Source organism: Ornithodoros turicata, unplaced genomic scaffold (genome assembly GCF_037126465.1).
Source record: "Ornithodoros turicata isolate Travis unplaced genomic scaffold, ASM3712646v1 ctg00001170.1, whole genome shotgun sequence".
In the NCBI taxonomy this organism is placed as follows: Eukaryota; Metazoa; Arthropoda; class Arachnida; order Ixodida; family Argasidae; genus Ornithodoros; species Ornithodoros turicata.
The window spans coordinates 17,067-89,155 of NW_026999487.1; the positions used below are offsets into that span (position 1 = coordinate 17,067).

At 45.5% G+C, this 72,089-nt stretch overlaps 2 protein-coding genes across 3 annotated transcripts; both read left to right on the top strand.

The window, feature by feature from the left end:
• The first annotated feature begins 14,270 nt into the window (after positions 1-14,270).
• On the top strand, positions 14,271-29,117 carry LOC135376599 (uncharacterized). The gene is made up of 5 exons (XM_064609125.1): positions 14,271-14,392; positions 19,530-19,674; positions 20,081-20,211; positions 28,027-28,183; positions 28,877-29,117. The coding sequence occupies exons 1-5, from the start codon at positions 14,350-14,352 to the stop codon at positions 29,115-29,117; spliced, it is 717 nt and encodes a 238-aa protein (XP_064465195.1). The 5' UTR covers positions 14,271-14,349.
• Positions 29,118-30,240: 1,123 nt separating this feature from the next.
• On the top strand, positions 30,241-39,899 carry LOC135376597 (uncharacterized). 2 transcript variants are annotated; one of them, XM_064609122.1, is made up of 5 exons: positions 30,241-30,353; positions 32,849-33,008; positions 37,435-37,559; positions 38,534-38,675; positions 39,619-39,899. In XM_064609122.1, the coding sequence occupies exons 1-5, from the start codon at positions 30,299-30,301 to the stop codon at positions 39,863-39,865; spliced, it is 729 nt and encodes a 242-aa protein (XP_064465192.1). In that variant the 5' UTR covers positions 30,241-30,298; the 3' UTR covers positions 39,866-39,899. The 2 variants fall into 2 exon arrangements, with proteins under 2 accessions (XP_064465192.1, XP_064465193.1); XM_064609123.1 differs by having other exon boundaries at positions 38,534-38,748; positions 39,619-39,692.
• Positions 39,900-72,089: the final 32,190 nt, after the last annotated feature.

Genomic DNA, 72,089 nt, shown 5'->3' on the forward strand with positions numbered 1-72,089 from the left:
ATATCTTCAACCAGATTACAACAGTGTGTTTGAAACGTTGGCAATACAAAAGTTGTACGTATATATTGTTTCGGGTAATAGCTGCGTTTCACAAAAACAAAATGTAAGAACATGCATTGGATACATTGGACACACATACATTGCATGATGATGAGGTGGGCGATTCACCACCGCTGAGGCGGTACACTGCCCTATTGCGCGTTGGGAGCGGATGTAACGGAAATGTAACAAAAGTATGCTAACTCTCTGGAAAGTCTGCTCCCGATATGCTGTCCTTTCGTTGAATACGACAATAGCTGGAGTTGACAACGGGAAGGTTATCTACGTCGTGTTCATTCTTATAACCAGTGTATTACACGAAACTTACTATAACCTGTGTATTACACTGAATTTTGTGAGTACTATTTATATGTTCACCCAGACATGGTGACGACGCGCCTCAGTATTTTGTCAGAGTGCAACAGTCTCTAGGGCGTCAGCTAACCTATTATCTTGTGGTTTCGCTATTCTGCTCAATATACGTTCAGCCTGTGTCGACTCTCATGCCAATTAACTCAGAAACTGTTTCAAAATAATCGTATTAGTTTTTAAATATACTTCCACAACGATAGTTCTTACTCTTTCACATTACAGCTCCGGGGTTAACATATATCAGTTCGATTAACCGGTTCATAGGCTGTAAACCGGCTGGGAACCAGTTCGAAGTTCTAATATGGTACAAAATTATAGGTAGCCACTAAAAAGGATGCAAGAGCTCTTTGTCACGTTTTTTACGCATTTATTTCTGTTTTACGACCAGAACCCCCTTTCATCCTTTCCATGAGCAACTTGCAGCCAATCTAGGCAGGCAGGAATCCCTCTCACCCCCCCCCCCCCACACACACACACACACCAACCCGACGCGGTACCCCAAGTTTTTATATAGGTTCGGTTCCGGTTCAGCTCGAAGGTGTCACAGTAATTACGGTTCAATTCCGGTTGCGTAACCTAACCTAAAAATTATGGTTAACTCCGATTTTCGGTTTCGGTTTCGTTCGACGCTCTGGTTTGAACTATGCTGAGATGCCACAGGAAGCCGGACCCTGAGGTCGGCCTTCTTGAAGCAAATACATATGTTTCCATGGGTTTCCTTCTTGGATCTTTCCGAGAAGATTTTCTTAAAAAAGTATGGCTTTCGCCAGGTTTAAAATAGGCGCGTGATTGTACCAAATTACTGTCATTGGTAATTTATGTTATTGGTATGTTATCTTCCCAAAAGGTTAACATCTTTGGGCCAAAGGGAGGTTCGATACAATATTTCACTGAATGCTGCCATCAGAACCATTTAGCTCAAGTGTCGCCGTCATCGCGTACCGCGAGGGGAGTGGCGGTGACGAACATCTTTATTCTTAACGCATCCGCCACACCAGCAAATTTGGATAACTGGCGCCGATGGTATGTACCAGCCCCGTACTCGAATTTCGCGTTTCTGGTAATTGTCGCCGTAACAGCAGTAAGTATCAGGGGTCTCCCTTCTGCTCTGGTCTCCCTTCAAATCCGCGTATTGATCTTTCGATCTATCGCGGTGGAGGGAGGCGAAAGGGAGCCGGTCCTTCATATTTCGAGAAGGGCCCCTTGATAACGCGGTCCGCCCCCGGGTGGGCCGTGTCTTGGAATGCGCGGCCCGTAAAACGGTCGTCGGGGCAACATCGCTTGCGGTGTTGTTTCCGGGAAGATTTTTTCTAAAGAAAGAGTATCAGGGGGACTTTAATTGCACTATTGATGGTCATGGGAGTGGAAGCAGGCCTGTAAACCAGGGCCTGTTGCAATTAGTTGGCGGCCTAGGACTCCTAGATGCATTTTCGCACATAAATCCTGGAGTTTACCAGTACACGTGGTGCAATGCTCAGGGTGCACATAGCCGACTTGACCGTTTGTACGTTTCTCCTTGTTTGGGTAGCCATGTTTTGAAATGCGATGTGCTTCCCTCTGGAGATCTTTCTGACCATGAGGGTGTGCGTCTCTCGCTCACTGGGTTGCAAGGTTGTCGCTCCGGATCCGGCTGTTGGAGGCTTTGTGCCGAGCTACTGCGAGACACAGAAATTCGTAACGACGTCAAAGCGTTCCTTGTTGATCGCTGCGCTGACACTTTAGTCTCACCGGAATGGTAGGAAGAGACCAAACTAGGAGCCGCGAGACTTTTTCGTCAATGGAGAGCTAGGCGTGCAAGGGAGAGCCGGGAGGAATTTGTGCACCTCCGGCAAGTGCTGTCTATTTTGCGCCATCCTGGGTCGCGAGGCCCAGGCAATGATCAAGCCATACAGGACGTGCTAGGGAGGCTAGCCTCTCTGAGGTTACGTTTCTGGGACCAGTTTGCGGCAGCACAGACTCTCGAGCGCTGGTCGCGAGAAGCATATTGCTCTCGCCTTTTACTTGGCCGTTACCTCCGTCGGCCTCCCAGTGTCATCGAGCAACTTGTTGCAACCGACGGTTCGGTTCAGGAGCACCCTGATGGAGTTCGATCACTGCTGCGTGATCATTTTATGGCGCTTTTTGACTCCGTGCAGCCTGCCGACGTCGAGGGTCAAGCGTTTTTGCCGGACGCACGACGTATCGAGCTCAGTGCAGCTCCGTTCTCTGTGGACGAATATACTGCTGCCGTCAAAGCTCTTCACACAGGAAAGTCTCCCGGTTCCGATGGCCTCCCAGCTGAATTCTATAAATGCTTCTGGTCCACTCTTCGGAGGCCTTTGACAGTTCTGTTGAATCAGTGCTTGGCACGACGTCTCCTCTGTCCGTCCATGCGTGAGAGCATTGTCACCTTGTTGTGCAAGGATGCTTCCAAAAAACAAGACCCAAATGCCTATCGCCCTGTTTCACTGCTTAATACTGACTACAAAATTTTATCAAAAGCGATTTTGCAATGCATCTCTCCAGTTCTTGGTACAGTCATTCCTCCATTCCAGGCCTGTGCTGTCCCTTAGCGGTCCATCACGCTTCATACGCAGGCTTTAAGAGACGCCTTGTACTGGGCACATAGTCGGCGGCGACCTTGTGTTTTAGTGTCGTTTGACCAAAGGAAGGCCTTTGATCGTGTGCTTCACGAATACATGTACCGTGTGTTGGAGTCGAATGGGTTTGATCGCGAGATCATATCGTGGTTCCGAGCACTGTATGCTGGTGCGTCAGCTTCCATTGGTGTCAATGGGGGTACCTCAGCTAACTTCCCCATAAAGGTGGGTGTCCGCCAGGGCTGCCCCCTGTCACCGGCACTGTATCCCCTAGTGTTTGGCCCGCTTTTAGAGTCCCTCGCCTCCTCGGTTGCATCCCGGATGCTTGCCCTTCCGGGCACATCTGCATTACCGCTTTTTGCGTATGCGGACGACCTGTCTCTCATCCTGACCGACGAGGAAGCTATCGGGAATGTTCTCCAGGTAATTGAAAGCTACGGTAGGGTTTCTAATGCACAGATCAATAGAGATAAAAGCGCACTACTTTTCATCAACCTCATCCCGTCGTGCTCCGCACCCTTTGGTATTCCTGTGAAGAATGCCGTGCGCGTTCTTGGGTATGATTTTCTGCCTTCAGGAATATCTCCCAGCACCTGGGCACGTGTCCATATGCGTAGTATTCCTGTACTCCGGGACTTGAAAGAGCTCGTACTCCCCATTACCTGCAGAGCGCGCCTTGCTGCGTCTTGGTTTCTGAGTAAATATTGGTATTTAGCCAATGTCTCCATCCCTCCGCGGACTACTCTTCAGGCCGCTACACGTGCGGCGTTTCAGTTTATCTGGGGCGGTTCAGTAGAATGGGTATCAAGAGGTCGTATGTATCGGCCTCGCGTAGATGGCGGCCTTTTGGTGCCCGATTTCAAAGCGAAGTGCCTTGCATTAGGTCTGCGCGCGATCTTTCAAGGTCTCCTAGAGCAGCGGCATCCTGCTCAGGGTCTACTAACTTTTCTGTTAGGACCCGACATTCGTTTTTTTTCTGAGCTGACACACACTCGCCCGCGCTCAGAGTGCGTGGCTCCCCACCTGAAGGCATACGTTGTGGCAATGCGCAGCCTGCGAGCTTCTTTCCCTGATGATGACATAACATCATGGCCCGTGCGGCGCCTTTACATGGCACTTCTTGCGCTTAATCGGCCACCCCCGAACTCGACGCGTATTCAGCGCCACATAGCGTGGCGTACGACCACTGCTGGCTGGTTGGACGCCCGTCGGGCCAGTCTTCAGTGGCGCTTAGCGCATGACGTCTTGCCGCTGCGTGAGCGTTTTTCCCGTTTTGGTGTAACGTCACCCGGCTGTCCCTTCTGCGAGTACAGGGAGTCAGCAGAACATGCTTTCAGTTTATGTTTGTTGCCGGGTGCCCTGTGGCATCGTGTAGCAGGCCTCTATAGCCTGACGGATGTTGAGTGGAGCACAGTTCGTGGTCTGTACCCCCTCCCTGTCTCGCAGCGGGATAGGCGGCATTTTGTGCTCTTGGTGGTCGAAATCAACTACCAAGTGTGGATTTCACGCTGTCGACGAGTGCACGCGCAGGAGAGCCGCAGTGTGCAGGAGGTGATTCGGCTAGTTAACGCCGGTATTCGCAAAGTTCTTTGCAGGGAGCGTGCGGTACTTGGAGCAGTTGAGTTTCACCGTCGCTGGATGACCTCTGACATCCTCTTCAGGGTGGACAATGGCAAGTTCCATGTTAACCTACGAGGTGTCCACATCCTCGTGTTGTTCTCCCACTTGCAGCTTTCCAGTGTCATGGACTGTTGCATGGCGAAACGGACACGTATAGCAATCTCTGACCAGCCTTAGTCGCTGGGCGAGAGTTGGTATTCAGAATGTTGTTCGAGTCTATTTGAGATGTTGCAGGAAGCCTGCCCCTGTGGCCGGCCTTCCATTTGATGCCAGTACACTCTCTAAGTATCAGTAAGATGCGCCTCTGGTCTCCCTTCAAATCCGCGTATTGATCTTTCGATCTTTCGCGGTGGAGGGAGGCGAAAGGGAGCCGGTCCTCCATATTTCGAGAAGGGCCCCTTGATAACGCGGTCCGCCCACGGGTGGGCCGTGTCTTAGAATGCGCGGCCCGTAAAACGGTCGTCGGGGCAGCATCGCTTTGCGGTGTTGTTTCCGGGAAGATTTTTTCTAAAGATCAGCATAAGCTCTCATCTCCCTTCAAATCCGCGTATTGACCTTTCGATTATTCGCAGTGGAGGGAGGCGAAAGGGAGCCGGTCCTTCATATTTCGAGCAGGGCCCCTTGATAACGCGGTCCGCCCCCGGGTGGGCCGTGTCTCAAAATGCGCGGCCCGTAAAACGGTCGTCGGGCAGCATCGCTTGCGGTGTTGTTTCCGGGAAGATTATTTCTAAAGATCAGCATAAGCATTCCACGGACCTCGATGGGCAGTCACTGAACGCTTTCACAAATACCTACAGGGATTACCTCATTTTGATTTAGTCACGGACGACTGGGCTGTAGCAAACCTGATGTCCAAGAAGAACCCAAATCGACGGTTTGCGCGAATCATCATTGATTTGGCATCGTATCACTTCACGATTAAGCACACATCCGGCAATTCAAACGTCCCAGCGGACACGTTGTCGCGAATCCTCGCACCCGTCAACAATGTGTTCGTCCTGCGAGCAAAGGACTCGAGATTAACCAATGCTCAACGCAACGACCCGTCCTTAAAAGACATCATCGAGCGACTCGAAGATAAGGAAAGAGCCACACCGGCGAACTACAGACTCGTCAACCAGATGCTAATGCACGTTACATCAAAAGACGACAAAGAGATTTTACGTGTTGAAATCCCAGCATGCTTGCGACAAGCCGTGCACGAGTGCTATCACGACCAAGACGGACACGCGGACTGTACAATCACCTTGACGAAAATTCGGCGACGGTACCACTGGAAACATATGGCGAAAGACATCAGGGAATACGTAGCAGCATGCGAGAGCTGTGCCAGGTTCAATGCGCCGACCGGAATTCAACCACGGACTCTGCATCCTCGGTACCCACCCAAAGTTCCGTTTGAGCAGCTTGCTTTGGATCACGTCGGACCAATCAACACGGCAGACCCAAACCGTTACTTCATTACAGCCATCGACACGACAACCAGGTACATAACTCGAGGTATGACCAGGTACTGGAGCCGTACCTGATAAGTCGACGGAACATCTGCTCAAGTTCCTCGAAGAAATCATTTACACTTTCGGCAATCCTAGAACCGTAATCACCGACAACGACAAAGTAATGGTATCGAAATCCGCAACAAAATATCTCACAGAGGGGCATATCAAGCGTGTTTTATCCATACCATACGCTTCGGACACGAACGGACTTGTGCAACGCGCTAATGGAAAGATCATCTCAGCTCTGCGCAAAAACATCGGCGTAGACGGTGTTCTTTTACTGCTCCTCGGAATTTCGTCTATTTTTCTCAATTTCAAGGCTTTTTCAGTGGTTTTGTGGCTCAAGATAACATCATAACATAAAATGGCGACGAAACAGAGGGGATGGTGGCACAGGAGAGGGAGAGGGCGTCCTAACCCTATTGCTCTGGGATTTGGGTAGTCCAAGAGGACTACCCACCACAGAAAACATTCGAGCATCCCTCAGTAGTCTTCATTGGGAAGCTCCCTGTACCACGGTAACCGCCAGGATTATTGGCTGGAAGTGCGGATTTGCGGCGATGAGGGTTTTGGTATCTGTGTAATGTGTTTGTGTTCTGGCTTTAGGCCTTTGTTTACTCTTTCCATAAACATTTACTGAAGGCTGCAACGAACTGTATGGCGCACAACTGAACCGATCTAAGAGCGGTACCCTCTACATTAATGCGCAACCCTCCCGCGTTGCCCTCTATTGCGTACCCTCAAAAACTCTAGTCCCTCGGTGTTGTCTTCGATGGTAGTGGGGTATCTCGTGTAAAGTGGCCTACAGTGCTTAAACGCTTTCCTCCGCTATTCTCCGTGAACTCAAGTCGGTGGACCTGCCACTCACTATCCGTGCCCGCTTACTGACCTCATGGTACTACAGCCGTCTGTGGAGCCGCCATAACTCATAAAGCCATTCGAACCGCCATAACTCGCAACGCATTCCGTTTCCTGTGGGCTGGTTCAGTTGAATGGGTCAGGAGGTCACAGCTGTATTTCACGGGTGATCGGGGTGGTTTTGGTGTGCGGTTATCACGGAGCGATGAGTGGCACTGGAGATCCGTGCTTTCTTTGAGGCACATCACAGTTCTGATCATCCAGCGTGCGCTGTGGTGCACTATTTCCTCGGTCATGCCGTGCGGTTGTTCAAATATATCACTGACAGCCGTCCGAGAGCAGAAGTTCCTTCCCCCTTTTTACAGCTTGCATAGCTGCCGTCACAGGTGTATGCGAGATGTCCCCGAACGCTGACGTCTCCCTTTGGGAAGCCAGGGATTTCTACGCCGCACTCATGCAGGTGCTGGTTTCCTCCCTGCCTGGTGCCGTCGGTGATCCTTACGGACGCTCGTCGGGAGAGCCTCCAGTAGAAGCTGGCTCATGGTGTTCTGCCGCTCAGTGAATGTTTACACCGCTTCCATACCTGTCGCACGGATCACTGTACGTCTTGTGGCACTCGGAGTTGTCGGAGCAGTGCTTCCTTCAGTGTCAGATTCCGCTGCTCCTTTGGCGGATGTTTTTGATCTCCCAAGAGTCGAACGGGCCATTGTAAGGTACATGGAACCGTTGCCGGTGGCGGCAAGGGATCGGAAACATTTGGCATGTCTGATTGCGGAAATAAATTTCCAAATTCGGATACCCCGGTGCCGGTTTGCCTTCGGTGGCCCCGACGGTGTTTAGGTCTGTTTCATGCAGTTCGCACTGGACTACGTGCGCTGGTCACCAGGGAACACGCAGTGCTCGGCCCAGTCGAGTGCTCCCGTCGCTGGCTTTGCTCCACTCGGATCTTCTGCTATGACCAGTGTGAGTGGCACATTCTGTTCTATACCCAGTTTCCTAGACCTGTGCTGTCCTGTGTTGTGACTCCCCGTCAATCATTGATTGTTTGCGTGGTATGGCCCGTACAAACAGCAATCTCCCTTAGAAGCGTTCTTATCCTGCCTTTCAGCATAGTTCGCGTCTAGTGTTCCTGTTTGTGTAAAGGAGCCTGCCTCCATAGGTAGCTCTACTGCTTGATGACAATGCAATTCTTTCCATTTATTTCCAGTCACTGTCTTCAGCCGCCTTAGGCTTTCAGGAGCAGGCTGAGGTCGTACCGCGCCACCTCTGCTCCCGCGTCTGCTATTTCGCACTGCATTCTAGCCCGCAATGCCGACTGCGCGAAGGGTCAACAGCATGCTCTTCCAATACTTTTGGAACGGTCTTCCAGAACGTGTGCAAACTGCGCTCATGGTGTGGGCGACGCAGATGGGTGGCTGGCGATTCCCGGAAGATGCGGCTCTTCTGTGTCGCGCTGGCTCTTGCCTCTCTTTTTGCTATCCTGCGGGATGACACCCACATGTCATACGACCTCGCCATCTTCTTCCTCCGCACGTCTATCCGGGACTTTGGAGGCTTATATGACCACACTCCGCCTCACATCGAGAGGCTCATGACCTTCTACAAGGTTGTGAAGAAATCTGCGGTTCGCCTCCGCTCACAGCTACCGGGCACGGATTTCACCACCTGGTATGCGCGGCAGCTCTACGAGACCAATTGGGAGGTCAGCTTCCTGGTACAGAGCACCCAAGCACAGGCGAATCGGCGTTGTGTGTCCTCTGATCGAGCCCGCAAGGGTGGACGTTCTGTAGCTGCTTTCGCACGATGTGCTGCCTGTGAGAAAGAGGCTTCGCCGCTTAGGATTGTCCCGGACGGATACGTGTGCCATATGCGGCGCCGTAGAAACCCATCGCTATGTGTTTTACGATTGCGTCAACGCAGCAGCCCTGTGGCGAAGAATGGCTGCACTATGTGGGCTCCTCGGCGTTTGCTTTCACACGGTTCGTTTTCTTGATCCGCTTCCGGTGCCGAAGCGGAAGCAGGCCGCATTCATCGTCTTGGTAACTGAGCTGTGCTACCATCTGTGGTGTGCGCGAACACAGTGCGTGTACGGTGCCCAGCCCGCGAGCCTTGTGAGCTTGATGATGACTGCCCGCATTACCAAGTCTTGACAACAGGTAGAACTTCGGACGCTCAGCAGAGACTCCTTTCGCCGCCCCTGGAGGAGCCACTGCGACCTGTTTGTTCTTGCCAACGGTAACATTGAGGGTAAGCTGTGATCCCGCCACCACACAATGCCGTGGTCACGCTTTCGTTGAGTGGGACCCAAACGGTGGTAATTAGTTTTCTGTGCACTTCTTTTGTCTATATTACTGCCTTTGTATATGGATTATCTTTCCATGTAGTTGTGTAGTTGTGTTCCATGTAGTTATGTAACTCTGTGTAGTTGTGCACGTTTTAGGCGAGTGCGTCCACTCAGTTCATAGGTTCTTTGGTTTGCATTCTCACAGCGTTTGTTGAATGGCTTGAGTGAGTGTTTTGTTTATTGACGCATATAAACACACATTTACTCTTCCCAAGTACGGAACAGTTGTAAAGTCGCATAGGAAGAAGTACGGAGAATGTCCCTCCGTAGAAACGGGCACTCGCAAGGTGCTGCTGGAGGTGAGCAAGGAGGTCCCATATTTCATCCCCGCTCGTGGGTTCCACGATATGCGCCTGTACTCAGGCATGCGGAAGCTTTGCCGTCCTTGCAGCCAAGAAGAACACTTTGCTTCCAAATACGCGACACCGAGGTGTAACCGATGCGGTGGCTATGGCTACCGAGCTCTTGCGAGGAACGCTGCCGGAAAATGCGGAGCTGATCACTGGACTACCCGCAGTCGTGTGACTACATGTGCCAGTGTCGCCAACGACCACGCCGAGCCAGTGGAAGATGTTCCTATAGTGATATAACTTCGCAGGGCCTTGAGCAAGACGAAGCGTCAGGGATCGAAGGTGCATCAAAAGAAGTAGCCTCTGCGACCTCTGAAGGAAGGAAGGAAGAGATTGGCCATTGCCCAAGGAAGAGGAAGCCATTGGCAGCGACGCCTCTTCTGAAGCACTAGGGGACTCCTAACGGTGCCTCTGGGAGACCAGGTCGGTCAAGACAGTGATGACTTTCACGCTTGCCTGGCAATTGATGATGACGGAATAGTTGACGAGGTGCCAGGTATGTCGGCGGCGTCTGATGAAGACGATGTTGTCCTGCCCAAACGCGCCTACTCGTCGAGTGGGTCATAGGAGTCAGCTGCGCTTTCGCAGAAAAATTGATGGAAAACCGACGACTCCAAGAAGTCCCATCACAAACGGAAGCTCAGACAGGTCACCAAGCGCCCTGAGGAACCCCGCCTCCCCTTGACTCTTGGTCACGAAAATAGTGACGTTTAATGTAAGAGGCTTGCACTAACACAGGAAGCAGTACTGGTTCTACTTCAAGAAACACATTTTAGCAGGTGCCCAGAGGTTGGAGATTTTTGAGAATAGGGTTGGCGTCACGTCAATTTTGTTTTCACCACGGTTTCGCCGATCTGTTTGCGGGCACTCTTTGTACTATGAGGGAAGAATTGTCTCAGTGGACGTGTGTGTGCGGGGACGGGATCAACGTATATCGTATCAGTGTATGCACCGAAGCACAACCATGAGACCAATGATTTTTTTTTTTTTTTCAGATGCGCTGACCCCTACATTTGAAGAAAAATGTTTCTTCTACTGACCGACCTTTTTTGTTTGTTTATTTATTTTTTGTGCGGTGCCAGCTGCGAGTTAAAGTTTGTGACTGTAGCGCCAGTGCTTTACCGCAGCAAAATAGGGCGCTTTCACATATTACATACAAACATTCCACCACTTCGGTTTTCGTTTTCAGCAGACGGCCACGAGAGTACAATACAGCTAAATATCAGGTAAATATTAAATGTGTTTATTACTTGTCTTGCGTTTTCACCTGCTTGACAGGTTTTTCCTGAAAGGTTTTTCACCTGAAACGGTTATCTCACACCTTTCTCTTACAACCGTGTACGGTGAGCGCAAGCTCGCTTTAATGTAGCAAAATTACTGTCCATGAACCGGTTAAACCGGGACCGAAAAAAGTAACGGCTCCAATCCCTGTAAATGTTCCAACCGCTGACCGATTCTTTCTGTCTGTGTGTGTGCGGGGTGGAGGGTGTTCCCCCTTAGACGAACCCGAACCGAACCGATATGCCTGAACCGGTACAAGCTGATAATTTCGGTACAGCGGAGCTAAACCCGAGCCAAACCACTATGCCTCAACCCGAACCGGACCGAAAAAAATACCGGTTCTGATCCCTGATTCCTGCACGACCAGATGACATTCTGAAACAGCAATTAGAAGTTCGTTCCGTTATTTCAAGTACTTGAGAGTGCCTTTGTGATTACGGAATGCCGCTCAGACATTCCAATGCTTCGTAGACTAAGTCGCACGGGATGTTCCATATTGCTTCTAATACATCGATCAACTGCTGATGGCCAATTTGGATGAGGAGCAACACACACAAACAAACGCTTCCCCCACTACGGTATCGTTGTCAAGCATGCGTTAGATCACGCGTTCAACACCTGATCACCAGACGGTGCTGCTGGCCAAGCATGAAATCTGACTCTCGTCCCAGGCAGCAGACAATATTGGGCACATAACCACTGGGTGTTGGCAGTACCCGTTTTCCCACGAGTTTCACCGTATTGGTTCAAACCTGGCAACATGGGACCCACATTACCAAGTTTGAACCAGCAATTGGGAAAATGCCGCCAGTATGGGCTCCATGTTGCCGAGTTTGAACCAATATGGGAAAATGCCCCCATATTGCCCATGTGCACCCCATATGGAATAAAAATTCAGAAAATGGGATGTACCCCTAATGGTACTTGTACCAAATGCGCAGGCAGCACGGCAAGATCGGAAGTTCAAGCGTGTGAAATGCGCAAGTCAATTCGTTGTTACATCCATGAAGTTCCCGCACATGATACACATTGTTCCAGTCAACATACCTGGCAATCCCACTCTAACATGCACTGTAACTTAACTGGCACACTTGCAATCCCAATGAATGTCTCTGACGGATGCTTGCCATTGGTAGTTCTCGGACTGCCTGGATCATCGAGCAAGACGGCCACGGCACCTATTCTTTGTTTTTAGGACGAGGCAGTCTTTTTTTTAAAGCGATGCAAGGTGGATCAATCAAAATATCTTCAGAGAAAGAAAAGAAAAGATGAGAAAAATTTTATTACAGTTAGTGGTGGATATTACATCGGATAATGCGTTCTTATTACTACTCATCTTTGGCATTATCACGGAAAACTCACGCAATATGGGCTTGGCCAATGTAGGCAGCCAATATGGGTCCAATAGGGGGCCTGGTTGCACTTTTCATGTTGCACCAATATTGGCGGCCCATATGGGACCTGTATTGGCCAACGTGGCAGACCACATTGGTGCAATATTAGGCCAATATTGGAGTGCTGCCTGAGGTCTGTCCTTGGTGCTCTGACGTCATTGAACAGCTCCAGTCGTTTCTTCTTCTGTACGCATGCCTGAAAGAGGGCAGTTCTTTCGGCGGGTAAACGTTGAATCTCCTTGTGCTCATATCGATTGTGACTGTTTTCCAAGTGCAAGAAGATTGCTCCCAACACATTGTTCGAACTTCGAGTGGCATGATTCGCGAACTCCCCCTCGGAAGCCCCCCCCCCCCCCCCCGTTTTGTGCCTCGAATCAGCCACATAGAGAATCATCCAATCAAAAATAAATAATACGAGATTGTTGCATAAAGGCTCCTGCGCAGCAAAAAGACAAGAATGCACTGACTGGTAATCCAGAAAATGTGTGTTCGAATCCTACAGCTTGCCATCCTTCTCAGTGACTTCCTTCTTTCATCCTGAATTTCTTAGGCACTTGAGGCTTTGTATGTATTTGCCCTTCTATGTGTTCCAGCCTCAGAATATCAATTGCCATCATACACAGTCCAAGTGAAGATGGCTTGGGATGACAGAATTTGCCAAAAATTGAGTATTACAAGCTTTTAAAGCTTAATGCTTTTAATGCTTTTTAAAGTTAAAAATTAAAAGTTTTAACATTACATTTTCATGCTTCATCCTTTGCATATAAACTCCCAAAAGACAAATGGTGTATAGCCCTTCTATTGAACATATGGACGTCTACAGACAATCACGATGGAAATTGGTTTTCTGAGGCCGGAACACCGAAGCTGCCAGCTGGCCCCGCAGCTGTGTAACCTTTCAGTGACTTCCTACTTTCTTCGTCTATAGCCAACCTGCACCAAATAGCTAAACGGAAGAAAAAGAAACGAAAAATTGCAGTCTAAATGGAGTCAATACGAGCTCCACTCCTCGTCTATATCCTGCATGGGCCTTTTTCATAGAAAGTGTATTGAACGACATTTTTTTTTTCCTTAAGGGATAGGCCAGCCCATTTTTCCTCGTCGCCATGCCAGAAAGAACACAGTCGGGATCAGGAAGAAATAGAACAAAAATAATTTTTACAAGAAAAGAGACGTCTAGTCACCCTATTCAAATGTGTCTCAAATTAAGACTTCTCTGTGACGGCTTCTATTATGTAGGTTCGCCCATGTTTGCAACGAGAAGGTCACCGGCATACGAAACGTCACAAGCGAGTTCATTGTCCTTCTTGCCCATCGGCACAGGTGGAGATGGGCCATGAGCTCACATCAGATGAGAAGGGGACCCAGAAGTGTTTCTCTGGCCTTCTTCGAAAAACTTGGAAGGAAAATCCTACCTGATCTCTCAGTCCTGTCGTAAGCGCGCACGACTCTCACAAGCTTTCACAAGCGCGCACTGTCTTTGCCGTGTTACACTTTTACAGCTGCGAGCTCGGAGGCCGTATAGAGCATGCTCGGATGGAGACGTCGTGTTGAGGGAAGTGTCCTCCACAAACAACGAAGCCATGTACTTGAAGCGAGGTATGGAACGACAGGTGCACCTCACAAAACCACGTATCTCATAGGATATGGGAGGTTAGGATACTGTTTGAAGGGATAGGACACTGTACGGTGAAGCGCTATCACCACCACCACCACCACCACCACCACACTGTACGGTGTTTTCCGAAGGCGTTGTTTCAGATCGTGCAACTTTTCCTCTGCAAAATTCCGTCAGATATTATGATTGTGGTGCATTGTGAATAAAATGCCTATGAATAACACTAAATAGTTGGCACACTATAGTCTTAGTTGCGCATGTGCCATAGAAATCCAATCATCATTATCATTATTATTATGATTGTCGGCACGAGCGCGTGTGGAACATTGCATACGCTGACTGAGCAGTACAGTACACCTGTTACGTGGGCGCTCGACAAAGGCAGTTCTTTTAAAATGAAGCAAGTCATCCTCGCTCTCATATCGCTCTGCTTCTTCGGTGAGTTCTATGAAAGCTTTTCAATGTCCATAATTTTTTAATATACTGGTGTTGCATCTTCACCTACATCTGCAGTCGCGAAATGTTCCTCTTACATAGAAGGGTTCCTCCTGTGTGAGTTTGCCCCCTCATGAGATGAAAATAACGCGTTTACTTCCTGATGATTAAGTCTGCATTCATGTACCAACTGGCGCTACTGTGCAGAAACCCTGTGTTGTGTGAATTCTTAGCGCGTACCAAGTGCATCCGGGCAAAGTGAATCCTAGTAGATCGTTAGTATACAACCGTTTCATGTACGTCTCTGTAGCACCATATGATTCACTTGAGACAGCCTTGCTAAGCCTAATGGATGTTGAAGCTACCACCCTGTTAAAGGTATAAAAGCGGTAGTGGGTAGACTAGGCTAGGTTCGTGAATTTCAGCGGGCGGGGGCGCTAGGCGGTTTTGGCATCAATTCGTGCGCCCGATCGTCGTTACCTCCTGAGTAAGATTTGCAGATCGTCTTGAAGAAAGCCCCAATAAGCCCACAGTGGACGTTCATTGAGTCCTCATCTCCATTGTTATTTCGTCTTCTTTCACTTCAAAGTATACGTCTCCTTGCCCACCAAGTGTTGGCTGAAGGTAGAATCTACGTTGCCTAATGTTTAGCAAAGTTGAATGTATAATTATAACACTGGATCAACGTTGTTTCAACTGTTTCTAGTGAATCAATAAGTAGCAAATATTTACGTTGATTGTGCAATCTACATTCAACACATTCTCGACGTTTGACAGAATTTAGAACTAAGTTACTGAATAATTTCAGGCTGTGCTTGCAGACCTCCTGAATGTCTCAAACCAAAAGCTTAGGAAACCTTTATCCGTTTATGTTTACAAATCAAGCGTGCTACCATTCCCGCTTGAGTTGTAACATACTGAAACGTGGGTATAACTTCCCCCTGGAGCTTTCTGCCATAGTCGAGAGTGTCATATTCATCCATTCTAATTCCTAAGAGACGTAGACGCGGCCGCTTATCGGCGCCACGAGCTTCACTGTCCCACCAGACTCCCATCTGGCAACCTGGATCTCTTCGTCGTTTGGTAATCCTAGAGTTTCTGTTCTAAGGCCCTCGGTACAGGGACAGTTGCACAATCCAGTAAGACACGCATCTAGTCTTCCATCACAGACACACATGCTTTACGATGCCGTGCTGTGACCGCTCGCCTTCGCTTTTGTTTGTTGCAATGGCTGTCGTCAACTCGAAACTTTCACAACACGAACACGTACGCTCTTCTATGAACAATCTGAGCCTCTCCTATTTGCTCTAGCTGAGGCTTTTATCCGGACATTTGTCATTGCGTTTTGCGAACGCTTCGAGGATCGGGCCTGTCATGTACCTGTTCGCCTTTGTGACTTTTACAGCGCCAACTGTTGATAGCAGGCACACCAGAGATCTCTCGATCGTCCGTGGAATGCGAGTATCACGTGACCCCTTCCCGGTTAATCGAAGTATTCGAAATTGGTCGTATGACGGGAATTCGCACTGACCTTGTCAGCGCCAGCGCAACTGACATCAACAAGCGACACAGCCAGCCGCAGTGTCATAAGCGTCAAAAGAGACTTCCTGTCACGAACACTAGCAAATCGGTGTCCGCGCTCCGGTATTGGTCCGCAGTCATCATGTGTAATCTGTGTAATCCTCAGTTAAATAAACCTTCATCACCCAAAATGTGGCGCTGGTCTCCCCCCAAACGGAAGAAAACTTCCTGCTGTGCTTCTGGGGATTTCCTTTCCCGGCCATTTGGATCTCCGTGGAGGACTGACATTTTTCCGACAAACATCCACCACATCTCCGAGTGGCCATGGTTTGGAGTTCCCACAAATATCCGTCGTTTCCCTCACAGGAAGATACACGGAGATCCTGGAGAAGTTGTACGGGCTTACTTGCGTTCGTGCTATTTTCGTGCCCTGTATTTTCTCATTATTATTGATACTGTTTATTGAGCTGTTGCGTAAGTAGACAGACTCCTACTGAGTTTTTTTATGCCTTTTTGGTTCAGCTTCTGCCACTGCATCTTTCTTTCTCACCTGGTCCTCTTTGTTTCTGCCTAGTATTTCTGTTAGGGACATTGCGCGTGAAGCTTTAAAAGCAAAAAGAGGTCTCAGAACCATGAACTTAGGAAGCCAGTGGCATAGCTTTCCAAAATAAAACATACTCTGTATATTGATTGTCTCGCGAACTTCCACCAATTCTAGGGTACCGTTTGCCTGTGAGTCAAGCTAAAAGGTGAGGTGTTTAATTTTAATGCGATTGCGTATACCAGCAACACTGGACTGAAGAACTGCTTGGTGTATTAACTCACTCTAACGATAACGTCTGTGTTTCTTACTGCGTTCGATTTGAGACATTTAGCTGGTTCAGCGAAAGCCAAACTCACGACGCGACAAACCTTACCATGCTCGCTGCAACATCCCGTCAGGGACCATATCTGGACAATTCTTCGAACGCCCGTTACGGTACATCCGCAGGATGTACAATTAAGGGCGTCCATTCACGTAGCTCCCAGAGATGTCTATCTGATATACATTTCAGTACATATACTTTGGGATCTATTTCGAACGTTCGAAGGAGATAGTGTTCTGTCTGGGCTATGGAAAACGCTAACAACCTCAACTGCCATTTCTCCCTCCCTTTTTGTTGTCGGAAATGGCTCTGGCCCCGATGCCCGCCATTGCTGTGCTACGATTATTATGAAGGCAGATTCATTTGTGTAACAAACACAGACACACACAGAAAACGGATCCTGGAATGGTCCACAAAGACAAAAGCCGAACAGAATTTCCAACAAGAAGCGAACTAGCACACGAACTAGTTTTCGTCGTTCACACTTCTCTCCCAAGGGTAATGGCTATACGCGGGGGATCTGGCAGAGAACGACTCTTTAGCGGTTTTGCTTAGCACAGACTATGTGACTGTCGCTTGCCGTGGAAATGAGAGCAAGCAACACAATTTATTGAATCTGCGACGTGGTTGTGGGCATGCACCCTGACCATTTAACTGCCGCCCACTTTTAGCAAGAGAGGGCGAAGGAATAGCTTACTTGCGAAGCTCTGACATAGCGCGGGACCCGCCCGAAAAGTTTGCTCACGTGTGTACCTCCACCACGACGCGGAAAGGAGAGCAGTGCATACCCTCAACGATGGCCTGTAACGCATTCTAACGCGTGGCCCTAAGCGCTTCACGACAACCGTCACCGGGTGACAGGAAGTTAACACTAAACACGCGAGCGGCACCGGCTTTCAAGTAAAAAATCATATGCTGTTCTTAAAGGCTCTCCTACGCAGCCGACAGATACAGTACAGTTGGCGATACAACGTTCATACATGATCGGTCCCCGCAGACGAGCACGATGGCCACAGCGCCTGGTCTTGATAACCAGGTCCCCCAAACTCACCTCGGAAAAGCGTGCAACGAAGAAGGCCGGTACCAGATACCCCACCGTTGCCGTTCCGGATCACTTCAGCGCGCTAAGTTTAGCTGCAAAATGTTTTTGTTGTTTCTGCGAATGAATCTAGTCCTTATATGTCCAAATAAAACGCGTATAACAACTTTCTGTGTCGTGTTTCACTTTTTGGTCCCGTTTTTAAACGTGTTCAGCGATCGGAAGGATCTAGTGCACGGCTGCGTGCATCACAAGGCGTACCTGTCGTACCAGGCGCCTCAGGCGCAGTCGTCCATTTCTCCTTCGGTGACTTGGCCTGGCTTGGATTGTGCTCCAACTGGAGCTTTAGCGCGCTACAATCAAACGCAAGCCAACGTCTGGTAACAATGGGGTATCTAAGGGCGGCCTCCGGCATTGCACGCATCGGGATAGGAACAAATACATGGGAAAATGGCGACCTTTGGGGACCTGTTGATAACCTTTCGCTCCTTCCCTCACTGGAAGGGGACTACTGTAGGGACACAGTAGTCTACGCCACCTTATTTTCTTTATACGACTTAGACAAGAAATTAGACAAGGCGGGCTACAAACAACGACGACACAAGCACCTAGGCCTACAGCCACTAGAATCAACCTGGTCAAGCAACTCAGGAAGAAGAAACCATGACGCCAGTACATTTTCCCGTCGATCGATATCTTATCTTGTTCTTGTTCTTTATCTTCAGCGACGAACACAGAATCCCTGCCCGTATATCTTCCCCCGTCTTTCCCTTTCTCCTTCTCCCTCCAGGAGCTCTCAAGCTATACACGAGTGCTGACGGTTCGGCAAGCGGTGTAAGAAACAGTTGGAGTTTCGCGTTCATAAAACAACTCGCGGCTTCATTTGTTCATGCATGGCATCTTGTGTCTGCTCTATTTATCCCGTCCTCCACAATCTGTTAGAACCCAACAGGCTCTCAAATAGGACGTCCGCCTGGCAGAAAAAAAAGGTATCTGGTTAGTCCCCATAATAATTTTGAAAAAATGACGTACATTAAAAAAAAAAAAACCTGTATGATGCATCCTCATCGATAGAAATCGAGATACAGTGAACTTTCTAGTGTTATAGAGTATTATTCCATTACCACTGGTAACTCTACACTATTAGAATGAACTACACCACCCTAGGCAGCACATAATGTCGAACCCATATTGGCTGGGCAATCTACAGAAAAATAAAAAAATGACACCAATATTACTACCGTTACCCGGGCTCATCGTTGACGTTATCACAGATGGCGAAATGTGGTAAATAGGGGTTTGCCGATATAGGCAGCCAATATTGGTTCAATAGGGAGCCTGTTTGCACTTTTCATGCTCACCTGGGACCAGTATTGGCCAACCTGGCAGCCCATATTGATCCCATAATCGGCCAATGTTGGTGTATTGCCTGGGACAGCATCGTCCTAGCTAACCATCTCGGATGACAACGTTCTGAATCGTGATTTGTTGAAAACGGGAGGCGGACCCTATTCTGAGCTTATAGTACGCCCATCAATGGTATCAAAATACGCTCCGCCTCTTGTTTACCATCAGGGGCAAAAAGGTCGTTCGCGATGATGGTTAGCTAGGAGCGTGCTATGTGGTGAAGTTCATGTTTAAGAAGTGCATGCATAATTCAAATGACGTGTGATTTGCATCACGTGTGTCCGCATATCATATCCTTCGTTTGCAGGCCCTTTTGCAGAAACGTGCGACTCCACAACAATATCCGAGGCCAACATTGACTGCTACAAAAGATTTGAAAAGGAACACGGCGGCCTTCCCCGAAAACCAAATGATCCAATTGAGCCAACTGGGAATATAAGATTACTCTGTTGGTGAGTGGTTTTTCGCGTGCACGAAGTGGTTGCACGGCGGTGCCATCAGAAAAAAATCACCTCTTCACCCCCCCCCCCCCAATCCACATCTGTAGAAACGGCCTTTGTAATGGAAATCTGATATTTCTACGACCTTGCGTCACAAGTACTGAACTGCGTAACTAAAGAAGAGGCAACGCTAGGGCAGCGTCAGAATAAATGAATGAATGCCGGGCTTTGCGTCACAATAAGGCAGAAGTCGCGCTAATGCAAATGTAGCACCCCTAGATAGGAACCATCCTGTTTTGTGCTCCATCTGTCCAGCGTTCATCAATTTAAATACACCCGACTGAATGCTATGTCAGGCTGCAATTTCCATCAGAAGCTCCCTGCCATATAACAAGTTTTTCTATGCCATCTTTTCCAGTATGTTAAAATACAACAAGTATTGCGTTCCGAAACTCCTAGAAGACAAAGGATGCCACCCCGCTGCTGCTCTACAATCTGCGACGGAGATAGAGACAAGAATGAAAAATTGTCCAACAACCAACCCGATATGTGAGCATAACAGCCGAAAGAGTATTGACATCATAATGCATCATAATGGCGTCCTCTGACCGCATAATGCAGCCTGAAAACGTTACCATTTTACCGGCCTCGGTGACTCAATTGCTAACGTGATCGGAAGTTAGCTGATACCAAGGTTTCAGCTGCCAATCCAGCACAGGACGACGGCAGCATTTCCTGACAGTCGACAAGTTGTTCCGAGAGGCTGCATTAAGCGAAGGACGTTAAACACAGTGCGCCGTGCGCTGATTGCTTAAAGCGCGACGAACGCAGGTTACAGAACTCTCAGGTGGGCAAAGTTATTCCGCAAACAGACCACTGTGGCGTCGCTCATGATCATAGTGGTCTCGTGACTTAAAGGCACTCCAACCAAAACCTCAATGTTTCGTGTCTCATGCATATAATTTTATGCTTCGGCATATTTCTCGTTGATCGTTATATAAGAAGACGGTTGTATGCTGCGCCTATATCGGAGACATTTGGTCGCATCTGACGTCATATTTCTGGACCATTTTAACCATTTTTAACATTTGCCAATCTCTTTATCTTCGCCTCCGCCCACGTAATTTCAAAGCGGAGGTCATCGGCGTAAAACTTGCGATAGAGCTACATAAGCGCGTGCTTCTAGCCTATTTCGCGGTACGCATTGAGTGAATTCGCAAAGCACCACTAGCACCCAGCACAACTTCTGAAAGCGGAACGTGCGACAAAGGACTCAGCGAGTTGAAGTTGTGCTTTGTAAAAAAAAAAAAAAGAACAAAGGAAATCAAATTTATTTATTTATTTCAAAAAACCCCAAGGGTCCGGAGGACATTACATGGGGGGTGGGAACATTATATTGGAACACATCATGGAACATTGAGAATGGAAACAGTAATAACAGAAATAAACAGAAAACAGAAATAAGGAAACAAAATAACAACAACATCTTGGAATAACAGGATAAGAACAATACAAGTAAGTATACAAAGCGATAAACTCAGCAATACAACAGAACGAACACTAGTATTGAAGATGAAGAAAGTGAGAGAGGGAGCTACGGAAAACTGTATGGTCGTCAATGGTAGCGATTGATGATGGGAGGTTGTTCCACTCAATGGTAGTTGTGCAAAAAAACGATTTGGAGAACGCGTTAGTAATACAGAGGAACCGAGTAACCTTGTTAGTGTGATCAAAGCGAGGAAAAATGACACTCGAGCGTGTGATGGGTGATTGTCGAGCAGGCAAGGTGAAAAAAAAATCTATGGTAGAGGGTTAACTTGGCGAAGCGACGACGATGTTCGAGCGGCTCGAGGTTGAGACTTAGTTTTAACGCGGAAACAGAGGTAGTGAAAGAGTAATCGTTGACAATGAAGCGGGCAGCTCGATTTTGAATGGCTTCGATTGCATGACAGAGATAGTTTTGAGGAGGGTCCCATATTGCGGATGCGTATTCAAGCTTGCTTCGTACCAGAGTGGTGAAAGTTAGAAGCTTGAGATGGACAGGTGCCGATCTTAGGGTGCGTCTGACAAAGCCCAAGGAGCGAGAAGCATTGGCCACGATGTGATTAATGTGTTCATTCCAAGTTAAGTTGGAAGAGAGATGAACGCCAAGATATTTGTAGGAATCTGCTCTGGTTAATACTAAATCGCTAATTGTGTAGCAGAAGGGAGGGAGATAAGAAACACGTCGGCGAGAAAATGTCACGATGCAGCACTTAGATATATTCAGGGGCATTTGCCACTCATCACACCAGCACTGAATTATTGCGGTATGTGGGCACCGCCCTCTGGAAGCCAACGATATCGGTTTGTAAACATTCTACTAATATGCACTTTGCATATTAGTAGAATCCCCGATACTCCCGAGCCTCAATTTTCATATTCAACATAGACTCACTACGAATTAAATTCGAAAAACCGTACAGAGCAGACAAGTCGGCCCGTGACACGAAATATTTGAAACGTGCGATTAGGATCTACAGGGCCCCTGTATGTACATTATAACCTCTTGTACCATATTGTCATTGTCAAATAAATCTGAAATCTGATAAGATTCCTTCTACGATACTCAGTCCTGGTGGTCGCACATGCAACGTAACGAGACGTGACAGCTCGGGTCTGAACTTCAACTTGTCGTTATCCCATAACGCGTGTTATATGCATCACTTCCGCCCGTAATTCGACACGAGCTCTTGCGCAAGACTCCTGAACGAGTCGTTCAGGCTAACGAAGTGAGCTTTAGCGATGGTTTGCTGTGGTCACAATCTCCATTGTGGTTAGTGTGCACATTACGAGAAGCTCATGTGGTGGAGAAGCTCCCGTGCTCTCACACATGCCCATTCTCATGCTCGCTCGTTCATCATCTTCAGCTTCTTCTCGTCCCACTGGTGTAGCTTGCTAGTCGTGTAAAAATAATGAACAAGAAAGTATAGCACTGTAAGTATAAACGTCGACCAGTAGGCAAAACTTGTAAACTTGCCCCACGATGGTGTCGGATGAGATTGGTCTTAAGAATGACACGAGAAGTAGCGTTTGCTCAGTTGTTGCGCACATGGGAGTCCGAGGCCAGAAAGGGAAGATGTAGTGGCATCAGTAGTATTAGAGGACGAGTAGGCTGGCCTTTCTCTTCAGCATAAACACTTATTTGGTTACTTCTATGTAAGTTTCTGTTTCAAGCATCGAAGTACAACGCGCAGCGTTACTGTTAGGCTTCACAAACAGCGCACTTAAAATAAATTTCCAGTGTGGTGAAACGTTTTTGTAGTCAGCATGAACAATATTGAACCAGGAGAATGTTAACTATTCAAGAGAATCTACCTCAAGAAATGTGCCGAGTGCTCTGCTCTTCACATTCAAAACAACATAAACACTATGCCGCAATGTACTCTAAAAGAGAAGAACTCAAAACTACTATAGGAATCTAGTAATATAGGCATCGCCTTAGATGTTCATCGCAACGCCGGTAGCTACCAAGACGGTGTGAATTACTGTCGCAAGTCCTCACAAACGTTGTGGACAGCGCTTTTTGGCGGGCGAAACTACACAAATGTGCCTCGTCCAGTTGAAAGGCATCCTGACGCCATCGAGTTCATGCCAGATCGAAAACTCCATCAGAGTAAGTCCTAATGGAACCATTAGACCAATATGCGTATTGTAATTTTCGACATCTTCAATAGGACCAATGGTTTAGCGGTTTGATGGGACCATTAGGACAGATGACTTGATGGGAGCACCATAAAAGTAAAAAAAAATACACAACGAAAATGTGTTTATTTTTTTTTCCTTTTTGTTACCAGGACTTTTGGAAATATACAAGAGGTGTTCAAGTCAAACCATTTTTCGAAAAAGTAAAATGAACTTATAGGCGAGAAATTAGTTTTATTTTTCAACGTAATCTCCAGCTGGCACTAATGCACTTATTCCAGCGTTTCACGAGGGCTTGGATGTCAGCAGCGTAAAAGTCCTTATCGGCGCGTTCTTGACCGCATTCTTGACCTCATCGTCGCAGCTGGAGTGGCGGCCCCCAAGGAACACCTTCAGTGACCCGAAGAGATAGAAATCGCTGATTGCAAGGTCTGGACTGGAAGGGGGATGTGGCAGCAATTCCCAGCCAAGTTCCTGGTACAGGGCGTGCACTGTCCTGTAGGAGGAGGACTCCTCTGGTGATGAGGCCCGGCCGCTTTTGCTTCAGCGCCTATGAACTATTGATGGCATTACCACTGGCCAGCAAATCAACGTGAACAACGCCAGCCTTGTCCCAGAAAACCGTGGTCATGACTCTACCCGCAGACTGGGTGCTTTGGAATTTCTTGGGAGCTGGCGAGCCCGGATGCTTCAACTGTTTTGATGCGCGTTCAGACTCAGGAGTGAAATGGATCACCCACGTTTCATCGCACGTCATGATCCGATCAAGGAACGGCTGTCCTTCAGTGTCGAAACGGTACCTTAGCTATGGGAGATTTCCAGTCTTATCTGCCGGTCAAACACGGAGATCTGCCTCGGGACCCAACGGGCACTAACTTTCCGAAACTGGAGGTGTTCATGAATGATAGTGTTCAACGTTCCCACAGAAAGGTCCGTCTTTCGAGCCAGTTGGAGACATGAAAGTTCGAGACGAGCCAGTTCGAGACATGTTTCCCCTTGGTACTTGAGGATCAGGCGCTCCACAAGTTGGATGTTTTCAGGAACTCTGACACTGGCCTCTGAGCCGCCCCGGCCGGGATCGTCCTGCATTGATGTACGGCCGTCTCGGAACCGTTTGCGCCACTCAAACCCTTTGCTGCTTCTAAGTGTATCGTGGCCATACTGAGCCTGAAGTCTTCTTTGAATTCCAGATCACATTACGCCTTCATTCACGAGAAACTTCATGACAATACGCTGCTCGATGTGCGCGCTCACCTCCTTGTCGGCCATCTTGTCCAGCACGTGTCTTCTGTTTTGCACAAACCGCAGAGGATACATATCTTTCGAGAACTCAACAGCTAAACTTTCCACTTGCTGCAAACAGCCACCATTTTTCTTCGTGAGGCCAATGCAAATCCGTCGAACCGACTGACAGCGTGGGCGTTCAAGCGAAATCACGCGTCCTACAACTAATGCCCATGCACAACACACACTCTGTTCGGACGTTTGATTCGGGCTAAAATGTCGCTGGTTCCTCTTATGATAACGGAATTATAGCAGGTCAAGTAGAACACACAATGTTTGATAGGAACGGATATCTCTTCGATAACGCTAGGTGCTTTCAAGTTACTGCAGACAGTGTGAGTCTCTGATGTGTATGTCTGTCAATATCACGAAAGTGTTCCGCTCCTTTGTACTCTAGGATGGAGTTAGAAATTTTTGGTCCATACACTGTTGCGATCCCAATGAAGACTGCTGGGGGATGTTTGGCATTGGCAAATCCGTGGGACTGCCCGGGTCCTTCAGCAAGTGGGACATAGCATCTGTTCTTCGTTTTTATGGCGATGCAGTGTTGTTTCTGTAATGCTATACAACGTGGATCAATAAGATCTGAAGAAATGAAGAAAGCAAAAACAAGAGAGAAGTAATAGCAGTGGTGGGCATTGTACCGAAGAATGCTTTATTATTACACGGGCTCCCCTTTGACGTTATTGCAAATATTGGCGCAAAATGGACTTGTAAATATGGGGAGACCATATTGGTCTAATATTGCCACGTATCGTCTTTGGGGCGACCACACACAACATCAACAACTGGCAACGAGGCGTCGAACGACGGGCTGGGGCCCGCGACACGTCGCGCTACATGGCAAGCGATCTTTCCATCTGCTCCTTCGCTCACATGAATCTCAAGGACGGGCCGACGACCTTGGAGAGGCTTCTGTATTTCCTTCTCTCCACCGACGCGGGCTTTCTACAATGTTCGCCGCTGTGTATAAAAGTTTGTGAGCTCCCAGTCCGAGCATTATTCCTTTACCTTAGTTCTGTCCAAGAGCTCCCGCTCTTGTGTTAGCCAGCTAAGCAGCTGAATAAAGTGTTCGCAGATTATTCGCCGTCTCGCTCGTCTGTTTTTCATCCGTGACAATATCAAGCCTGGTTGGACTCCCATACTGGCCCCATATTGGCAGACCATATTGGACCTGTATTGGTAATCCTGGTGTCCCATATGTGTCCAATAATGGACCAATGAGTGAACCTAGTGCAGGGATCACAGGAAGTGTTCTCTGCATAATGCAAAAAATAAAGAAAAAGAAACCCTGGCCTGGGCATAACTAGAGAGACGACTACGTGAGACTTGCATAAGTTTAATCTTTACAAGAAAGCACATATAATTAAACATGACTGCGAAGAGAAATAGGACTAGGGTAAGGTAGGGCAAGATGAGTCAGAAATTAGCAACTGAATATGGATTTTTTTATGTTTCGTGTGTTTTCTTTAAAAACACCCATGGGCACATTCTGACAAATATAGAGCTTCTGATCTGTAAATCAGAACTCACGTAATAGGTTCTAAAATAAACGCAGAATAAGAAATTTAAAAATGCAGCGCGTGGGGCAAGATAAGACACGCCGTGGTAATGAACTATACGAATTAGATCTAATTCAAGCACCTACACGGCCCCCTTGAACCCACCCCGTACATGACGAGCGATAAAACCAGACAGAACCTGGTGCCATTTCCCTCCACCGTCCTTTGCAAACAAGGCACCGTCAGTTTGATGTGTCGCTCGTGGCTCACTTTTGAGTGCACTTCTGCTTCTGCAAACATTCTAGTGCACAGGAAAATTCTAGACAGTATGCAAAAGAGGAATCTCTGAGTAACCAGCATAAGGCCACCTAATAGTTTCTAAGTTACATTAAATTCAAATTGCGCTACGTCTAAATTACGTTAAGTTGTCATGTCTTGCCCCGTGGATACCACCGGATGCTTTAATACTTCAATTAAAGGCCGGATAACCGAGAGTATCCATATTTTGCATATATCTAGTTGAATGAATAAAGTAATAGGATTTGGACTTATATTGACAGAATAAACCTGCGATACGCTGCTGCGCAGATGACAAGAAGAGGGACTACAGAAAATCGCGCCTTTTTCTGGGTCTTTACATTCCCAGGCAGAAGTAAACAATTTTTTTTTCTCTTCAACGCAAATACCAATTCTCGCGTGCAATAAAGCGGTCATGCAGAGCCACCTATGAGGAAAGTTTCAAGCGCATGGGGCAATGCGTCTCTGAGAGGCGGCGTCGAGCAAAAAATGTTGACGTTGCTCGGTGTATCATCTTGCCCAACGTTACCTTAACTGGGAAGAGAAACACCGTAATGCAGTTAGATCAGAAAAGGTGTCTTAGGCTGGGTGAATAGGGGCACCGAGACGAGAGTGTTGTTTCCCCATTCCGATCATTGATTTCTGTCATGACTGCATCAATTCAGCATGCCACACAAGGCAAGGAGGCAATACTAATTCTTGACGTGTCCGTGAGACATCCGTCATAAGTGGGGCATGTGTTGTAAAAAATATAAGAACCAGCTGCGCGTTCCACTCCAGGTCGCTCGCCCTAGAGATGTCCAATGCGTTTTGTGCGCGCTATGGGGTTGACATGGACGCCATGTGCACGTAGCGTTTTCATGCGGGAAGAAAAGTTCCCACGAGTTTCGCCCTTTGGGCCTTGGAGCAGACAGATGTAAACGAAAGGAAAGTTAGGTAGCAAGCGAGCTGGTGGTGGCGATCCATGACTTGAAAACCCGAGACGAGGTAGGGGCGTCACCGTGTTTGTGTGTGTCTGTTTTCGTCCCTACGTCGTCTCGGGTTTTCAAGTCATGGATAGACAGATGTAGTTTTACATATATTCTAAGCGTGCCATTCGTGTGCAGCACTCGCTTCTTGTCTCTGCTGTTTGTATATTCTTCGCTTTTAGCACTTTTGGTTTGCGATGTACCACCAAGAGACGATATATATACTCGTCGCGTACCAATATACTTGACGTCTGACGTACCAAGACTGAGAAGGAATGTGCATGTGCTTGAGAGATCAGGGACCAGAAAGGGACTATATGGGCGGGGAGGTACTGGACGAGCGACTCCACGCAGTGGTATTTTCAGACACGAAATATCCTCGCGTTGGCCCCTGATTCACGGAAGTTTCTCTTTGACCATCTCCCACCTGACGCAGAGTACTTCGTTCTATATACTACTAAGTCAATTTTGTAGAATCCTCAAAGAAATTTAGATACCGAAGCAATTGGAAGACTAAGAGGGCCACTGGTATTTGGGGCAGAGAGCAGTCCAGGAAGAAGAGTCTCTTCTTAAATTTCTGACGAATGTTTGTTGGGGCACTCTGCTTATACCACATACTTCGTTTTCAGGCGTCCCTCCACCACAGTGCAAGCGAGGCTTACCCGACGCCAAACTCATTTGCGAGTACAGATATAAAAAGGAACATGGAACCACAGCTCCAAAGCGTCGTGCAGACCTGCAAGCGAGAGATCAGGGCCGCAACAAGGTGTACAAAAAACGTTGCTGGTAAGCTCTTCCCGTTGAAGTTGCGCAGCCGCATTATGACATTGAATATGTGGATGAAAGCTGCTCTCATCCCGTTCCACTCACTGCTAGAGTAAGTCTTCCTAGAGTACTTCCTGTGCGTTGCGCTATAGCTGATGTTTGAATGGACGAGTAACAAAGAAGCACGAGCGACAATGAGGGGGCTTGTCTGTGACTGAGTTTCCGGCCTCAGCGTTTCCGGAGGCACTGTAACAAGACGTACGACACCGGAGAAACGGAGAACACATAAACACGCAGCAGTAAAAGTTTTCTCAAACAGAGCGAAGCCCTTCTCAGCAGACGGCAGAGCTGAAATAGTTAGGTCTGTGGCACACGCTGAGATTACTTTTGTGCTTCATCAGCGGTTTGAGCGGATCACGAGGAGATCAGGCTTTAATATAGCAATTGCAATGTTCTCCTTCAAGTTACTGTCAATGTTCGAGTCATTGTTAATTAGTCCCCTAATTTGGGAAAAAATACGGTTTCCTAGTAGCACCCCTGCCGAGTAATCCAATGAAAAAACTAAATGATTCCTAAGCTAGCTTCCCCTGTTAAGAAAATGCATTGGAGCTAAAAAGAAACACCCTGTATATTCATAAACTTCAAAAGCGGGGGAATAATCGAGGAATTTCTGCGCGTTTACCACGTATGGTTGTTTCAATAGTCTTCTTGAAGGTTGTTCGACGAGCGCCCTTTGTTTGCACAAAATACGGGTTTCTCAGAAAAGGGATTTACGGTTGTTTCAGTCACAGAGATGCAGAAGGTGTGGGTTCGAGTCCTACAGCTGGCTAAGCTTTTCAGTGACTTTCATCCTTCACGTTTCATGCCGGACAAGCTCGCTGAGAACATGGCTTCTTTCAGTGTTAAGCTGGTGTTTACGGAGATGGTCATTCGGACACCGTCCCTTCTAGCCTAAATAACACAAACCACGCACAAACGGGATACCATAATCAACGAAAATGGTTACATAAGACAAGCGGTTTGCGCTAATTTACAGTAGAGACATGTAAAACTGAAGAAAACAGTTTGCTCAACTTTAAAACACTCGAGAACACAATCTTGAAGTCCAAATATAGAATGACTGAAAATTCAATCTACCGGCAAGGAAGTAAAGAAAGTTCCTCAGGAAGAGTTCAGAGACTGTTTTTCTGGGAATCGTACATTGGCATGATATTCAAAGGGTTATGGTTGACGTGTTAAAGGTTCATCCGGATTGAGGGCACGGGGGAAGAAAATGTCCATTCAGTCTTTTACGAGCGAGGTCAATGGGCCAGCGTGGGGCGAGGGGGGATTACCTCCACTGTGATGTCCACATACTTAGATCGTAAGATCCTCGCTAGAGCCTACTGAAACAAAAACCCATACACTGGTTTGACAGACTACATGACATGACAGACTACAACCAACGTAATTAATACAACACGTGGATATTCATGCGTTATAGACAGATATTCATGAACATCTCTTTTGTGCAAAAACAGGGCCGCTCGAGGGTGACCCCTCAAAAGAAAAAAGAAAAACACGTGACAACTCCGTAAGCAGTCCCCCTCTTATTCGTGTTCCCCCGCTTCGGAGGTTTTTCAATGTGTACGAGTTCGTCGTCAATTAACATTTTTGCTGTGTGAGAGAACTTTTCTGTGTGTCTATGTCTACTCCATATCTCAGAGAGTCCTGTCGCTGTCGTGCACCAGATAGTCACCGCCCTGCTACTTCTTTCAGGCACAATAATTTGTAAGAAAGCCACTCTTATGTGGTACTAACGTAATATCGCTAACCGGAAATCCCATGAGTAGGGGGTGGAAACCTGGCGCCACACACACTGACATTACCGTGAATTATCAGGTTTTACGTTTAACGTAGTCAATGCGGAGAGAGACGATCTTTTTCACCTCTCCCGCGCAGCGCGCCTTCTTGCTTATTCGAAGAGGCCCAATCAATGGCCACGTGACAATTTCTTAGCCCTCAGTACGTTACGAATATCTGCAATTTACCACGTCTTTGCATGTAACTCTTTCCAGTCTAATGCAATTCAACAAGGATTGTGTTCCGAAAATACTCCAAGAAGAGTTCGTATGTAGTGATCCAGATTTTCTTGAGATGTTCTTCGAGCAAATACGAACTGAGTGTGGAACATCCAAGTTGGACTGTACAGGTGGGTGTTATTGAAAGTGACGTTCTGCATAGAGATGCGAAGCCCCGGGAAAAACGGAAATTTTGAGGAATAAACCGTTTTTTTTATTTTCCTCGTCTCCGGAAAAATAGCCCAGAATTTCCCGGCGACAAAATTGAAAAACGTGAATGTTCGTCCCTCTGATGGGTTCCTAGCCGCCAACAATGCCTTAGGCACCTCTAATCCGCCAACAACCACCAACTTAGTGCTCCGTCTGGCCGCTTCGAGCGATCGCCATCGCGATCGCATAATGTCGGAATTCTAGTCGGAGTCGACACGATGTTCTAATTACCTATCGCTGTCCCATGGGATGATCTGCTCAGCATTTATGCCTAGAGGATGAGCAGTAGCTCATTGTATGCTGTGCTTTGGACGGCAATGCTTCGACTCAGCAGTAACCGCGTTTGTTTCCATATTCTCAAATTTTTCTGAAAAAAAAAACCAGAAAAATGCTTTCTTTTTTCCTTGAGCGCTTCAAAATGTCCGAAAATTTTGCATCTCTTGTTCTGCAGCAAGCAGTCAGGAGTCAGCGAAGATATCACAGAAAATTTTCTGTGCGTAATATCAAAAAAGTGCGAGACTGAACACAACTAGAGGGACTCAAACCAGCAGAAGTTTAATTTTCACGAGACAACTCACGTGCCTATCAGGGTGACTGGTAAGAAAAAGAGGAGGAAAAGGAATTAAAAGGACCAACCTAAGACAGGAAGGAACCAGGACAAGCGAATGTAGGACAGTTAGGTCACAGAAGGCATCTTAGGCTGCTGGACCAGGCACACCCAGGCGAGACTTCTCTCTGCACACTTTTGCCCCATTCCGACCAGTGATTGCTCATGACGAAGTCGGCCGCTGGAGGCAAAGAAATATTAATTCTCGAGTTGTCTAGGCGACATCCGTTCTTGCTGGGGCACGTAATATAAAATTATAAACGTAGACAGTATTAAAAAAAGAACTGGTTCCCGTTGCACGCCGGATCTCTTGCTCTATAGACATCCCATGCGTTTCGGGCAGTCGCAAACGCCACGGTCATGACCATGACGTCGTCAAGGGCCCACGACTGTGCGGCGTTTTGGTGCGGGAAGAAAAGGCCCACGCGCTTCGGCCTTTGGAGTTTGGAGCAGAGGGATGTACAGGGTGTTACCCTATAAAAGTCTACCCGCGCCGGCACTCCATGCTTTGCAAATACACAATGCAGACGCAACATTGTACGGCCTGCATGTAAAGCTCTTAGGGACAATCAACCATGCTAAATTTCCACGTGATTGAGCCCCGCTATGAGAAGTTATTACGCGAAACGTGTGATTCCCGTAGTCAAAACAACCAAGATGACGGTTTGTCATAGGGCAGTTAAGATGCTGCTCCCCAGACGGCGACGAGTCGCTTTGGCAGAGGCGTGTCCTCCGTACTGCAAGCCAAGCAAACTTTACCGCGGAATCCATTACAAATATTTCATCTGGAAGGATTAACTAACAGGTAGAAAATTACGCTATGTTCGCGGCACGTTAGTTTTTAAAACTTTCTGTAAATCTGTATTGTTGGCGAGGGCAGCTTTTACGTTATTTCGCTGTCTTTCAGTAAGCAGACAACTGTTTTGGTTGTCGTCTGCTAATTACGCCGGCCATTTGTTCAAGGCAAAGTTGAAGGCAAAAAGGTTAACTTGCACATAATGCTTTCCAAACACGGAAGCGAAATCGAAACACGCAGGTTATGGGGAACCGCAGTTCCAAATGGCTCGCTGCGTGATGTTGTGCGACTCGTCGCCGTCTGGGGAGCAGCGTTAGCAACATCCGAAGTGCTCTTCACAACACCGCCATCTTGGTTGTTTTGACTACGGGAATCGCACATTTCGCGTAATAACTTCTCATAGCGGGGCTCAATCGCGAGGAAATTTAGCACGGTTGATTGTCCCTAAGAGCTTTACATGCAGGCAGTACAATGTTGAGTCTGCATTGTGTATTTGCCAAGCGTCAAGTGCCGGCGCGGGTAGACTTTTATAGGGTAACACCCTGTAGTTTCCGAGGTCTTGTTAGCGTGTCGCTCCCGTGTAAAAAAAAAAAGTTGTTAGGTTCGCTAGCTGTCTCTGCTGCTTGTATTGTTGTCCTCGGTGTTAGCACTTTTACATGGCGATGCCCCACTGGCATAAGATACACGCTCTTCGCCAATTCCAATCGACGCCTGACGTTCCAAGATTGAGAACGAATGCCAATATACTTGAGAGAACAGGGAAGTGAACGGGGGGACGATGTCTCCTCCTATTGGTCCCAGATCTACGGAAGCTTCCCTTTTACCAGCCCCCAGTTGACGTAAGGTTGACTAAAAGGTTTTTGAGGGATCCACAAAGAATTTTAGAAAATCCTGCGAGGAAGAGGGCCACTTATGTTTGGGACAGAGAACGGTCTAGGAAGAACAGACTCTTTTTACATTCCTGACGCGTGTTTGTTGGGACACTCTGCTTATACCACATATTTCGTTTTCAGGCGTCCCTGCACCACAGTGCGATGACGAACAACTATCCAACGCGAGGAAAATTTGCGATTACAAATATGCGGATGAGCACGGAACCATAGCTCCAAAACGTCGTGCAGCCCTAAAACCTAGGGATCTGAGCCCTGCTGAGGTGCACAGACTACAATGCTGGTAAGCGCTGTTCCACGTGCAAGCGGACGTTAAGGTTGCGCAGCCGCGTTGTGATAGTGAATATGGGGATCAAAGCTGTTCTCACCCCGTTCCACTCACTGCGAGAGCGCGTTGCACTACACCTCGTATTTGAATGAACGACTGGTAACCGAGAAACTTGAGAAGACCATGGGAGGCATGAATGGGACTGAGCTTTTCCCAATTGTGCATGAGAGACGCAGGCGACACACAAACACGCAGGCACTTTTCTCAAACATGTCAAGGTTTAATACGTGACAAACAAGTAGAAGGACTGCTTACGCAATTACTACGTATGGTTATCGCCATAGTATCCCTGAGGATTGTCCGCCAAGAGGCCCTCTCTTTGTAGAAAATACGGGTTTCACAGAAAAGAGGTTTAGAATTGTTGCATTCACTGAGATGCAGGACAAGTTCACTAGGCTTCTGTCGGTGTTAAGCTGCTGATTACGAATACGGTCATTAAGATACCGTCCCTTCTAGCCCATATAACACAAGCCACGCTCAAACGGATTACAATAGACAACGCCTTGGTTACAGGAGACAAGCGTGTCGCGCTGATTTGCAGTTTGAAAAAGTGAAGAAAACCTATGGAGTTTGCTCATTGGAGAACACATTGGAGATTGGAGAACATTGGAGAACATTGGAGAACACAATATTCATGTCCAAATGTAGAAGGATAGAAACTGAAGCGAACCGGAATGGAAGCATGAAGGATGATGCCTCACATAGTCATGTGCTGATATGTCGAAGAGGGACTGTCCTACTTGTCAGCGTCCTCATAATTGACACGATATTTAAGGGACTACGGACGACGCGAAAGGTTCATGCGTGTTGTAGGTCCATAGCCATGGGGGAATAAAAACGACCATTCAATCATTTCCCCACAAACGCACAGGGTCAATCGATCCCTCACAGTATCATCGTGTTCTCGTCCTTCGATATGCATCCCAGAACATCCTGAGGATGACACTCGCGGATTGTTCGTGAAGAGTCATCAGGTACGTCCTGCGGCTGTTCCCCGGGGAGCTAGCAGGATGAGAAATATTGTTTCTTCAGTTTACCTGCTAAAAAACCCGAAACATTGAGTAACACATTTATTTCGTTTTCTAGGGCAATCCTAGGGGCGAGTGCCCTGGGTAGAATTTATCTGCCTAAAAACGTTCTATGATACATTGAGAATTTATCACGGAAAAAGTTAGAAACGTGAGAGAAACGATCCTGTCACACTGCTGACTGTTCTGCTGACTTTCAAATGTCTTACCCGACTGTATCGAGCCAGTGTCACTAAGAAACAGACTTTGCATCGAAGGGTAGTTAATGCTTCAAGCAATTCCTCGCTTGTGTATTGTTCGATCGTTTGCGTAATTGAAATAAACTTCGACAGCGCACACTTCGCTTTGTGTCGGAGGCGAGCAGGACTCTCGAATTTACGAAAGGCTGCGTAACAAGCAAAAAAAAATTTAGTAACAGTACCTGTAGTATATATGTGTTTTATCTTCAGAACGGAATTCTAATATACCTTTGGAAGTGGGGTTCTCGAACTTAGTGCTCCTCATAAGATTTTTCTCCGTATTTGACAATTTATATTTCTCTATGCTTTCTTTCGAAACCGCCGGGCTCGTTGCCCGTCATACGATGTACAGGAAATGGACAGGTAAATTGCGGCTGTTTACCAAAATGAGTGGAATCAGTAAAACAGAACACATCGGGACAGCTCGTGTAGTTTCGTATCAGTTACCATTTTTCGTAAAGGAAAGGAAGAAGCAAATAACGTGCAATTAAACGAAACTAGATTACGTCTCTAATGTATCATCACACTGTCCTAAAGTTGTCCTTAATCGAGTTCTGAGGTCATCCTGAGTGCACCATATAGTGCCCCACAGTGACGATGAGGACGCATGAATTGAGGATCAGATTTGACTTTCTTGCGTGTGCCACACCTGTTCATACATGGTTCTCTTAGAACATCATTGGGATGACAGTGTGTTCTTGGGTTTAGACCGAGATTAACGGGCAGCTTTGCTACGGTGTTTACGACATCGCATCCATTATTATATGCAAATGTTTTGACCACAGAGTGCTTGCTATAACCTCCTGAAAGCTTTCTCATACGCCGGTTTGACTGACGTGAACCAAAGTAATGAACACAGCTGTAAGATAGTGAGGCATTATACACACATATTCGTGAACTCTTATTTCGTGCAAAGAAAGGGCCACTTGCGGGGACCCCTCAAGTAAACTGTTCACGCGGTAATGCAATCCTTCTCTTATTCATCTTCAGCCGCTTCGGAGGTATTTGAATAGATATGAGTTGGCCGTCTATTCAACTTTGCTGCGTTTCAGAAAAGACTATGTCCACTACCTGTCTGCGGTATTGCCCTCTCGCAATCATGCAGCAGCTAGACACCGCCCTTCGACTCCTTTCTGGCACGATAATCTTTGAGAGATGCCTACTCCAGTGTCATACACACAGAACATTGTTCCACTGAAATCACACGAGTCGAATATTTTTTATTTTATTTCAGTGACAGCATAAAAGTGATACATTAAGGCTGAAAGGCCATCCGGATCATAGCCGAAGCTAGTGCGATCCGTAGAAACATGTCAAACAAATATATGACAGCAGTATACACTGAACCCCAATACTACTACACTAAAAATATAGTCACAAAAATCCTAAACAGTGTTATCTATATTGATTCAAGACTAGTACTGTGAAGTAAGTGCCTATGTAATGCTAATTTAAAGTTCCTAGATGAAATTACAGATAGTGGTAAGGAATTCCACTTAATTACACCTTGATATTGTAAAGTACGCATCCCATGCTCATTCGCTTGTTGTTGTACTAACAGATGATGCCCTAACACAGAGCGGCTGGTGCGAGTTACAGAGGAAAAATGAAGACCTAGAACTAGCCCTTCAGTAATAATACATTTCCTTATCATCAATACAGTCCTTTCAAAACACAGTGTGTTAAATGGCAGAATGTGCAGTGTTTCATACAAAGGTAGACATGATTGCCTAGGATGTGCATTTAATATTGTGCGAATTATACGGTTTTGAAGAAGTTCAATGGGTCTTAAGTAAGTTTTATAAGTGTGCCCCCATGATTCAACGCAATATAAGAGGTGACATTGGACTAATGAGAAATACAGAGTTCTTAAGACAGCCAGAGGGAAGATTTTGCTCACCCTGTACAAAGCACCACACGCTTGAGATAACTTAGAACATACTTGTGAAATATGTGGCTTCCAGTTAAGATGGAAGTCTAGCACAACACCCAGGTACTTAATACTATTAAGGCGTTCGATGGGTAAGCCCTTGATGATAATATTAAATTTTGATAAGTCAACACTTTTACGATGCGAACGAAATACTATGTATTTTGTCTTCGATATATTTAACTCAAGGGCATTGTTTTCTAACCATTCGAGAAGCAATGGCATAAAAGAAGCAATGTTGGTTCGAATTGTATCTATACATTTGCTAGTAAAAAACAACGCCGTATCATCAGCATACATAATGCAATTTGAAGACATTCCACTAGGGAAGTCATTTACATACAAAATAAAGAACAAAGGTCCCAAGGCCGAGCCCTGGGGGACGCCAGTATGTATTGGGAGTGACGAAGAGTGGTGCCCGGCAATAGATACAGTTTGTATTCTATTGCTGAGGTAACTGGAGAAAAACTCTAAAGAGTGGCCTCTTATACCATATTTAGACAATTTAGCGAGGAGGATATTGTGTTGAACTGTATCAAAGGCCTTCTTCAAATCTAAAAAAAATGCCAACACAGTATTCACCTCTATTAATAGTACTGTTGATAATTTCAGTTGCTGAAAGTACAGCAGTAGCTGTGGACCTCGACCTGCGAAACCCATGTTGGTTTGGGCTGATTATATTGTGTTTTTCAAAGAAAGTTGTTAATCTAGAGAATAGTACTTTTTCGAAAATTATGTTAAGCGCGCTTAACACGGAGATTGGGCGGTAATTAGTTAAATTATTATAGTCGCCATTTTTATATACTGGTACCACTCTAGCACTTTTCAAGATAGCTGGATAGCGAGCCTCAGCAATAGAAGAATTAAAGACTGTAGCCAGCACTGGACATAGGATATCTCTATTCTGCCGTATTACCTTCATAGTGATATTGTCACTGCCAGGCGAAGTATTATCAGAACACTTATTTATAGCCTCGAGAATATCGTCACAAGTAACATCGAACAGTGCAAACGTATTCTCATTACTGCCACGGTACGCGCACTCTCCCTGAATTGCCACGGGCTCTATTCTAAGAACGACCACGTGACAATTTATTAAACCTCAGTATGTCAAGCGTTTCTAATTTACCTCCTATTTGCCAGTCTATTTACGTTGTCTACCTCATTTTCAACCTTTTTTTCAGTCAAATGGAATACAACAAGGTTTGTGTTCCACGAATTCTCAAACTTGACGGATGCAGCGATCCAGATTTTATTGAGATCTTCCTCGAGCAAGTACGCGATGAATGTGGAACTTCCAAGTGGAACTGTAAGTACAACAGTGAGAAGAATATCGTGGCATAATGCGCACTTCATTGCTTCATTGGCCACAGCCCGGTTGGTAACACCAGTGTTAAAGGAGCATGGAAAAGAAATTTCACTATATGAAAAAGTTGGTTTTAATTTGTCAAGCACATATGTAAAAATCATTCTCGAAAAATATTCTTACCGAACAATATATTGTTACAGCACAATTCAATTGATAGAATCGCTCCCGTGGCGGAGGCTTAGCGCGCTCGTCTCACGAGGCACACCTCATTGACTGTGACGTCAAACGTTAAAAGTGCTCTCATTCGTTACGAAAAATTCGAGGGATGCTCCTCTTTGACAGCTATTCATTGTGTTCTGTTGGCTTGAGGCATGAAACAAAGGTGCAAACAAAGGATATAAAGCAAGACGCTCATAATCATCATAACGAGAATGCGATCGTGTCTCATAGCCCTTGCTTATCTTATCGTATGTACGTATCGGTGTCACAAAGAGTGCCGCTGGCTCACGTGAGGCGATAAACAGGTTTCGCGCTGCTCACAATGTAGTGCAACATGACGCGGCTCTTCTCGTATTCGTCGCTGGAAAACAAGACAAACAAAGTGCGCCCTTTGTGTCTGCAACTTTTTTAAGATCGTTCAACGATCGCAGCTTTGACTGGTACTGTAGCTGGACACACTTCCTTCCCCACATTCCCACCATATATTCACAAAAACGCGATTTAAGGAATGGGCGCCGCGATTAGTGCTGCCACCCCTGATCAGAATTTAACACGAAAAGCACAACATCGTATGAGACACTTAGCAGACATGTCGTTAATGCCCCACAGCATATTGTCATGCTAAATTCTCCTCTAAACTATATACATACATACATACATACATACATACATACTATACATACATACATACTATACATACTATACATACATACATACTATACATACTATACATATATTCGTATGTTCTGTTTCAGGTGGGACTGCACCGAAGTGCAACGAGAAAACAGTGACCGACGCCGACACTGAGTGCGGCACAAAATACACGCAGGAGCACGACGCTAGTACTCTAAAACCCAATGAAGACAAGAGCAACGAGATGCGCAAGCAACAGTGCTGGTATGTGGTTTTCTACTTGTGCAGTCCGGCAGTCATGATAAAGGAAGTGGACCAATTACTCTCAGAGTTCCAGGTAACGAGTTACAAGTAACTCCTTTGATTTGAGGAATGGAATGCATCTAATGGCATCTTGGCATACATTTACTGTAACTAAGTTCCTTTTTTTTGGTAACTGGTAATTGAACTAGGTACTTTTGCGCAGTGGTAACTTTCAGAGGAACTCGTTGCTTTTTCAGGTAACCTTGCCACAGTAGGCTAAGTTAAGTTCCAAGTTACTTTTAACTCGCTTTTCACTCACGTCCAGATACTTTTTTTGCTTCCTCTCCGGTTCCTTCATGGCATTGTTTGCCATGAAACGTGACATTCAATCAATGGGAGTATTCTGTTCAGGAAGTAATAACCGCTGCCATTGAAATGAAGCTGAACCATTCTGCGGTTACAGGGAGTAAGATGCAAAACGTCCTGAGAAACGTCATCATGACATTGGTGGACAAACTAGAACCGAAACAAATCGGAAGGAGAGGGTTGGGTTCCACGGGTTGCACTCCTCCGCAAGCAACTCGCGGTTTAACTCAGCTGCTCATGCGCGCTGCAAGTGCGTAATGCGAAGTAACTCGTTATTTTTTTACGTAGCTCAGTAGCTTACGGTTACGCTAGTTACGCTTCCGGCTGAAGAACTTCGTTATTGACTTAACTTGCAACGAGCCTTCTTTTTTTTTTGACGGGTAACTTCTCAATCTATGCTCTCAAACATCACACCAGTAGTGGAAACCAATCTTGCAAATATTGGGCCAATGAGGTAACTGCAAACTGGTCCCACATTTTTCTACACACCTTAATCCGGCCTCATTTCGCCACACGCACAACTGACGCTGATTTTCCCGTTACATCGGATCAAAGGCTATGTCAGAGTCTGCATGCATTTGAATGTCATCTTTTCCAGTTCCATGGAATACAGCAAGCACTGTGTTCCCGAAGTGCTAAAAAGGAAAGGATGCAGTGATGAGATTGCTGCGTCTTTCATTGCACAGAGGAAGAAGCTGATGGTGGTAATGTGTGGAACGTCGATGGGGCACTGTGATTTCTACAAGAGCAAGAGCACTGGCCATATAATACATCCCATATGGACTTCGTCAACATTCATCTTTGTGATGTCGGTGGGAACAAGCGGCTTTTACGGCCGGTTATGATATCTGCAGGGTTAACTTACCATTATAAATGATCATTATCAGTTTTATTTTCTTGATATTTTCAATAGTTAGCATCGAGGCACAACGACAGGCAATAAATAGGTGCTATGCGGCAATGCCTTCCTTCTCACTCATGGGGTGTTGGGAACTTCTTCCCATTATTTATCTTCTTTTTTTTTAGGGGAGGGGGATGTGCAATGTCTAACGATCATTGTTATCGAAAATATACATGACTGACGTTCGGGAAACGCACGTGGTCTAACGACGTGGCTCCAAGATCTGGGAAACACATCGCTGCGGCAAAGGCAGGGCGGGAAAGGTAATAGATTAAAGGATTCTTTGCATACAGTGATATACTCATGACTATACACCCTGTGAGCACCCTGTAAGTGTGAACAATGAACAACCCTGCGAACAACGAGATACAAGCATCGCGGCTTATCTCTTTGTAGACAAGCCGCGATGCTTGTAGGAGACTATGGGACACCACTGAGGTGCGCTCGTGTGACCCGTTCGACCTTCAGAGGCCTGTTGGAGCGTCTACGCGTTAGCATCGAGAGCGTCAGAGGGATAAATTCTGAATTCCTCTCGAGGGCGACGAACTGGAGGGGGCATATGCAATGATGCTGAGCAAGATCCTTCCTGATCGACTACTGCTCGAACTAATGTGGGGGTGGTGTTCTGTGCAAATAACGAGCACGGGAATGATTTCGCCCCCTTATTTCCTCTTTCCTTGGAACACCAGACCCTCACAAATGCTGACGAAATGACAACATCTAAGACAGCCAAATATTCCGTTATGGAAGTCCCCCACCAAAGATTCACCTCTGACGTCATTTATTTACAATCCAAGTAGTGCGCGCAACGGATGGATGGCGCTGACGGTCTCTATCGAAGCATCATACTGGAGACTCAGGGGCCCATGGGATTTACGCTACCTGTTTAGATTGTGGGCATCCGCCTCGGATTAACGGACGCATGTGCAAGGTTTGTGTGATAGGAGGAGACTCTCCTATTTCCGATACGTTATTTAAGCAACGGCAGAAGGCAGTTGGGGGCATTTTTTCCTTCTCTGGGTCGAGAGGCGGAACGTTGCTGCACTGCTTTGGAAAATGTAAGGAAATAACTATTTATAATTGGGTGTTTACGTCGCGAGACAACTGAGATCATGAGCGACGCCACAGCGGTCGGTCTGTGGATTGCTTTTGCCCACCTGAGGGTTCTTTAACGTGCGATGAAAGCTCATCACACGGCACCCCGTATTTAACGTCCCTCGCGGAAGACGGCGTGTCTAAGCAACTTGTACCCTGCCACCAAGTTGCTGGCGTCCTCGGCCGGGCTCGAACCCGCGATCTCGGGATCAGAAGGCGAACACGCTACCGACTGAGCCACCGAGGCCGGTAAGGAAATAACTCATCTTCTGTTCAATTGCTCTGTTCGTGTTCTTCGGTGTTACGGCGTGTTGAATACGGAACCACCCAGGGTTTGTGGGCCGCGGTTACCAGAAGATACACATTGCACGCAATATTCAGGCGAAAGCTGTATACGTACTAACAAATCAGAACATACTAACAATCTTTGTAAAAAAAATATTGGGAACTGTAATAACACATATTGCGAACATAATTACTTTTGGTATTTCGTACATATGGCACCGTACCGCGTTGTCAGTGCATTGTGAGTGAGGTTCGGGAGCTACAACCACGTAAACCATAGATCTCCTCAGGGTGTTTTAAAGACATCGTTGCTGGGACATTGATGTCATCCTTTGGACGTCCATTATGATCCACGTGTTGTCGTAGGGAATGTGTTACTCGATGTTTTCATGCCGCGTCCACAAGATATCTTCATGGACGTCTTCTTTGGAAAGTCACTGGATGTTTTAGCTGTGGTGGTATAGGGCCTCAATAACGGCAGGAATTATGACAGGAATCTCGTAATGAAGGCGACGGAAACAAAAACAAAGAACACACCGCAGACAGCAGCAACTTTCAACCCCTTTACTAGGAGATCACGTGACTGGATACACTCAAAGCTGCATCGCTTCATGTGATGTCCCAGTAAAAGGGGTGAAAGCTGCGGATGTCTGTGGTAAGTAGTTTGGTTATTTGTATTTCTCCTACCTTCATTATGGGTTTGTACCAACTACCCAACAGGTCTTATGCATTAATGACAGGGTTCTCTGTCAGACTCATTTATTGTTCAATAGGTATCACTAGTACGCATTTTGGAGCACATGTCAGTGTCAGTGTTCATTAATTGTAATGGTAACCAACGCGTACTTTTTAAACACGAGTTACCTCCTGGCAAACAAATTGGTTCGGATATTTCGTTCTTGGGCACCAATAAAACATTATTATCATCATTATTATTATTATTATTATTATTATTATTATTCATCTTATTATTATTATTATCTTATTATATTATTATTATTATTATTATTATTGTCATCATGGAAAAATATGTTCACACAGTCATGTCTCATTTCTTGGAAAAAAACATCATCATAAGCTTAACACAATATGGCTTCACACAAGGCAGAGGGACTCAGCAGCTTCTTGAGGACTTTGTAGACTTGATCTACCACTCGTTCGACACAAACAAATTTGTTACCTGCTTATTCCTTGATCTATCCAAGGCATTTGACACTGTTTCCCACTCAATACTACTTCAGAAATTATATGCATACGGCTTTCGCGGTCCAATTTATAAATGGTTGTGCAACTTCCTTCAAAGGAGGACCCAGTATGTGTCTGTGTGTGGTCAACATAGCCGGTCTGTTGAGATTCAATCTGGGGTGCCTCAGGGATCTGTTTTGGCTCCTTTGCTATTTAATTTATACATTAATGACCTCAATGATGTGATTTCTAACTGCCAATTATTTCAATATGCAGATGATACCCTCATTGCCTCTGTTCATGTTAATGACGCGGAATCCATCAGAATCTTGCAGACTGATGCCTCTTCCGTTTATGATTGGTTTCACGAAAATCAAATTTATATTAATCAAAGAAAGACACAACTAATCTGTTTTCATAATCCACTTAAACGTGCGACCTCCTATCTCCCAGTAGTTCTGCATTCATCTACATGTAACAACTGTGTCTGTAATCCCATTGAGTACAGTACCTCTGTTAGATACCTGGGAATCATATACACTAATGATATGTCCTGGAACGATCACCTGTCTTACGTTTGCGCAAGGGTCAGAAAAGTATCTTGCATTCTGTTTCGCCTACGCTGTACTGTCCCAGTGAAGGTCAAGAAAACTATCCTCGAAAGCTTGGGCTACAGTGTATTACGATATGGCATTACTGCCTTCAGTCATTGCAGTGAATCTTGGAAGTGTAAAATTAACTCCATTCTGAATAGCTGTTTAAAGAGCGTAAACTATGGCTCACCAATTTCCACTGATACAGATCTTTTTCGTACCACTAAACTTCCTCGTTTCGACAATATCTTCAGGTACACGGTAGTGTTGAAATATTTCTGGTCTAATGTGTATAAGCAGGCCAATATTGCACGGCGCGAACTTAGGCATCCAAAGAGCCCATACATAGTGCCGTCGAGCTTCACTCGTTATGGAACATTTTGTCGATGCTACTACGTCCCATATATTTTTAATCACCTACCTCCAGAGACTGTAACAATTAGTACAAAATCACAGCTAAAGCGTCTGTTAAAAAATACTATTACTGTTAAAGTTGTAATTTACTGTGCCTTTTCTCTCTGTATTTTTTTCGCCATGACTCCGTTTAGCACCTTTTCCCGTTATCTTGTGGGTATTGACGCGTACCGCTGCTGACTCCAGTCCCTGCTCACAAGCTCCCTCGGCTTAGGCAGGACTGTTATTATTCCCTGTAACTTGCCACAAGTGTAAGTAGACATTGAATTGAATTGAATTGAATTATTATTATTACTCATTTGAACTCAAGTGAATATAAATTAGGGTTTTGCTGCAAAACTGAACAAGCAGAACTAATTAAGAACTTTTTATATAGCCATTTCGTTAACGATAGCTTTCGAACGACGCATGTGCCATGAAATAATTCTCCCAAATTTCCTGCAAATTGGACCAAAGCCATAGATGAACAAGATCTGAAGCAATGCAGGTCCACACGGCAGGTACACAGACCAGGCTAATCGCAGTATTGCAGCATCAGTTGAATGCAACAGATTATACGTGACATACCTGAACTTCGTCGGAGCTATTTCAGACGTAGTTTCAGCATCATTTTCGTAGAATCTGGGGCGTTGTTAATTTAAAGCATTTTCTTGCTTGGTGATTTGTGCTTTGGAACAAGTATGAGAAGTTGGTTGGTTGGTTGGTGGTTGGTAAAATAACAAGGGGAGGTATTATTTACAATTCTGGTAATTCTGTTCTTTCTGTTCTCTGCGATGCGTAAACTTGGCTTTATCTCGCGGATCACTAAAAACTTTCGAGGTCCATCTTGTTTCTTTCGCTTATTCTTCTCGACTGTACTCCCTCTTCTTGAATTTGCATCAGTGGCCTAGAACTGCATAAATATAACTCATCTCAGCGACGCTTCATCTCTGTTTTTCATCTTCGTCATCTTGGTTGCAGCACATACTACAACTACTACCATATTCTGAACAAACTTGCTATCCCCACATTGTCTCATCGCAGAACGGTTCGTGACTGTCATTTCTTATATAAGGTCCTACATTCTGTCATTGATTGCCCCAAATTACTACAGAGCATCAACTTCCGAGTGCCCTCACGTTCTCTGAGGTCTCATCTTGTTTTTTATCCTCACTCTTTTGCAAAGCTTCATCCAAGCAAACGTTTACAACTAATCCTGAGCTCCGCGTGACAACATTATCACTCCTGACATTTTCGATCATTCTCATGAGTTTCTTTCTTACAGGTATTAGTGCCATTGTTTCTGTTTAACTTCGTGTTTCTCTGTTAACCTTGTTGCCTTATTGTATATTTGAATGTCTTTGTTTTTCCTACATAACCTTTGTCGTGCACCAATAAGAAGACCCTAGTGGTTGTTTTTGGGCACCTGAACAAAAATAAAATAAAGTAAATAAAGTTCAGAAAAGTCATTATCAATAATCCAATTCCTTAACTTAAATATTTTTTTTTTCTAGAAAACTTCTTCTAGAAAAGTTTTCTACGAGACTCACTAATACCTGCAGGAGTTATTTGGTGGATGAAGCAATGGATAACACATGTATATTACAGTATCATAGTACAGCCCCTTGAACTGACTTAGTCATAGGTAGCAGTATGCACGCTACATTCTACAGAACAGTATTTCCCCAGAATCATATTCTCTTGAGTCATGCTGAACAGTATCAAACTATGTCTCTTCCACGGATGTGTGAGAGTATGACAAAGGTACTGTAGTAAGTTATGATGGCTTCCTCATAATATAAACGAACAAAACAATGGTAAAACGTGTACTGAAAATCATCGAGCGTGAAGAAAAACAATGTACAAGTTTCCGGCGATCCAGAATCAATTTTTTAATGTATATAGTAAATAGTTGATGCTCTTAACCGTCTTTGTTACTGAAAATCATGCTGAGAAACTTCATCAGAGCAAACTTTATTTTCCGTATTCCGTCTGTCAAGATGTAGTAGAGGGTGTTGCGTGTTACCTGGCCAAAATCAATCCCACCCAGACGACAGAGTTCCTCAATCTGCATTCCAGTAGGACAACAGCCATAATACTGAGCTTCCAAAAATAATCTGCCTGAATAACAGCCAAGGAGTGGCATACCAATCATACAAGTTGTACAGGTACACCAAAGATAATGCTCCCTACATTAAACTCACAAAAAATCGAAATGATTTTGATAGCTGCTTTGAAGAATAGCTGAATACCACTCATGTACAGTGATTCAGTTCGCATCAGTTCTTCTGCTCAAATAGACAGTTTTAATGTTCTTCTTGAACCTCTTGGTGCTATACTAGCATCACAGAGAGTAGCTTAGCTGGGTTTAAAAAGCTATATCGGTAGTGCTAGTGGGGTTCAGCTGCAGCCGACTTTCAGGTTGCTCAAATGTAGCTGACCTATCGTACACGCATCCCTCTGAAGTAGGTTCGCTGTGCGCGGCCACCACCTGGAGCGGAGATGGCACTGAAGAATCAGTACCGCTCGAAGACAGAGTACTGCTCTTCAGAAACTGAAACACTGCTGTCCTCTGTTCCAGCTGGAGTGTCAACACGAGCTCCGCTCGTAGATGCAGTTCCGTAGATATGCTTCTCAAAAATATGAGTCAATGCTCGCTGCGTTGGTGTGCTGTTGTAATAATGCGGCGCTTGTCCCTTACTTTTGAAATTTCCAGTCTTCTCGCGGGAAGGAACGTACGAACCCGCAGTACACACATTATAGATCAGATACACTGGAGCGAGACGCCAACCACCGATCGTGCAGCCAGAAGCGCAGCAAGTAAGTATCGAAACGCAGATATATTCTATCGTGCTATCCCAAAAACAAACACACGCAAAATGATACTTACATTCCTCAAATGCACGCAGCTGTAGCTCGGAGAAACCAGAAAAGCACCGAAAAAAAAGAAAAACGCGAGGCGGCAATTCATGACCATGAAAGGTGAAAGGTGTCGATGCCGGTGCGGCTGACTTGCTAACGTGAGCTTCTTTGCTACTGGAATGTGACTGGATGTGTACTGGAACGTGTTTGCTACTTGCGTGAGGTTATTAAAATCGTGTAAGTATGGCGAGTTTCTACAAAAGCTGTAATTGCACGAAAAGGAGCTGTCTTATTTAAAGGAAAAAAGTGTCATATTCAGAGCGCACGTTACTCCACGTACAGCACGTCCACATACAGGATGTGCTTTTTCCTTCGATACAGTTTTTCCATAAAAAAAAAAAACTAAGGGTTATTGACATCCCGTTGTCACTTTCATCATCTCTGTAGCAGCGGACGTTCTTGGCCGTCTGTTGCTCAGCTGTTCAATAACTAATTACCTAACAATCATTAACTTTTTAATTGTAAAAGCTATGAAGTTGCCCCAGTGAGAACATCTGTTCCTTTCGGTCACCCGATATCGTAGCCATTTTCAGAACCAACACGCGTTCGATAGACCGTCCGCAAAAAATTCGTGAAGCTCATCGCTGACCTATTGAGGTTAGCTACAGAGGTGGAGGTGAGCTATGGAGGTGGAGAGGTTGACCCTCTCACATTGGGGGGGGGGGGGGGGGTAATGGAAAGACGCCTCTCTGAAGATGCGCAATGAACGAAATAAAGAAAAAATTTGTTACTTCACAATTTTTTTTGCGTACGATCTATCGGACGCATTTTTGTTCTGAAAACGGCTACGGTATCACATGACAGAAAGGAACAGATGTTCTCATTCGGACAACTTCGTAAGTTTTATCATTGAAAAGTTAACTATTTTTAGGTAATTTGTCATTCGACGGCTGAGCAGCAGATGGCCAAGAACATCCGGCAGTCTAGAGATGATGCAGAAAGACAGGATGTCCATAGCCATTATAGTTTTTTTATGAAAAACCTGTATCGAAGAAAAAATACAACCTGTATATATTCGGATACATGATTTTTTATTAAAACGATGGCACCACAATTAGCACAATTAAAAGATATTGTGTATTGAATGCGGTTTGGAAGAGCACAGTAGATGTTAGTATGACGCTTGTAATAAATTCATATTGCTTTTAATGACATAATTACCATATGACATACATCCAAACTTGCACTTGAAGGCATATTGGATGGACGTCAGCGCAAGGACATCTTTTGTCCAATGACACGGGAATGTCGGATAGACGTCACCACTAAGACTTCTTTTCGGAGACAACATACTGATGTCTTGAAGGCGTCAGTGACGGACGGGGACGTCCATTTTGAGACGCCCATGGGACGCTTGTGGTTTGTACAGCTACATACTCCTGCAGCTAGGTGCAGGTGTAGCTAAATATTTACCGGCACAGTTAACTTCACAGAAATATGTTTACACAGGCTCTAGTTAAATTTCATTAAAAAAAATTGGTTCGTATGCTACTACGTTCGCTTACGGTCCATGAAGCTCACCTGTGCCTCCCTCCAAAACGTAGAGGAATCGGAGAGGCCAGAGTGTATTCTGTCTATTGACATTGAATGAATACCCTACCTATGAATATGACGGCATTATATTGTGGCAGTTTTCTTACATTGAAAAATAACACACGTAACATGAAAAACGGTTAGGAGCAACTAAGATTTATTGAACAAGAACTTTCGTGCAAGAGACTGCACTTCTTCAGGTTACACAACTAAGTACGACACAAGTATATGTATCGAATATTATATACTTGTGTCGTACTTAGTTGTGTAACCTGAAGAAGTGCAGTCTCTTGCACGAAAGGTCTTGTTCAAATAAATATTAGTTGCTCCTAACCGTTTTTCATGTTACGTGTGTGATTCCCTCTTCGCGGGCTCCTTGACAGTGTTTCACATTTTTTCCCCTTTTCGACGTATTGAAAAATAACTTTACCTTCATCTTCATCATTGCGCATTGCTTCTGAATGATGCGTTTTGCGTGACAACACTGCTAGGCACAAAGAGTAGAGTCGTGTGTTTTCTCTCCAGGGAAGTGTTGATGTCAACTAGATTATTTTGAGCATTATTTTGTCGTACTTACTTGGCATGATCTTCCACATTTGGTCAGCGACTAAAAGCACGCCCATTCCACCTTCACTCTCTGCACCTGGGAAGCGATGTTCCTTAGCTAGATTATCTTCCCTTAGAAGAATAGTAGTAGTTGTCGCATGTAGTTGTTACCCAGTGGTCATGTCACAAGATCCTCACAAATGAACGGTGTCTCAGTTGATTCCAAAACGTTTTCTTCCTTTCCGGTGCGCAGTTGAACAAAGTGCCGACGTATTTGTCGTGACATTTGTTGCCCCTGCGGAAGCAAGGTTCACTTTTGTGGCTTCTTTGCCTTCCTCCGTCAATGGTTCCCTGAAGTATAGACGGTGGCCATCACTGCTGTGAACGTCTGAAGCAATAAGACAGGATCTACCTTGATGTCTTAGTTACTCCCACTCATGTGCGTACTAGTACTGTAGACTTCTTCCGACTTTTTTCTTTCGATTTCGTTTCCACAAAGGTTCACGCACAGAGCTTTACCAGCTGCAGTGGCCTAGTGGTTAGGTGATCGCTTTCCACGCCGAGACTGGGAGGTGACACGGGTTCGAACCCTGTCGCCGGCTGCGCTGTCTGAGGTTTTCCGGGGTTTTCCGAAAACTTTCCAAAGGAGTGTCGGCACAGTTTCAGAAAGGACGCATACCAACCCCCCTGTCCCCTCACTCCTTCCTGCTGCCCTCTCTCCATCTGTCCACGTCTCTACGCCGCTCATAGCCACAGTTGCTTCGCGGCACTAACACAGAATAAAAAAAGAATATACCTTTGCGCACCTTCCCTGCATGCAGACCAGGAAATTTTCTCCCCGCACATTCTTGCACGATGACCCCCTTTCCTACAGCAGAAATATTGCTCTTGAGCCGCTAGAATGGTTTTCTTTTCTGCCAGAAGGATCACCGCGTCGCATAGACCCGTGATGAGTTTGTGATGCGTAGCAGAATGAGCGTTCATTCGCCATTTCATGAGCACCGGTGCAGAGAAGGGACTCTGCCCGTAGTGCCTTGAATCCACTGTTCGACTATTCTCTCTCAGTTCAACTCTTCGACGCTCGAGCGCCCTGCCTTTGACCCCTCCCGTCTCGTTGTCCTCATGGGTTCATCCAGTGAACCTGAGGCGTTCCAATGTATCGACTTCAAGTAGGATAAACTTTCGAATTCCCCCGTCTAATTCCAAACCTCCAACCAACTCTCACCCAGTGGTCTCAACTCTGCACTTGTCCGGTCTCCGTTGCCCTTCAAACTGACTAAGCCAAGCGGTTGACTTCTGATGGTAATAATTCACGGCCACCTCAGTGGGCAACGTGGAAAGGATGGTAGCTGTAAGCATTACAGCAAAGGAGTCCGTTTCCATAGACAATGCTTTGACACCTGAAACATTTGATTTTGCTCCTCAGCCCCCGAACCTCCTTGGCATTTTCCCCTCGAGGCAGTGTCATCAGCTTGTCAGGTACTGTCGTTCAATGCGACGCTCGTCTCCAACTCTTTCCAACATGACTTCAATGGAGTGCATCCAGCACGCTTCCGAAGCTGATAAAACTGATATGGCTTCTGTAGCTGTTTCGTCCAGTAACGATCTCAAGTAGATTAACTTATCCCATTGTGTAATGTATGGCTCCTTTCCAAAAGTATACTGATATGTCTGTCGCCTTGGCAACGCATATATTGAAGCTTGTGCAGCCGCATCCCAGCGGGACTACTATGAGTTGACGACGCTTAAACCGCAGACACACGCCCGTCTAGTACACGCTTCCTTGAAGCTGGCACTTGAGTGGTAGCCGTTGCCATCAAGCATAGGTCTTGCGAATAATCTAAAACTGACATTCCCTTTATGCAGTAATCTGTATATTTGACAGTCATTTGATATTCGGCCTCCAGTTCACCGACATTGAGATGGTCTGCAAATTCCCTTTTGATCTAAGCCCCTTCAGTCTGACGCGTAGACGTTCCATCAAGCTTTCGAGGGTCCTCCATGCAGTCAGAGTGCTGCTCAGCGCAGGCTTATCCCACAAGCCTCGTAGCGTATGCCCTTCGAGACGTCCTGTTACGTACTCTTTACGTTCTGTATATCCAACAACGAATACATCACTGAGTAGTATATGATCAGCTCAACTGGCCCACAACTCACACAGTGGCCTGGACGCCATTAATTAGCAATTAGAGCTAATTGGGACCCCCCACATTAATCATGATAATTCAGGGAGTCATTACACTAATTGGGGAGCATCTAGGACGTGTCCAGACCACTGTGTGAGTTGTGGGCTAGTTGAGCTGATAAAAATAAAAAAATAGGTAGAGATAGAGTGGAGAGAAGGAGTTTCGTTGAAGATCAACGACGCCATCTTGAAGGAAGCTGAAGGAAGCCATCCGGAACGGCCGCTGACTGTCGCTGGGCGACGGAGCACGGAGACAGGTTGCAAACTATCGCAGGTCGCAGCTATGACCACCAGTTCCGGACATCCTGTGACGTCAGCTGTGACGTCATCATAGCATGTCTGGGCAAGTTAGGACAGCTCTGGACATGCAAGGAGAAAAACACTCGTAATACAGAGGCTGGGAAAGCAAGAGTATGCAAACCATCAATAGCTAACAAGAAAAAACAATTAGTTACACAACAAATGAGCCCACCAGAACAGGAGCGCAGAACGATGCGACTGCTCCATCCGAGAGGCAGGCAGAGAACTGACTCGTAATGGTTTTTTTCTCCTGTATATAGCCCCACAGCTGCACCCCCTAGCGGTTACCTTCTCAACTAATCTCACCACAAAATTATTAAGAATCATGCCAGCGCTACTCCCGGTCCCAAGGCAGAAGATGATAGAAAATGGCGGGAATTCCCGGACAACAGCAACCAGCACCCGACGTGCACGGGCACGAAAATCGCAAACAAAGCGGGAACAAAGTTGGCGAAAGCATTAGTTACACAACAAATCACCTCACCACAGCAGGAGCGCAGACCGATGCGACTGCTCTCCGTGAAAACCAGCCAGAAACTGAGCGAGCGCGGGGAGCGCACGTCTGCTTTCCGCGACAGCCGGAGAGAAACTGACTGGGGCGCCGCTCCGCGGCCGCTACGCATACGCGCTCCTAGCGCCCTCTGGGGCGACCACCTCCGAGAGGCTAAGAGTGAAGAGCATTCCTGCGCCCCCTGCTGGCCGTTCTCATTGGTCGTGACGTCATCCTATTGTCTCAGGGCTACCCTGTTTTTTTCCACTAATGTTCCTTTGGTCAATCTACAATGAAGCCACAGTATGACGTCATCATGCACCTGCGTGGCTCAAGGACGCGTACGCTCTCACTCGTAATACAGAGGCTGGGAAAGCAAGAGTATGCAAACCATCAATAGCTAACAACAAAAAGAATTAGTTACACAACAAATGAGCCCACCAGAACAGGAGCGCAGAACCATGCGACTGCTCCATCCGAGAGGCAGGCAGAAACTGACTCGTAATGCTTTTTTGTCCTGTATAAAGCCCCGCAGCTGCACCCCCTAGCGGTTACTTTCTCAACTAATCTCACAACAAAATTATTAAGAATCACGCCAGCGCTACTGCCGTTCCCAAGGCAGAAGAAGATAGAAAATGGCGGGGATGCCCGGACAACAGCAACCAGCACCCGACGTGCACTGGCACGAAAATCGCAAAGAAAGCGGGAAGAAAGTTCGCGAAAGCATTAGTTACACAACAAATCACCTCACCACAGCAGGAGCGCAGACCGATGCAACTGCTCTCCATGACAGCCAGCCAGAAACTGAGCGAGCGCGGGAGCGCACGTCTGCTTTCCGCGACTGCCGGAGAGAAACTGACTAGGGCGCCGCTCCGCGGCCGCTACGCGCTCCTAGCGCCCTCTGGGGCGACCACCTCCGAGAGGCTAAGAGTGAAGAGCATTCCTGTGCCCCCTGCTGGCCGTTCTCATTGGTCGTGAGGCTAAGAGAGAAGAGCAATCCTTCGCCCCCTGCTGGCCGTTCTCATTGATCGTGACGTCATCCTATTGTCTCAGGGCTACCCTGTTTTTTTCCACTAATGCTCCTCTAGACTAGGTCAACCTGAAACAATACTGTTGCGGTATGACGTCATCATGCACCTGCGTGGCTCAAGGACGCGTACGCTCTAGACAGGGGACCTATTATTTATTGAATCACTATCCCATGATTATTTCCTTTATTCTTCTATAACGATTGAATAGCAAACTATTGCAGAAGAGCACCATGCATGAAAGCTGATCGTAGGAATTCCAAAGTCTTACTAAATGAGACTTGCAAAAGAACAAAATATCCTAACACGTAACTCCATCAACGACAAATAAGAGGACTAGGCACTCAACAAATCAACACAGAGTACGGGTAACCAGGAGCGCAGAACTCAGATCAGCACTATCGTCAAGACAACAATGTTCCTCGTCAAAAGAGAAAAAATACTAAGCGTCAACAAAGGAAAGCGTGCATATCGGGGCATGTCAGGACAAATCGTACGACTGCTGGGCAACAGAGGAAAACAAACACTTGAACAGAGTGAAAAAGGCACTCACCATCATTTTTCCCATTCACAGCATTCCCTCATTGTAAATCCGCTCGTCACAAAATCCACCTGCATCGTCGAACACCATTCACCAGTGACGAACCACACATCCGCACCCCATCAGAGGCAGACAGACAGAACCCCACCGAAGCTACGCTCTTCCACTGACGGCCAACGCAATTACCAGGAGCAGAATTTGCGTGTCCAGACCCGTCAGTGTCCAAGAGAGAAGTGAATCCTTGCGCCCCCTGCAGGCCGTTCTCATTGGTCGTGACGTCATCCTATTGTCTCAGGGCTACACAGTTTTTTTCCACTAATGCTCCTCTAGACAAGGTCAACCTGAAACAATAGTCTCTCGGTATGACGTCATCATGCAGGTGCGTGGCTCAAGGACGCGTACGCTCTAGACAGGGCACCTGTTATTTATTGAATCACTATCCCTAGATTATTTCCTTTATTCTACTATAATGATTGCATAGGGAACTATTGCAGAAAAACACCATAGACAAGAGGAGATTGTAGCATTTCATTCCCAAAGTCTTACTGTACAGGAAAAAAAAATGGTTCAGCAAGACATAAAGCCACACACCTGTCCCCCTCGCGGTTACTCTCTGAACTAAATGAATCGCAAAATTATTAAGAATAGCTCTACTCCCATTCAAGGCAGCACTATCGTCAAGAATATTCCTTGTACAAAAAGAAAAAAACTACATGTAGAAGGAAAGCATGTCAGAACAAGCCCAGGCATGTCAGCACATGTTTGTCAGACAAGGGGGGAAAAGCGAAAAGAAACAAAGAAGGAAACCAGCATCAAACTATTTCTAAGCACACGCACTCCTCTTATTCAAAAACAGTGCTCATCATAAATCTGCCCAGGACAATACACACTATTTTTCTATTGCCACACTTTTTTCCAGTAACGGTCAATGCATCGCTACAGACTGCGTGACGTCATCACATCCTGTCTGAAGAAGACACCGGCAAAGACTCCTATTATTTATTGAATCGCAAGATTATTCCCTTTGTCCTACTCTTAATGACATTGATTCTCTCATTAAAATTCAACGAAAAAGCACCCCGCATATTAACGATTTTCACCCCAAAGGCTCATCATGGTCATTAGAATTACAGTAAACTGCCACTGCTCTTTTAAAATAATAAGTGAGACCACTCAACATCACCTCCAGGCTTATGTAATACATGACCCTTTCTATGCTCATACATTCGTTGTCTGAGGCTACACCTGCGAGCAAAAAGGCGCGAAAGCACAAGACAGAACGCCTTTACGGGAACACGATGGCATTCCTATAGTATATTAATGATTATTGCATTGCAGTTTAGAAAAACCACAACTAAACTATAATTTTAGGAGTCCATTAAAATTCTACTTTCTATGGAAACTATAATTGCCCTATTACTTGGATCGCTATTAATCAAGCGCTACAATTTTTTCTCTCTTCCCATTTCAGCCATGTCATGCAGGGAAGCAGACTCACATCCAAAATAATTAATTTACACTGAGGGTGCCGTGCTTCAGGAATTCCTATCCTGCGCTCAGATGCAAGCATTTCTTCACGGATACCTTTAACAGCTGACTTCCTCAACATATCGAACACCCAACAAAATCAAACAAACAATCAGAGAAACCCTCTTCTCAGCTGTACCATGCGACTGTCTTCTTCGTAAAATCGGTGATCTGAGGAAGACAGCAGCGAAAAATTGCGCGCACTTGTGCTTGACTTAAAAAACCTGAAGCATATGCCAATAAACCAAGAAAAAGACACTCATGTCTGGTATCTGACAGTGCCACATACACAGACGCATTGCCCTTGCGTAAAGAAAGCACAGGACAGGGATACACAAATATCCTTAGGTGAGCAGGGAAAAGGCTTAAGACCTCAGGTCACCACACATCGCCACGCGGCTAGCACAACATGACACCAACAACATACTAGCGGCGGGAAGAACTGCAACACTGCTAAACAAGTCCAGACATGCCACGATGACGTCACAAATCAGGGGAAAAAGCACACGCATGCACGCACAGAGGACAACGCATTAAACACACGGAGCGCTCAGGAATAATCGTAGCGTTACCGCACATCGCTACGAAGCTCAACGTCTAACACAAGACGGCAGCAACAAGATATTAGCGAAGGGTAAAAATTGCAACACTACTGAACAAGTCTAGACATGCGACATCGAATGCGAAAACACTGGTGATCGGGGAAAAGGCCTAAGCCTGCGGCGGATCATCATAGAGCATACACAACCTCATTTTTCTATTTTGCGTAAACTAAACGCGGTCTGCTTGGAAAACGACGTACAAATTTTCTTAGGGAGCAGAGAAATATATAAATTTGTACTCCGTGCTCAGATACCAGCATTTCTGCTCAAAAACCTTCAAAATTAAGCTCTGCTTACTTCGTCAAGATATCGAACACCCAACAAAATCAAACAAACAACCCCACTTCCACTGGTAGGACACTATTCAGCTTTTACGCAGGAGGCTTTCTTCTACATAAAAAGTAGAGAAAATAAGAAAAGAGCAGCGAAATATTACACGCACTTTTGCTCGCATAGCTATAAGAGAAAAAAATAAATAAAAGAACGACGCACACGCTAATAAACTGTGACAAAGACACCCTTTTCTGCTATCAGATAATTATTGCATAATGCTAAATACTCATTTGCATTGGCCCTGCGTGAAGAAAGCACAGGACAGGGATACACAATCTATCTTAAGCGAGCACGGAAAGTCACTTCTACTCGAACAGCTTAATACCATGAAGTCTGAATTTTTGCAAAGAAAATAAAGCCTGAACAGCGCTACGAATGTGACAGACACATACTAACAAACAAACACTTCTTCGTGTCTGTATTATCTTTTAAAAAATAACGAAAGCACACATAAAAAAATCAAATCGGCTAGGTAGCCTACCAGACGTTGTGCCTTAAAGTTGGCTGCACGCAATGCGCGGAAGCATGCTGTGAAGCCAACTTGCGGTTTTGCTGGATGCACATGAAGTCCGATTCCAATTGGAAATCGCGCTAAGGACGTGCCAAACGTGGAATTTTCGCAAGATTAATCCCAATACCTGGAATTCTGTTCATTTTAGCGGGAATGCTGGCGCTTGTGCTCCATTATTCGAAATTTTCGAATATTCGAATTTCTCGATTATCAAATTTTCGAATACGAATAGGGTTCGAATATCAACAATATTCGAAATTTCGAATATTCGCACACCTCTAGTGAATACTGACACTCAACGATATATAACAAAAAACAAACAAATTCCATTCTCATGAACTCTCCTCTGCCGAGCGGCTTTCTCCTGCTCTACCTGGATGCTGACTTTTTCCCCCCTCACCTACATTCTGAGTAAAAGCAGTGACAGAAGAAAAGAACCGCGAAAAATTACACGCATTTGTGTGACAGGACAGGGATACACAAATTTCCTTAAGTGAGCAGGGAAAAGGTTAAGTCGTACCGCTCAGGAATAATCGGAGAATCACCGCTTATCGCTACGCGGCTAGCGCTTGAACAGCGCTACGAACGTGACAGATACATACTAACTAACAAACAAACATACAAACAAACAAACATACAAACAAACAAACAAACAAACAAACAAACAAACACTTCTATTCATTTCTATTGATAAAGGCGTAAACCACACTACAAGAACAAAGCACGCTGCTTTAGGAAAGCGTATCAAATGCATCGCAACAGGACCGGCTCTCATAAAATAGCCTGCCCAAAACGAAGACTTCACCAGGTTCGCGAGGTAATTCCATTAAAAACGCTCTCGGTCTATCCTACAGATAGCAATGCAAGCGCTGCTACCCTTATTTTTTAAGCCACTATTCCACGCAATAGTACATAAATGTATCACTCGTGTCACATGAAAAGGCACACACAAATAACTTACTTGTCAAGTGGGATCCCTGGTTCAGGAAAGCGCGCGCGCACACACAGACACACACTCACATTTTCACACTCACAAACACAAAGTCTATTCTCACAACCACATAAATCCATATTATTCCTCAGGTCAATAATTATCCTACCATCGTCAAAAGATGGCTCACTCTTGTATGCGATCGCAAAGCGATAGGTCCTCGTTCCGGATGTAATAGGATATCGCCACTCGGCCGACGCGAACCAAAAAAGAAAGAAAGGAATGCGCGTTCGCTATACCTCCACAAAGAAAACGGTGCCGTGCTTCTACGCAGCGCTCATCATACAGGAGTGAGTTGTCTTCTTCGTTTTCCTTTTATTTTCTTGCACCCATATATTTTATATAAACAAAATACAGAAACCGACACTGAAGATTTTTGTTTAAGTTTAATTTGTACAAGCTTTCGCGTGGAGGTCCACGCTTCCTCAGGTAGACCTCCTCAGGTGGACCTCCACGCGAGAGCTTGTACAAATTAAACTTAAACAAAAATCTTCAGTGTCGGTTTCTGTATTTTGTTTATGTGATCTACAGGACTTGACTCCCCTCTTCGTATACACCCATATATTTTGCAAGAATACTGTAGAGCAGAACGGACAAATGTGAACATTATTCGCTACACACTGTAGCTCTCATCATTTTTAAACCAAACCACTTAACATGTGTTCATAGGTCTTCACTAAATAGGTGAGCCGATAATGACTCAAAATGAAATGAAATCAAATAAAATAATCATTCCAGCATCGCTGGCTGCAAGCTTGGGTACCCTGCTTGGGTCTGCTGGCGCTGGAATAAAAGATTTATCGCGAGGGTACTACAATGGTGAGCTCTGCTGCTGTTTAAGTGATAAAACAGTGCTCCCGAACCGCGCCCCACGCGAGCCGCGCGCGGACCCGTTCTCGGGACGCGACGCGCGCGATTCCCCGTGCGAGCGCAACGCGGGCCTCGCGGTTTGGACGCGCGCGATCCCTTTCCCCGAGCAGGCGCCCTGTTTTATCACTTAAACAGCAGCAGAGCTCACCATTGTAGTACCCTCGCGATAAATCTTTTATTCCAGCGCCAGCAGACCCAAGCAGGGTACCCAAGCTTGCAGCCAGCGATGCTGGAATGATTATTTTATTTTATTTCATTTCATTTTGAGTCATTATCGGCTCACCTATTTAGTGAAGACCTATGAACACATGTTAAGTGGTTTGGTTTAAAAATGATGAGAGCTACAGTGTGTAGCGAATGATGTTCACATTTGTCCGTTCTGCTGTACAGTATTCTTGCAAAATATATGGGTGCAAGAAAATAAAAGGAAAACGAAGAAGACAATTCACTCCTGTATGATGAGCGCTGCGTAGAAGCACGGCACCGTTTTCTTTGTGGAGGTATAGCGAACGCGCATTCCTTTCTTTCTTTTTTGGTTAGCGTCGGCCGAGTGGCGATATCCTATTACATCCGGAACGAGGACCTATCGCTTTGCGATCGCATACAAGAGTGAGCCACCTTTTGACGATGGTAGGATAATTATTGACCTGAGGAATAATATGGATTTATGTGGTTGTGAGAATAGACTTTGTGTTTGTGAGTGTGAAAATGTGAGTGTGTGTCTGTGTGTGCGCGGGCGCTTTCCTGTACCAGGGATCCCACTTGACAAGTAAGTTATTTGTGTGTGCCTTTTCATGTGACACGAGTGATACATTTATGTACTATTGCGTGGAATAGTGGCTTAAAAAATAAGGGTAGCAGCGCTTGCATTGCTATCTGTAGGATAGACCGAGAGCGTTTTTAATGGAATTACCTCGCGAACCTGGTGAAGTCTTCGTTTTGGGCAGGCTATTTTATGAGAGCCGGTCCTGTTGCGATCCATGTGATACGCTTTCCTGAAGCAGCGTGCTTTGTTCTTGTAGTGTGGTTTACGCCTTTATCAATAGAAATGAATAGAAGAGTTTGTTTGTTTGTATGTTTGTTTGTTTGTTAGTATGTATCTGTCACGTTCGTAGCGCTGTTCAAGCGCTAGCCGCGTAGCGATAAGCGGTGATTCTCCGATTATTCCTGAGCGGTACGACTTAAGCCTTTTCCCTGCTCACTTAAGGAAATTTGTGTATCCCTGTCCTGTGACACAAATGCGTGTAATTTTTCGCGGTTCTTTTCTTCTGTCACTGCTTTTACTCAGAATGTAGGTGAGGGGGGAAAAAGTCAGCATCCAGGTAGAGCAGGAGAAAGCCGCTCGGCAGAGGAGAGTTCATGAGAATGGAATTTGTTTGTTTTTTGTTATATATCGTTGTGTGTCAGTATTCACTAGAGGTGTGCGAATATTCGAAATTTCGAATATTGTTGATATTCGAACCCTATTCGTATTCGAAAATTTGATAATCGAGAAATTCGAATATTCGAAAATTTCGAATAATGGAGCACAAGCGCCAGCATTCCCGCTAAAATGAACAGAATTCCAGGTATTGGGATTAATCTTGCGAAAATTCCACGTTTGGCACGTCCTTAGCGCGATTTCCAATTGGAATCGGACTTCATGTGCATCCAGCAAAACCGCAAGTTCGCTTCACAGCATGCTTCCACGTATTGCGTGCAGCCAACTTTAAGGCACAACGTCTGGTAGGCTACCTAGCCGATTTGATTTTTTTATGTGTGCTTTCGTTATTTTTTAAAAGATAATACAGACACGAAGAAGTGTTTGTTTCTTTGTTAGTATGTGTCTGTCACCTTCGTAGCGCTGTTCAGGCTTTATTTTCTTTGCAAAAATTCAGACTTTATGGTATTAAGCTGTTCGAGTAGAAGTGACTTTCCGTGCTCGCTTAAGATAGATTGTGTATCCCTGTCCTGTGCTTTCTTCACGCAGGGCCAATGCAAATGAGTATTTAGCATTGTGCAATAATTATCTGATAGCAGAAAAGGGTGTCTTTGTCACAGTTTATTAGCGTGTGCGTCGTTCTTTTATTTATTTTTTTCTCTTATAGCTATGCGAGCAAAAGTGCGTATAATATTTCGCTGCTCTTTTCTTATTTTCTCTACTTTTTATGTAGAAGAAAGCCTCCTGCGTAAAAGCTGAATAGTGTTCTACCAGTGGAAGTGGGGTTGTTTGTTTGATTTTGTTGGGTGTTCGATATCTTGACGAAGTAAGCAGAGCTTAATTTTGAAGGTTTTTGAGCAGAAATGCTGGTATCTGAGCACGGAGTACAAATTTATATATTTCTCTGCTCCCTAAGAAAATTTGTACGTCGTTTTCCAAGCAGACCGCGTTTAGTTTACGCAAAATAGAAAAATGAGGATGTGTATGCTCTATGATGATCCGCCGCAGGCTTAGGCCTTTTCCCCGATCACCAGTGTTTTCGCATTCGATGTCGCATGTCTAGACTTGTTCAGTAGTGTTGCAATTTTTACCCTTCGCTAATATCTTGTTGCTGCCGTCTTGTGTTAGACGTTGAGCTTCGTAGCGATGTGCGGTAACGCTACGATTATTCCTGAGCGCTCCGTGTGTTTAATGCGTTGTCCTCTGTGCGTGCATGCGTGTGCTTTTCCCCTGATTTGTGACGTCATCGTGGCATGTCTGCACTTGTTTAGCAGTGTTGCAGTTCTTCCCGCCGCTAGTATGTTGTTGGTGTCATGTTGTGCTAGCCGCGTGGCGATGTGTGGTGACCTGAGGTCTTAAGCCTTTTCCCTGCTCACCTAAGGATATTTGTGTATCCCTGTCCTGTGCTTTCTTTACGCAAGGGCAATGCGTCTGTGTATGTGGCACTGTCAGATACCAGACATGAGTGTCTTTTTCTTGGTTTATTGGCATATGCTTCAGGTTTTTTAAGTCAAGCACAAGTGCGCGCAATTTTTCGCTGCTCTCTTCCTCAGATCACCGATTTTACGAAGAAGACAGTCGCATGGTACAGCTGAGAAGAGGGTTTCTCTGATTGTTTGTTTGATTTTGTTGGGTGTTCGATATGTTGAGGAAGTCAGCTGTTAAAGGTATCCGTGAAGAAATGCTTGCATCTGAGCGCAGGATAGGAATTCCTGAAGCACGGCACCCTCAGTGTAAATTAATTATTTTGGATGTGAGTCTGCTTCCCTGCATGACAAGGCTGAAATGGGAAGAGAGAAAAAATTGTAGCGCTTCATTAATAGCGATCCAAGTAATAGGGCAATTATAGTTTCCATAGAAAGTAGAATTTTAATGGACTCCTAAAATTATAGTTTAGTTGTAGTTTTTCTAAACTGCAATGCAATAATCATTATTATACTATAGGAATGCCATCGTGTTCCCGTAAAGGCGTTCTGTCTTGTGCTTTCGCGCCTTTTTGCTCGCAGGTGTAGCCTCAGACAACGAATGTATGAGCATAGAAAGGGTCATGTATTACATAAGCCTGGAGGTGATGTTGAGTGGTCTCACTTATTATTTTAAAAGAGCAGTGGCAGTTTACTGTAATTCTAATGACCATGATGAGCCTTTGGGGTGAAAATCGTTAATATGCGGGGTGCTTTTTCGTTGAATTTTAATGAGAGAATCAATGTCATTAAGAGTAAGACAAAGGCAATAATCTTGCGATTCAATAAATAATAGGAGTCTTTGCCGGTGTCTTCTTCAGACAGGATGTGATGACGTCACGCAGTCTGTAGCAATGCATTGACCGTTACTGGAAAAAAGTGTGGCAATAGAAAAATAGTGTGTATTGTCCTGGGCAGATTTATGATGAGCACTGTTTTTGAATAAGAGGAGTGCGTGTGCTTAGAAATAGTTTGATGCTGGTTTCCTTCTTTGTTTCTTTTCGCTTTTCCCCCCTTGTCTGACAAACATGTGCTGACATGCCTGGGCTTGTTCTGACATGCTTTCCTTCTACATGTAGTTTTTTTCTTTTTGTACAAGGAATATTCTTGACGATAGTGCTGCCTTGAATGGGGTAGAGCTATTCTTAATAATTTTGCGATTCATTTAGTTCAGAGAGTAACCGCGAGGGGGACAGGTGTGTGGCTTTATGTCTTGCTGAACCATTTTTTTTTCCTGTACAGTAAGACTTTGGGAATGAAATGCTACAATCTCCTCTTGTCTATGGTGTTTTTCTGCAATAGTTCCCTATGCAATCATTATAGTAGAATAAAGGAAATAATCTAGGGATAGTGATTCAATAAATAACAGGTGCCCTGTCTAGAGCGTACGCGTCCTTGAGCCACGCACCTGCATGATGAAGTCATACCGATAGACTATTGTTTTAGGTTGACCTTGTCTAGAGGAGCATTAGTGGAAAAAAAACTGTGTAGCCCTGAGACAATAGGATGACGTCAAGACCAATGAGAACGGCCTGCAGGGGGCGCAAGGATTCACTTCTCTCTTGGACACTGACGGGTCTCGACACGCAAATTCTGCTCCTGGTAATTGCGTTGGCCGTCAGTGGAAGAGCGTAGCTTCGGTGGGGTTCTGTCTGTCTGCCTCTGATGGGGTGCGGATGTGTGGTTCGTCACTGGTGAATGGTGTTCGACGATGCAGGTGGATTTTGTGACGAGCGGATTTACAATGAGGGAATGCTGTGAACGGGAAAAATGATGATGAGTGCCTTTTTCACTCTGTTCAAGTGTTTGTTTTCCTCTGTTGCCCAGCAGTCGTACGATTTGTCCTGACATGCCCCGATATGCATGCTTTCCTTTGTTGACGCTTAGTATTTTTTTCTCTTTTGACAAGGAACATTGTTGTCTTGACGATAGTGCTGATCTGAGTTCTGCGCTCCTGGTTACCCGTACTCTGTGTTGATTTGTTGAGTGCCTAGTCCTCTTATTTGTCGTTGATGGAGTTACGTGTTAGGATATTTTGTTCTTTTGCAAGTCTCATTTAGTAAGACTATGGAATTCCTACGATCAGCTTTCATGCATGGTGCTCTTCTGTAATAGTTTGCTATTCAATCGTTATAGAAGAATAAAGGAAATAATCATGGGATAGTGATTCAATAAATAATAGGTCCCCTGTCTAGAGCGTACGCGTCCTTGAGCCACGCAGGTGCATGATGACGTCATACCGCAACAGTATTGTTTCAGGTTGACCTTGTCTAGAGGAGCATTAGTGGAAAAAAACAGGGTAGCCCTGAGACAATAGGATGACGTCACGACCAATGAGAACGGCCAGCAGGGGGCGCAGGAATGCTCTTCACTCTTAGCCTCTCGGAGGTGGTCGCCCCAGAGGGCGCTAGGAGCGCGTATGCGTAGCGGCCGCGGAGCGGCGCCCCAGTCAGTTTCTCTCCGGCTGTCGCGGAAAGCAGACGTGCGCTCCCCGCGCTCGCTCAGTTTCTGGCTGGTTGTCACGGAGAGCAGTCGCATCGGTCTCCGCTCCTGCTGTGGTGAGGTGATTTGTTGTGTAACTAATGCTTTCGCCAACTTTGTTCCCGCTTTGTTTGCGATTTTCGTGCCCGTGCACGTCGGGTGCTGGTTGCTGTTGTCCGGGAATTACCGCCATTTTCTATCATCTTCTGCCTTGGGACTGGGAGTAGCGCTGGCATGATTCTTAATAGTTTTGTGGTGAGATTAGTTGAGAAGGTAACCGCTAGGGGGTGCAGCTGTGGGGCTATATACAGGAGAAAAAAACCATTACGAGTCAGTTCTCTGCCTGCCTCTCGGATGGAGCAGTCGCATCGTTCTGCGCTCCTGTTCTGGTGGGCTCATTTGTTGTGTAACTAATTGTTTTTTTTGTTAGCTATTGATGGTTTGCATACTCTTGCTTTCCCAGCCTCTGTATTATGAGTGTTTTTCTCCTTGCATGTCCAGAGCTGTCCTAACTTGCCCAGACATGCCATGATGACGTCACAGCTGACGTCACAGGATGTCCGGAACTGGTGGTCATAGCTGCGACCTGCGATAGTTTGCAACCTGCCTCCGTGCTCCGTCGCCCAGCGACAGTCAGCAGCCGTTCCGGACGGCTTCCTTCAGCTTCCTTCAAGATGGCGTCGTTGATCTTCAACGAAACTCCTTCTCTCCACTCTATCTCTATCTATTTTTTTATTTTTATGAGCTCAACTAGCCCTCAACTCGCACAGTGGTCTGGACACGTCCTAGATGCTCCCCAATTAGTGTAATCACTCCCTGAATTATCCTGATTAATGTGGGGGGTCCCAATTAGCTCTAATTGCTAATTAATGGCGTCCAGGCCACTGTGTGAGTTGTGGGCCAGTTGAGCTGATCATATACTACTTCACTGCAGACAAACACTCCGTCAGCCTAGCCTTTCCCAGGTTTTCGGAATCATATTGCCAATCTTTGAAGCGACCACACGGCACAACAACAGGCAACGCGGAGTTGAACCACGGGCTGAAATCCACGACACGCCGCGCTGATTAGCGAGCGATTCTTTCAGAATCATCTGTTTCTTCGTTTCGTTTCGTTTCATTTCATTATGAGGAGAAGAGAGGTTGGCCATGCTCAGCAGGCCTGCTACTCTTCACTCGCATCAGTCTCAAGGACGGGTCACGTCACCTTGGAGAAGCTTCCATATTTCCTCCTCTCCACCGACGCGTGTTTTCTACAGTGTTCACCGCTGTGCATAAAAGTTTGCGAACTCTTAGCGGGAGCATTCCTTACCTTAGTTCTGTTGCGTTGCTCAGCTAAGCAGCTGAATAAAGCGTTCGCCTATTATTCACCGTCTGGCTCCTCTGTTTCTAACCCGTGACAATATTCTTATTGTCCGGCCTTTGCAGAGGTAATGTCTGTCTCAGAGTCAGGAACCACATCGCCATAGTGTGTTCATTTTCCCAACTTCCAAGTTCTGTATAGTTTGGACGACTAGGATCACTACACGTTACATGTTAGAAATAAACTTCACCGCATAGCACGCTCCCAGCCAATCATCTCCAATGATATCGCTATCTGCCTTCATTTGTGGAAAGTGGGAGGCGTACGCCTTTTTTGTGATACTTATGCTGTTCATAATTGTCACAAAAATGACGTACGCCTCCCGTTTTCAACCGATCAGGGCAGATAACGATACCATTCGGGATAACGGTTGGCTAGGAGCGTGCTATGCGGTGAAGTTCATTTTTAAGAGTGTACGGTACTATGTGCGAAACCGCTGTGCAAAGAGTACCGATACGCCGTTCAGTATGGCCTTGCTCCGACGATAGTGGAAAACGCTTTTGTGACAACTACTGCCGCTTAAATCAGGTGTAGGCGGTGAATATGGAAACTGCACCGGTTTCTGTATTCTGGATGACAGTGTTCTGCTCGCCTATTACCCACTTTGCTGTAAAATCTGGAATACAGGATCGCAGTGGTGCCACTAACTGCATCTTTCAATTATCCGTGAAAGCTTAAGATGAAGTGTCGCAACCCGTCTGTTATCTATTCCTGGCTTTGTGCTTCAATGCTGCTTTACATTGCCGCAAAACCAGCTGCAAACTTAAAAATCGGAAACGAAGGTACGAAGTGCGCGTGTATGGCTGACAATAAGTGGGCTACAGAAGTGGAACCACTCGCTAATGGCTATGCAATGTGGGTGATTTTGGTTTCAAGTGGGTGATTACCAAGTTGTTCTCCAAAGTCGTTCTTTTCATAATCCACCTGGGGGATACTTCGTGACCTGCGGTATGTAACAATTAGGGGAGGGGGGCGAAGGAAATAGTTCTTTAAATTTTTTCTGCTGCGTAGTATGTTACGAATACGCTGAAGAACAGTTTTTGTATTACTATGCGCTTTGGTGTAGGTGCGTACGTGTAGGTGCTTTGGTGTAGATGGAGTCATGTTTTTGCGTTCCTCGTTAGGTTTATTGGAAAGAAGCGTGTCTCTCTGTGCAAAAGTATTATTTCGCGAAGGCAGTTTCAATGAGGTCGCTCGAATAATTACGCTTCCTGAAATCAGCGGGTATTTCATCAGCGTGTCTGTGGAACTCGTTGCTATTGGAACATATGCGCTTCAATCGTGAAAAGAAATATTTCTTTTCTCTTACATTCGTGTGATACATGTTGAAATGAAGATACTGACGACTGCAGGTTGTCTTCTTATAAATGCCAGTGAGTGGCTTTATTGAAATATTGAATAAAGCAATGAAATATTATATGAAACAAGCACGAAGCAAGTCTACCGATAAAAGGTTCAACAGCTTTGTCACAAAAAGAACTCTGATTGCCCGGAACGAGAAGCTAGTAAACATATCATAGTGTGCATTTTCAAATTGGACGTTGACTTCCTTGACGCCAGTAGTATAGAGCCGTTACGTACAACAGCCACTTTTTTCTAATCCAGTTGTAGAAATTTCTAATCCACCACCCATTTCTAATCCAGGTCAAGCCAGGTCTAATCCAGGCTCCACCCCTTCGTGGTGATCCACCCAATTTCTATGTGATTGGCTACCCTTCATTGCCACATCTGCTCACTCGCTCATAAACACCAAAATTATCTATTCTATTCAATTCTAAGTTGGCTCATAGGCTTCCAAATTGCTCTTTTTTCTAATCCAGTTCTAGGAATTTCTAATCCACCGCTCATTTCTAATCCAGGTCAAGCCACTTCTAAACCCCCTCTAGTTGGTTGGTCACAGTTCCACCCCTTCACGGTGATCCATTCAATTTCTGCATGATTGGCTACCATTCATTGCCACAACATCTGCTCACTCGCTCGTAGACACCAAAATGATCTATTCTATTCAATTCTAAGTCGGCTCATAGGTTTCTAAATCGCTCACCTGTCTATTGGTCTAGGGGTGGTCACTTTCATTAATTTCTAAAACCTAGTGATTGACTCAGGATCATATTGGCTGCCTCCCATACATGTTCGATAGACTCATTGGTCATTCCTACTCACAGGTTACGCGATCACACGCTTTCAACTGCATATTGCTTCATAATTCCAGCTGCATGATAGACAACCACTCATTGATCAATCCCATTCATTTTTAGGCCAGCTCACAGTTCCCGCAAATTGCTTATTCATCCGGGAGGCCTTCTTTTTTAGCCTGAGTGACTCTCGGCAATGGTTGGGATACAAAAACATGGTAATTAGTTTTCAATGTTTATTGAGTACATCATGACAGTCTCGGAGATATTGTAGTTTTCCCTGTGGAGACATCCATGCACGCTGTACATCTCCGCTCGCATCCATGGCATTTTTCGCATAAGAACCATGTGGATCACCCAGGCACTCGTCCTTCTCTGTCCATGACCCAGAGGCAAACCGTAGGAGAGAACAGTGTGTGACAGAAGCATTAATTCTCTTCCTGCACATCTTCTGAAGAGATGAAAGAACATTATGAGCTTCACTATTTATATCACCCACTTAAACTTACCATATTCGTAGCTTCCATAAGGATAGGAGTCGACGTCATTGCACAGGTATCTCTTGTCGTCGTATGCCATCAGACTTCTTTTGACATTTCTGATGGTGTACATACACTGCTTCTTTCCAACGATCGATACTTGTTCGTTCGATACGCTCGTGTGATTGAACAAGGTATCGTAGTATGTCTCATGGAGGAGGTGCTTGCGTACAATATTCTTTTTGACCCCTTTAGCTCTTGCAATTTGCTTTCCTCCAGCTAATTTGACAGAATACATTTTAGCTTTCAAACATACTACTTCCTCAATAGGTACACTACCAGTTTCGCTTTTGAATGCCCCAAGTCTTCCACGATTCTTTTCACTGTACAGTGGATGATCCCGATCAAAGGAAGACAGATCTAAGTGGTCGTCGGCGATCGCTCGTAACTGATCTTCGTAGTCCTTGCAGAATAGGCAGAGGATCAAAGAATCCGTGTCAAAGTAGCAGGTGATCACCGGACAAGTGAGCTTGCTCAAGAGGGTTTCGTAGTAGAATGAGTACATGGTTAATTTACTGAGTTCTAAAATCTTAAACCCAATTTGGAGCGGGAAATCGCATCGCACTTTTCTTTTGCGCATTTCGTACATCACACAATCTGGGGACAAAATTTCCATCCGCACGGATTCTGCCCGACTCCCGAGGCGACTCGCCGTCTCCTCATCGAAGGCTACTCGAATATCACGCATGTTAAATTTATTTAAAAGTGTTCTCCCAAAGACTGCATTATTTGAGAGTTTGTAGAAGTTTTTTTCGAAAGTCGTACACGAGGCAACGCGTCTGGCAACATTGTCCTCGATGTAGGGACGCAGGAATGGTGCTTGACGAAATTTTAGAATTCGGTGAATTTTCGTCACCCTCATGCCCAATCTACAATAGAGTGCGAGCAACGCATAATGAACGACGTACTCGACCTTGTCCTTGCACGTGAGCAACAGCTTTTTGCTGTTAGCAGGCTGATATATTAATTCTTCGAGAAGCCCTCGCTGGAATGGCGAGAGCCATTCCTTTGGGACGACTGCCTTCTCGGGAGCCAGGGGGAAGTACCTCGTTAGAGCGTGGATAGATTTTGGATACTCCAAGTCACATACGTACACATACCCCACCTCCGAATCCGTGGGGTGACGCATAAAATCCACGGAGCTAAAATCCTCGACCCATTCGAAATCACCGACAGGGAGGTGCTTTATCATACTAAATCCGTAAAGATTGTTGCAATCTATGTATGATATGTACACCTCCTCTTTATCAGGATCATATCCGCTACACAGAGGGTTATTGGCACGCAAATGACGCCTGCTCGCCTGACAGAGCCCGCCTATAACGCCCGATTCGATGGTTCTGTACATTTCCTCATCGGTAATCAATTCCAATTTTGCATTCGTATAATTTAACGCGCATTGCCACGAATAGGATGCCAGAGAAACGCAATGAAGCAATTCCAATCCGCGTGCGCTGTAGCACAGGCGTCGGAAGTGCTGCATTATGTCTGCATGTAAGAGGACATCCGTCTTCAGGTACAACGTGTTATAATCCCGTAAACTCGAGCACCCAAAATGTTCAAATACATGCACAGCGTACTGGTAGTCCTCGTCGCTTACATCTTCCCCAGTTAGATCATTTCGAAAAGCGGATTTTTCTGGGAGACTCAACTCGTCGTACACTGCAAAAGAACTAAGGTAACTGTAAGGGAACACACCTTTACGAAGCAAAATTTTGTAGTCGTCTCCAAATACCTGCTTCAAGCATTGGAACGCCTCTGCACCCCCCATGGATTTGACGGTTTCCACAAGCTCCCCAAGTGATGAATTTAGGTACTGCATGGTATCTCTGAAGAGGAAGGTACCAATTTCAAACGAACGGAATTTTTCCATGGAGCTGGCCACAATGAAGGGAGGTCGCTTCCCCCGAGAACGTGAAATTCCCGTAACAGTCCAGCCAAATCGTAAGACATATTGTGGACCATGATCGGCAATTTTTCTCTGGTAGTGCACGCGACGTTACAGGGGTTGCACAGTGTCGCGATATAATTTGTCTCACCCGCAGTACAATGCTTCGAATGATCATGATGCCGGACACGAGGTAGGCCTTTCGCGAATTCCCGTTTACAGTATGCACAGTGGGTGGCAGCTCTGTGCTTGGCTTGTTGTTCGTCGCTCAGCACCATTGCAGCGGGGCAGGCGTTCAAGGCAATCATTTCATCACGCATTTCCATGAGCGCCTTCACACACTGCTTTGCCGCATCTTCCCCATGGTGTGTTCTAATGCGCATCACCTTTGAGTCGTGGGTACGCACTAGCACAGCACAGAAGCTAGAGGTAATGTGACGTTGCATGCCAACACCACTGGGTGCGAGTACGCTCTCTGTGTCCAACGCAACGACGTAGTTGTACTGCTGCATGTACTGTATTTTAGTAAACTCTACAAAATTTTTTCCCGGCTCGCAAAATTCCAACAGGATTTCGTTCACATCCGTGCAAAGGCGTCGATGTTTCGCCATGCTCTCTTCCTTCACGAAAGAGCGTGTACAGCGTTCGCATACGAAATGGTTACTTCTTGTTGTCAACAAGCTCAAGTTCCAAAAATTAAAGCTAACAAACTACTGTCAACTGACAAAACATTCATTTCTCCTATCAGATAATTATTGCATAATGCTACATACAGTCGCATTGTCCCTGCGTAAAGAAACCACAGGACAAGGGTACACAAATTCACTTAAGCGATGAGGGAAAAGGCTTAAGACCTCAGGTCACCACACATCGCCACGCGGCTAGCACAACATGACACCAACAACATACTAGAAGCGGGAAGAACTGCAACACTGCTGAACAAGTCCAGACATGCCACGATGACGTCACAAACCAAGAAAAAAGCACACGCGGGCGCGCACAGCAGCTCAGGAATGCACAAGGAGAGGTGCTTTATTGGAATTTCTACTCCTGGCTCAGACACCAATATTTCTGCTCAAATACCCATAACTGCAAGATTAAGCACTGCTTACTTCATCGAGCACCCAACAAAATCTAACTAACAAACAAACAAACAAACAAAAACAAACAAACCCACTTTCCGTGATAGAACACTATTCAGATTACCAAGTGATTTTCTTCTGCTTTAGCAGTGAAAGAAAAAAAGAGCCATGAAAAATTACACGTACTTTTGCTTGAATAGCTATAACTGCAAAAAAAACAAAAACAAAACGAAGCACATGCTAATAAACGGAGAAAAAGGCACCCATTTCTGCCATCAGATAATTATTGCATAATGCTACATACACAGTCGCGTTGTCCCTGTATAAAGAAAGCACAGGACAAGGGTACACAAATCGAATTGGGAAAATCACTTCTACTCGCGCAGCATAATACGATATACGCTGTTTTTTTTTTTACGGGCGAAAATTGCAATAAGAAGCCACTGCTATGCAAGTGCAACAATCCTTATTTTTAAACCAACATTTCATGCAATACCACATAAATTTATCACTTGAGTCACACGAAAAGGCATACACAATGTACTTACTGGTTAAGTGGGGTCACAGTTGCACACACACACACAACACAGACACACCGAGCGACAGTGAAAAATAAGAAATTACACACACTTCTGCTCGAATAGCAAAGTGTAAAGCATGACAAAATACATTTTCTACCACCAGAAAATTATTAAACAGAATAATACAATATTCGCAAAAATTAAGCTTGTGTGGCAAACACACAACCTGAGGAACACACCCATTCACATCTGCTTCCTGAATTTGTTATACAGGCGTGAGCGATTCGGTAAGAATATAAAGCACGCTGCTTGGAGAAAGCATATATCATGTGCCGCGCGGTCTACTCTATTGAAAATACGATAAACCTCATTTAAAAAAAAATCACAGTCGGCATAATATACGGCAATATCGGCAATATCACTGAAGTCAAACACATTGAACTTACTTGTCAAGTGGGGTCCCAGCTGCACGAACGCGCACGCACACTTACACATTTTTAGTGTCTCACAACGAGTAAAAACCCAAGGTCTATTCACAGCCACATAAATTCATATTATTCCTCACGTCAATAATTATCCAGCCATCGTCAAAACGGGGAACACGCATATGCCAATGCGAAACAATAGGCCTTCGCGCCGGATGCAATACGATATCGCCAGTCGACCGTCCCAAAGCGAAAAAGAAACACAGCATCTCAGGAATGCATGTTGCCTATACGTCCAAGAACAGCGTGCAGCAATTATAACACAGAACGAGATTCATTTCTTTGTACTTTTGTTTGCTTGTATATAAATATTTCACAAGAAATATTACAGAGTGTAAAAGGAGAACAGCATTTGCTACACCCTGTAGCTCTTATCATTTTTAAGCAAACCAGTTTTCATAACCACACTACCATTCACTAAATAGGGGAGTCACTAATGACTCAAATAAGATAAAATATCATTCCATCATCATTGATTGCAAACTTCACGCAAGAATAAGCAAGTGCTGCGCGTCGTATTTTTCTTATAAGAAACACCAAATCTCGCCGCGTTAAACACGAACAGCAACGATTTTTTGTATTTTGTAATTATTTTTGTCGTTTCCAGCAGCTCATTACTTTGTGCGAGTCATCAAAAATTAGAAATTTCTGATCTGCTGCTGTTAAAGTGATAAAAAAGTGCTCGTTGTGTCTGTGTTGTGTGTGTGTGTGTGCAACTGTGACCCCACTTAACCAGTAAGTACATTGTGTATGCCTTTTCGTGTGACTCGAGTGATAAATTTATGTGGTATTGCATGAAATGTAGGTTTAAAAATAAGGTTGTTGCACTTGCATAGCAGTGGCTTCTTATTGCAATTTTCGC

Coding starts and splice junctions, on each gene's coding strand:
- LOC135376599 (XM_064609125.1), top strand. CDS start 14,350: ATGAAGCAAGTCATCCTCGCTCTCATATCGCTCTGCTTCTTCG. Junction 14,393..19,529: donor CATATCGCTCTGCTTCTTCG/GTGAGTTCTATG, acceptor CTTCGTTTGCAG/GCCCTTTTGCAGAAACGTGC. Junction 20,212..28,026: donor TCCAACAACCAACCCGATAT/GTGAGCATAACA, acceptor CTTCGTTTTCAG/GCGTCCCTCCACCACAGTGC.
- LOC135376597 (XM_064609122.1), top strand. CDS start 30,299: ATGTTCTTCGAGCAAATACGAACTGAGTGTGGAACATCCAAGTTGGAC. Junction 30,354..32,848: donor ATCCAAGTTGGACTGTACAG/GTGGGTGTTATT, acceptor TTTCGTTTTCAG/GCGTCCCTGCACCACAGTGC. Junction 38,676..39,618: donor ATGCGCAAGCAACAGTGCTG/GTATGTGGTTTT, acceptor CATCTTTTCCAG/TTCCATGGAATACAGCAAGC.